The 72,089-nt window shown below is 38.8% G+C and overlaps 2 protein-coding genes across 10 annotated transcripts in view; one reads left to right on the top strand and one right to left on the bottom strand.

Annotated features, from left to right (window-relative positions):
* FN1 (fibronectin 1) overlaps nt 1–6,851 on the top strand; it is a 69,164-nt gene extending 62,313 nt beyond the window's left edge. For all 7 annotated transcript variants that reach the window (XM_060152163.1, XM_060152169.1, XM_060152168.1 and 4 more), the window contains 5 exons: nt 279–443; nt 2,321–2,446; nt 2,970–3,076; nt 5,661–5,771; nt 6,092–6,851. In XM_060152163.1, coding sequence (XP_060008146.1) covers nt 279–443; nt 2,321–2,446; nt 2,970–3,076; nt 5,661–5,771; nt 6,092–6,163 — 581 coding nt within the window. In that variant the 3' untranslated portion in view covers nt 6,164–6,851. The remainder of the gene's footprint in view (nt 1–278; nt 444–2,320; nt 2,447–2,969; nt 3,077–5,660; nt 5,772–6,091) is intronic.
* Nucleotides 6,852–16,435: 9,584 nt separating this feature from the next.
* ATIC (5-aminoimidazole-4-carboxamide ribonucleotide formyltransferase/IMP cyclohydrolase) lies at nt 16,436–47,274 on the bottom strand. Of its 3 annotated transcripts, none has more exons than XM_060152171.1 (16): nt 47,152–47,274; nt 46,728–46,854; nt 45,495–45,571; nt 44,574–44,640; nt 40,900–40,988; nt 40,444–40,595; nt 39,955–40,111; nt 31,570–31,695; nt 30,621–30,728; nt 29,706–29,791; nt 28,606–28,695; nt 25,963–26,091; nt 20,413–20,505; nt 19,062–19,244; nt 16,993–17,148; nt 16,436–16,667 (listed from the first exon to the last, which is right to left on the bottom strand). In XM_060152171.1, exons 1-16 carry the CDS (start codon nt 47,168–47,170, stop codon nt 16,548–16,550), a joined length of 1,779 nt encoding a protein of 592 aa, XP_060008154.1. In that variant the 5' UTR covers nt 47,171–47,274; the 3' UTR covers nt 16,436–16,547. The 3 variants fall into 3 exon arrangements, with proteins under 3 accessions (XP_060008154.1, XP_060008156.1, XP_060008155.1); XM_060152173.1 differs by lacking the exon at nt 47,152–47,274 and adding an exon at nt 46,962–47,095; XM_060152172.1 differs by lacking the exon at nt 20,413–20,505.
* Nucleotides 47,275–72,089: the final 24,815 nt, after the last annotated feature.

Genomic DNA, 72,089 nt, shown 5'->3' on the forward strand with positions numbered 1-72,089 from the left:
TTACTAGAAATGATTTTTTTTTAGAACTGAGGGCAAAAGTGAAAGATGGGTTCCTTTTAAGAGGCTTGTGGCAAGTGTTCACTAGCAAAATCTAAGCATTGTTTATTAGAGCAGTTGATGCACTGATAGAACAGATGAGTGCTTTTTAGTGCTACCGGGATTTTTGTTTTCGAATAAGTCATTATATACAATAATTCAGTTCTCTTCTTATGGTCCAAAACCATAATAAGATGTCTTTTTCTTTTTTTTTTTGCCTTTTTCTCCTTTTCTTCATGTAGTTGACCAAGGCCTAAACCAACCCACGGATGACTCGTGCTTCGACCCCTACACGGTTTCCCATTATGCCATTGGAGAGGAGTGGGAGCGATTGTCTGAATCTGGCTTTAAACTCTCATGCCAGTGCTTAGGCTTTGGCAGTGGTCATTTCAGATGTGATTCATCTAGTGAGTAGCTTGCTTTGTCCACCTCTTGCAGTTCCATGCACTCTCACAATGCGCCAAAGGAGGAAGCATGTTTGGCAGATGCGACCTCTTCCAAACATGAAGCAAACGAGTAGAGACTGCTTGACTCAAAGTAACATTTTGCATCATATAAAAATGATGGGAAATTTTACTTGTTGAGTATTGCTTCATCTCAAGGGTTGTATTTCAATATGACTATTAATTAAAAATAAATTTGCGACGGTGATACGATTTAAAAAATTTTTTTGTGAAATGAATAAAGTCAAACTCTTTGGAGCCAGGTCTAATGAAGGGTATCAGAGACACAACGGAACCTCAAGTCTCTTTTAATCTGTAGTGTTGAGTGAGCTCAGAGATGAACATTTATACTTACAAATATTCTACCTCTTTCAACACAAACCAAATATACATATATCATAGTATATATACACACTCACACCCACACACACATACTCTTTCATATCTCACATACACACTCATATCACACATACACACATTGGGTAGCTTGAATCTTGCCAAGTAATGTGGAGAGTACAGATAATCCATTTGTAGATAATTAAGAATCAACTTCAATTGAAAAATATTTGATTTTCAAAGTATAAAAGGATTTTATTATTTAAAATTATTTTTTAGTTAAAATAACCCTAGGAATGACTTATCATGCTTTGAGGTTTAGTATTAGAATTTTTAAATCCTTTGGTTCTGCTTTGTTTTTAGAGGATGTGATTATTATTGAAAATTGGTTCATTTTCATAGGTGTTAATCATTATGCCTTCTAACAAGCCTCCTATAGACATATCCAGGAATTGTACTGGGTGAAATATGACATAATGATTTTTAAACGATCTTAAGAGTACTTTACTTACTTAACTTGTATACACGAATTGGTTTAATTCAGACTGAAATATAAACACACCTAATTTTTTCAATGCAGACTACTGTGCTTGACCATCTGAAAATAGGAAGAAGTGTCCTATGCTGTTTAGGAGTTGGAAGTTTTAACATTTGGCATCAATTAGGGGTTTTAAATTTCTGAAACTGAGCTATTTTTAAGTCTGTATATTTATTACCTATGTAAGTACTTAGGCGCAACTGTGGGAGCAGAGCTGTAAGTTGATTTATGTGATTCTTTCGCTCAACTTACATATTCTTCACTTAGATGTCATAATGATTGACTAACTTTTTTAAAGTTTTAGGAATGACTGACTTGTTGACAAAACAGAAGTTGTGTGTATTATATAAACTTCCAAAGTTTGTTTTGTTTTAGTATAAACTTTGAAGATTAAAAAGTCATCTTTTATGTATGGTAGTTAAAGATATATAACTGTGAATCTTAGATATTCCTTAGAACCAGTCTTATTTGTAGGAATGATAACCATTGATTTATCATTTTGTTTTTGTTTTGATACATAGGTTTATTCTTTCACTTTCCCCATTTACAAGAAACAGGTCGTAGTGTGTAGAAACCAGCTGATCTTTGCTTTTTGGTTAATTGAACTTTGTATCCAGGATCTCTGCAAATCCAAAAGTGACTTTTCATCTATTAACTATTTTTAGCCTTCCCAATTTTAAACCTTAATAGGGAGAATTCAAATGAAGGTCATTGACTATTCTTGTGAAATGATTATGATGGAATAGACTGGATCTTAAAATATCTGAGAAAATGTTAAGTGGTAAAGATAATATTTTCAAATCCAACCAAAAAAGTGGTTTGTCAGAGGGATCATGACCTTCATCTTTCCTTGCCACTTCCCAGATACCTGGCTTTGAAAATCTGGTGACATGTCCCAGTACGCTCACCATCTTGTGAGTCAGAACACGCCAATAACTCCTTGCCTCTGATCTTCCCCACCCCCCAGAATGGTGCCATGATAATGGTGTGAACTACAAGATTGGAGAGAAGTGGGATCGTCAGGGAGAAAGTGGCCAGATGATGAGCTGCACGTGTCTTGGAAATGGAAAAGGAGAATTCAAGTGTGATCCCCGTACGTTGCCACAGATCACTTTTAGTGCCTTCTTGAGCGCTCCCACCTTCATTACTGAGCTGTAACTCTCATCCCCAGAAATGATTGGAGACTTTAGGTCTTCTTGAGGAGTGAATGGTGGGTTTGTTAATCTTTTGATTTGGGACAGCAGAGACAAGCTTCAAAAACGAGCCATAATTTAGTGTTGTTATAGGGCACTTTAGCACTTTTCCGACCTGAGTATTTTGACCATAATCTGCAGTGAAATGTAACAAGAAAGGCTTACGGGTCTTTAGATTCAACTTTTAAAATATGATCTCTATCTCTGCATTGAACCGTTTCCAGTTTATTAGATCTAGTCTTTGGAAACGCTGCCCTAAGACCTATACAGCAGTACCTCTCTTACGGATGATTCCCATTAACACGTGGCACGTAGGCTGTGATGACAAATTTAGGAGAGAAACAAACCCACCCCCGTAGAGGGGTCAAGTCTGTATTATTGTTCTCAGTCTTACACGCGCTTATGATTTGTGTGTCCACGTAGATGAGGCAACGTGTTACGACGATGGGAAGACGTACCACGTGGGAGAACAGTGGCAGAAAGAGTATCTTGGTGCCATTTGCTCCTGCACGTGCTTTGGAGGCCAGCGGGTAAGACCAGATAGGCCAGGCTCTGTGCAATTTAGACAACGGGGGGAGGTTCCTGTACGGACGATTAAGAGTTATGCTGCCTGTGGGCTGTGCACACAGGTGTGGTAGTGCACCTTATGAAATGGGGAAATACTTCAGCTCCTGTTGGAACATAACGCTACTGACTACCCCTTTCCAGTTCTCCCCCTTTGTGGCAGCCTTAGCCCCCTCCCCCATACCTACTATTCTCAGACTGCCTCTGTTCTTCAGCAACTGAAGTGTTAAACGCTGGGTAGCACTGGGCTTCTTGCTCCATTCTGTTGGGCAGGTGCCCCTGTGATACTGCTGTTAAATATTTTGAATACCCAGATCTAAGAAAATACCACTTCTTTGTACCCTCTCTCAATCCCCAAATAGATTCCTGCCATAGGTCTAGTGCTATGCTCAGGAATATGGGACACACAGAGGGAGTGAGAAATGGTCCTGGCTCTTAATGATATAGCTGGAGACATTAAATTAGCATACACTGAAAGTCCAGCTAATTAAGTCAGGTTCTGAGTGGATCTGACAAACCCAGTTCCCATGTAGGCTGATGTCAGCAGGAAAGGTTTGGTGGAAAAGAGAAGAATGAACTGGCTGGGTTTTGGGGTTTTTTTTGGTAAAAATTATTTATTTATTTATTTTTGGCTGCGTTGGGTCTTCGTTGCTGCATGTGGGCTTTCTCTAGTTGTGGCGAGCGGGGGCTACTCTTCATTGCGGTGCGGCTTCTCACTGCAGTGGCTTCTCTTGTTGCAGAGCACGGGCTCTAGGTGCACGAGCTTCAGTAGTTGTGGCACTTGGGCTCAGTAGTTGTGGCTTGTGGGCTCTAGAGTGCAGGCTCAGTAGTTGTGGCACAGGGGATTAGTTGCTCCGTGGCATGTGGGACTTCCCAGACCAGGGCTCGAACCCATGTCCCCTGCATTGGCAGGTGGATTCTTAACCACTGCGCCACCAGCATAGTCCGCTGGCTGGGGTTTAGGATGGTTACAGTCTGGTTGAGGGATGGGGGGAGCAGAGAGAGCAGGGCGAGCACAGGCCCTTGGAATGGGAAGGAGCTGGCACATGTGGGCTCCAGTGAAACAACCCTCTGCCTGCTGTCTAGTGGGAAGACATTAAATGGGAAGAAGTGGGGGCCACTTATGGAGGGCCTCGGAAGTCCATTATTCATGCCAGTACTTCTCAACCATTTCTAATCTGTGTCCTACTTCAATATAACAGAAAAGTGCTGTGCTTTCCTCTAATCTTTGAAATTACAAAATAAAATGCCTTATAACTCAAATGAAAGCAATGAAACATAACATTCCTTTGTTTTCAATGAAAACATACCCTCCCCAACAGCTTTTCAAATTCTGGTCCTTGAAGAGCATGCTCCCTACTCCCGGGTAAGGCTCACTGGTCGATGCCTTTGGCATTAGCCAGTTGCAGGTGCCCAAGAGAAAGGGAACATGATGGAAGACGGTTTTTAGGAAGATTGAACTGGCAGCAGAGAAGGGTCTTCAGGGGTCTGGCTGAGGGCAGCCCCTGGAAGCTACTCTGAGCTTATTCCACCACTTGTGGTTGGGTGGGGAAAGTCTCTCTCTCTCTCTGTCTCTCTTTAACATATATAAAGACCGTGATCACAGAACTCAGTCATCTCTGGTCATGTGCTCAGTGTAGAAAAGTGTGATGGAAAGTGAATTTGTTGAGAAGTCGGTTTTGGTCTCACTTCAGCCTCTCTGCCTCATGATTTACGTACATGAAACCTTTAACGTGTGATACCTGTTCTGTTCTAAAGCGAAGTGCGAAATGAAACACTTTAGACAGGAGTGGGAACTGTCACGTGTTTATATGAAAGCAAGATTCACTGATTCTTATAAATAAAAGTAGGTATTTACCCGTACTGTCTTAGGTATTATGGGGAATATGCTTTTAAATGGACAAATATGTCTGAAATATTTCACTGACAATATAAGAAAGAAAGTGATTGTATTACTTTGGGTTCTTCTGGCTATAAGAGAAAAGCCCAACTCAGGTTAATTTAGGCAAAAGAAGGCTCACATGACTGGAAAGTCCCAGGATCTCTCAGTAGAAAGGACATGACCAGGAGTCACCCAGCTGGGTGGCAGTCCCACTCCACTCACAGGTCACTGTGTGACTTCCCCGCCCCCCAGTCAGTCATTCCTGTGGGTCTCCTTTCCCTTACCTATAAAATGAGGGTGTCTGTCCATGTCATCTCACGTTCCTTTTAAAAGCTCTAGGATTCCAGGAAAACCTCCTCCATCATGTAGTGTGGAAAGCTTATTAAGGAAGTCAGGACTGGAATCAGCCTTAGCAGATGGGTGGGGTTTGTAAGACATTTCAGGAAAAAGGAAAAGCATCAATAGAGGCAGCTATAAAACATGCGTTATCAGCCAACATGTATTCTGCAAGTTATAAGTGCATGAAATCATCCTCAAAGCTTCCTCTGTGACTAACTGCGTATATTTTGCCGACTCGTAAGAGGTGAAATTCTTCGACACAAGCTCTAAGTTGCGATGTTCTTGCGTTGTCATAAACCCCATCCGACTTCATGCCTCTGCTCTCTCAGGGCTGGCGCTGTGACAACTGCCGCAGACCAGGGGCTGAACCTGGTCACGAAGGCTCAACTGGCCACTCCTACAACCAGTATTCGCAGAGATACCATCAGAGAACAAATACTGTAAGTGCATTTGCACCCTGCGTGTTTCTCCCCTAAATGCAATTAGGCACATAGCAGGGAGCCTCTTTCTGTAGGTACCTTTCTTCTGAATGAACCAATTTTAAAAAACTTTTAAAAGACTTAAGAGTAGAAAGAATATTGTATCCTGTAACATAATTTGGGTTCTCTTGAGCATCTCCCATTGCCCAATATATAGCTAAGCTCTTAAAGCTAGACATATGTTCCTATGCATAAGTAATTATCAGAGTAGCCACCCTCCCCTTTTTTCCTCTGTAGCCTTTACAGCATTGCTGTTAATTTTTCTTCTTCTTTTTTAACAGAATGTCAACTGCCCAATTGAGTGCTTCATGCCTTTAGATGTACAGGCTGACAGAGAAGATTCCCGAGAGTAATATTTCCAACCCAGAGAAACAAGCACGGATCTCTGTCAAGGTCCATCCAAACTGGAGTGATGCTAGCAGACCCCAGCTTAGTTTGTTTCTTTCTTAAGCCCTCTGCTCTGGAGTAACTTCTCCAGCTTCAGCTCAATTCACAGCTTCTCCAACCATCACCCTGGGAGTGTTTTTAGACTTTTCTCATAAATGGGGCAGTATGTTGCCAGCTCTCCGAAGTATTCAATACTGCTCAGTATTTTAAATGAAATGTTTCTAACTTGTGATTTGGATTGGGATCAATAGGGAAGCACATGCACCAACCAAGATACAAAATGTCTTGAAATGATATTACCAAAATTCTCAATAGGGAAGTTACCCAATCACTTCTGCTTCCACTTAACTATCTGGCCCACAATATTGTAGGAAGAGCATGTCCCTGTTGCTGTGATATTTGAAATATCCACAGTACTCACTATTTCCAAATGATTCTAGTATTGCCTAGAAATCTTTCTCTTACCTGTTATTTATCAACTTTTCCCTGTATTTTTATATGGAAAAAATTGTATTGAAGACACTTAGTATGCAGTTAATAAGAGGAATTTGGTCTAATTATGGTTGGTGATTATTTTTTATACTGTACATGCCAAAGCTTTACTACTGTGGAAAGACAACTGTTTAATAAAAGATTTACATTCCACAACTTGAACATCATGGCTTCTTTTTTACATACAGAAATTTGGGGGGAAATAAGAATCTTCCTGAATGTTTTTTCTTTGCTATTCAGCAAACATTGGAAAACCCATGATGGGCACGGCTCTCTAAATTTTGGTGATTTATGTACAAGCTTTTCTAAGTCTGTCCCTCCCCAAACCCAGATTCAGTCTCGTCATTTTATCTCTTCAGTAATGGAGATAACTTTATATTTTCCGCTTTACCAGATTTAGGTGGATTCAGATACTTAACTTGCTAGCTAGCTCTTCAGAAGTATAATGGAAACAACCTTTTCATTGTTCTTTTCTAACCATTATAATTCTTTCCTCCCTCCCACTTCCTTTCCGTCCTTCATTAAATAAACATCTATTCGAAGCGATTACCTGCAAGGAAAATAAAAAGATGACTGAGATGTTAAAACTACTTAAATCGGGAATCCCCTGGTGGTCCAGTGGTTAGGACTCCTCACTTCCACTTCACGGAGAGCAGGTTTGATCCCTGGTCGGGGAACTAAGATCCTGCATGCTGCACAGTAAAGCCAAACAAAACAAAACAAAACAAAAAACCACCAAAAAACTACTTAAATCGCATGGCATAGAGGGGTTCTGTCTTAAGGAAACGCTGCGGTATAATAACGTCAATCCAACTTGTTTAAATGCCAGCTGACCCTGGAGTGCCCCAGATGAACAAACTGTGTGCAGTCCTGGTCTACAAAGGCCCTTTTATTTTTCAATTTAACTTTGGGGAACCAACAAATCCAAAACTTTGAGATTAAGTCTGTCATATCCAAAATAGTAGAATAGCAGCACTGGAAACAGTCAATTATTAATTAGTAAAAGATTAGTCATTCATAATATACAAGGCATGGAAAACACTTGTTTATACACCACTGTAACAGAATATCAATAAATACCTGGCAATAAATATTAAGACTAAATACAGAAAGAGATTTCCTCAGGGTTCATTGGTTTTTAAAAAAAAACCAAAAAACAAAACTCATGTTGGAATGGATTTAGTTTATAAAATTCCTTGCCATTTAGCATCTCATTAGGGAGAGGTTTTTTTTTTTTTAACATCTTTATTGGAGTATAATTGCTTTACAGTGGTGCATTAGTTTCTGCTGTATAACAAAGTGAATCAGCCATACATATACATATATCCCCATATCCCCTCGCTCTTGCGTCTCCCTCCCACCCTCCCTATCCCACCCCGGGAGAGGTTCCACTGTCTAATTTGACAGGACTCCAGCTCAGAGGAGTTTTCCTTAGCAGGACACAGACTCACAGCCCAGACTTCTGTTAACATCACTAAACTCTCAGCTTTGTCAAGCCAGTAGGTACCAAGAGAGCTACTCTGTCCATGTGGAAAAAAGGAAGAATCACAGGAAGAATATTAAATGACTGTTCCACATACGTGGGTCATCATTGTTCATGGAGAGAGAATATGACCCAATACAAATTCACGCACGGTGTTAAGGGGAAGCCCCACTGCAGACACACACCAAAGAGAAAGCGGGCTCCTGCCTCCATCTTTAATGTGAAGAGGAAGCCCAGGTACTGAACTTGTGAAAGTCTGCACCTCAGCTCCATCCTACTGAAAGGTCTTTACATTTAAAAACATAATGAAAGAACACCTTTGGGTTGAGACTGACTTTGCTTCAAACCACTTATCTAGAGACAAACCTAAAATGATTTTCCCCAACATGAGTTTAAGTAAATCCAGTTGGACTGTATTAATTAAATGGACAGTGAGCCCATCAAAAACTTTCACACTGAATGTAAAATCTGCAAGTTCCACATTTAAGATGTTAAAAAGCACCACTTTTTCCAGAATGTCTGCTAGATTCTCAAAAGCAATATATTAAATTTACAAATGAAACTCTTTCAATAGTGAGTCAGTAACTACATGCAGATAATCAGAACAAATTAAATTTCAATGGCCTTTTATGTTTTGGCATCACAAGGCAAAACGGTAAAACTTTCTTTTTTACTATTTCTCAGCAAAATCATTCAAACACAAGGATTTCTAAAGATCTTTTACAGTTTTTACTGACTCATGTTACTGTTGTTCCTGAGAATTGTCTTAAGCAGGCCAGACTGAAAAGGCATAATTAAAAGACCAATCTGGATTCAGGCAAGAAACTGGCAATTCAAGCAAAGTCAGATAAAAGTAGTAAATATATGAGTTTAAAAAGAAAAATCATAATTTTGAAGCTATACCTTGTCTTGCTGGACGTGATTTGTAATAAAATTTATTGTTGAGTATTTTTGTTGTTTTCAGCTCTAATGACCAGAGTGAATTATGCAAGTTAGTCAGTATACTATCACTATAAGCCTGTAAGGCACACGTTCTGCGGAGGTGAATAAAGAAATGCTCAGGTGGAAATTACAAGTATAGGAAATGACTTTTCTATTTAATTATATTTCCATTGAAAATTCTATTCCATTTCTAGTTGTATGAAACTCATTAAAGTGATTAAGAAACACACATTAGCACATTTAAGTGCTGAAATTGCTTCCTATTCAGTAAGTTCCCATTACTGCGACAGGGAAAGTGGCAGGCTCCAATTAAAAAATCCCATTTTCAGGAGATACATTTCAACCATTAAAAAAAAGATCACTCTTGGGACTTCTCACGTTTGGGGACATTTAAAGATTACCACAAAGGCTGATAAAGCAGACGCAGCACAAAGCAGGGCAGCACCTTGCCCTGCCCTGGATTTTTCAGACTAAGAAAGTTTTAGAGTATATATGGCAGTCATATTTGAGATGCAAGTTATTTATCATTGCCACATCATCCCATTTCATAGTCTCGTTAAAATAAGAGATTCAATTTGAATTGCAAACAAAAATCTATATAAATTACAACGGAAGAGAAGAAAATACTGTAAGTAATAAAAGAGCAAGAGAAATGATGCTTCAGCTGAAAGCCCCAAACGCGAAATTCCTTTTTTAACATTCCTCAGCAGAGTTAGGTATGAAGGTATGAGATATTAAAGCATGTTTTACATTTCCTGAAATTCCTCTTTAGAGACGTAAAAGTTCTAACGATCTGAGGAGCCAGATTTATCCTATTAATGGCTCTTGTGTGGAGCCTCCAAAGGCTTGAAGTTATTAGCTTTGCTTGGAGGTGGCCAGCATGGGGTGATTGTCAGCACCCAGTGCTGGCTAGGGCTGGAATCACCCATCCTGCAGGCAGCCCATCCCCCAGCAGAATGCCCTTACGGAAAATACACTGCAGGCCCAGGATGCTCCCAGGGAGCTCTTTGCATCACGGTACCTCAGAAACCACCATTTCGTTCCAGAAGGAAACCTTGCCTCTGCCAGGAGGTTGCTGGTCAGGACCGTACAGTGAAACCTGCTGATCCGTAAAATTCAGCATTAGTTGTAAGATGCCGAGCCAAGCGCCGAACATGCCACTTTGGTGGAGAAACTGGAACCCTTTCATACACTGCTGGTGGAAAAGTAAAATAGTGCAGCTGCTGTGGAAAACAGTTTGGTGGTTCCACAAAAAGTTAACCATTGAGTTACCATATGACCCAGCAATTCCACTCCTAGGTATATACCCAAGAGAACTGAAAACATATGCTCACATAAAAACTTGTACACAAATGTTCACAGCACCATTTTTCGTTAACAGCCAAAAAGTGGAAACAACCCAAATGTCCATCAGCTGATGAATGAATAAACAACATGTGGTCTGTTCATACAATGGAATATTATTTGATCATAAAAAGGAATGAAGTATTCATACATACTACACCATGAACCTTGAAAACACACTAAGTGAAAGAAGTCAGGTACAAAAGGTCACATAATGTATGGTTCCATTTATACACAATGTCCAGAATAGGCAAACTAATAGAGACAGAAAGTAGATTAATGGTTACCAGAGGGAGAGAAGAATAGAGAATAACTGCTAATCAGAATGTGGCTTCTTTTTGGGGTGATGGAAATGTTCTGGAACTAAACAGTGGTGACGGCTCTACAACTTTGTGAATATACTAAAAAATCACTGACTTGCATTTTATATGTGTATTTTATTTCAACTGAAAAAAATGGCACTTCAGTTACAAAAGACCTCAATATCCTTTTGCTTCCTGGTAATGTTACCAAGGCTGTTGCCCCAGCATCACACCCCTGCCCCTCCCTCGAATGGAAACCAGTTACTCTTATCTAAGTTTCATGAGGAAACTGCAGAGAAAAAAACAAGAACTGGTTAGAATCAACTAGACCCAAGATGGTGGCAGATTTGACTTCCAGTACACTTTGAGCCTCATTCTATGCTCCTTGTAATACATTAGCATGCTAAGTAACACACCCACCAGCGCCGTGACAGCAACTGTAAAAGCCCATACAAAGACTGAAAAGGAGCGTTGCATCAGTCTGCAGGTCCAAACCACACCCCTATTCTCAGATAACTCGTGGATATTCCTTCCCCTCTTTCCAATTCCCTCCCTTTTACCTTGACCCTCCTATATATTTGGTGTCTCTGCTCTAACTCGGTTAGGAAGTTGATTTGTGAACTAGGTTCCTGCTTTTCCATTCTTTGACCATTAAATAAAGTTTGTGCTGTTCCAGTCTCAACATCGGTTTTGCTATTGGCAAAAATGGAAAAAATAGGAAAAAGAACCTCCCTGGCCGAGACAAGGGGTCCTGGCCCGGGCTAGGATCCTGGGACGGGTCTAGTTGACCAATTCGGTAGCAGTAAGAAGCGGTTTGGGAAAACAGAGTAGATGAAAGATTGAAGAGAGACTTCCCTGGTGGTCCAGTGGGTAAGACCGCGAGCTCTCGATGCAGGGGGCCTGGGGGCCTGGGTTTGATCTCTTATCGGGGAACCAGATCCCGCATGCAGCCTCAACTAAGACCTGGCACAGCCCACAAAAAAAAAAAAAAAAAAAAAGATTGAAGGAACTCAAACTTTCTGGCTACCTATTCAAAAACTAAGGCAAAATCCAACTTCCACACATTAGTATCATCTTCCACTACCTTCCATGCCCCATATACACAAAAGCATTATGAAAATAATAAATAGTATTTTTTTTATGAGCAGTATTTATCATGTCTGAGGTGGTGTTAAATATTTTGTTTCATTTACTCCTCAGAGCAACGTGAAGAGGTAGGTACTGCAACATCTGTTTATAAGTAGAAAGTGAGGAAAGGCTAAGTGAATCACCTACCATCACACAGTTTGTTAGTAGCAGAGCTGGAACCAGAACCTGACAAACTGGCCCTGGGTTGTGTGCTTTTAACCAGGAGCTATTCAGCCTCCTTGGGAGCAAATGCATCTCCATTTTATAGATGAGAAAACAAATTCCAAGAGGTTAAGGCATGTGCCCAAGATCAACAAACTGGTGAGTGGCAAAACAAGGGAGAGATGATCATGAACAGCCCAAACGTGGTTTCCTAGAAGGAAAGAGGGGGCCATCATCAAGAACAGGTATGGGGGGACAAGGCAGGGGAGCTGCTGGCAAAATCCTTTTTCTTTACCTGGTTGGTGGTCATATATGTTTATTTAAAAATTATTCGTGGGAATTCCCTGGTTGTCCAGTTGTTAGGATTCGGTGCTTTCACTATCGAGAGCTGGGTTCAGTCCCTGCTCGGGGAACTAATATCTGGCAAGCCGCGTGGCATGGACAAAAAAAAAAGATTCTTCAAGCTGTAGATGCTTTAAGCACTTTCCATAGGCATGGTTTATTACAATTTATTTTTTAAAATAAATCTGTGCCTGTCATAGTGTTTAGCAAAAGTGAGCTTTAAGAGTGTCCAAGAATGGAAGGCACTGGGAGCTTAAAGACCTGCAGGGACTTGTGCTCTCAGGAAGGGACGAGGGACTGGGCTTCAGAAAGAAGGTGCCTCTGGAGGCAACAGGATGGGTTCAGGGTGCCCTTGGTGGACTATTTACAAATGAGTGAGGGCTCATGCTTTTCTTCCTGGGCCCCAGACGCTCCCCCAATTCAAATCACTCTTTACTGATCCAGATGTTTTGTTATGGGTTTTCTGCTCAGTCTAGAGTAACCCATTTCTCCAAGGAGTCCTGGATCCTTTTATTAGATAATGGTATTAGAAACCAAGATCTTAGCATTAGGTACGCTCATTGCCACTGGGGTGTCACACTTCTTGGCCCTTTCAGTTGATAGATATAGTCATGCATTTTAAAGTGTAAGAATATTCATTAAAAAAATTTTTAAATTACTTTTAGATTAACTGATTGAAATATTTACAGATGAAATATCTATAGACTTTGCTTCAAAATAATCTGTGTTGAGGCATGAGAAGTGGAGAAACAGATAAAACTAAAATAGTCATAAGCTATTATAGTTGGATGATAGATACATAGAATTTTACTTTTCTTGTGTTTATCCCAAAATATCCATAATAAAGACCTTTTAAGAAATGAGAAAACTACTTATAACTACATACTAACAATTTTGAAAACTTAGAAAAAATGGTCAAATTCCTAGGGGGAAAAATATACCTTGCTAGAACTGACTTAGAAATGAAAAAATTATTTAAGAAACTAAAGCAATTATTAGAAAACATCCTATGATATTTATTGGTGTTTTTTTATTTTCTTAATGGCAGAGTAGATTATATTGGACTACTCCTCCTGCAGATAATTAGGAACACTTGACGAAAGTATTAAAAAATCTATTTAAAGCCCCTGGAAGGCAACCAAAAACTGGTGGAAACCGGAGGCGATCAACCTTCAAAGGGGATCAACATCAATTCTCCACAAACTGATCTACAGATTCAATGCAATTCCAATTAAAATCTCCAGAGGCTTTTTTGCAAAAATGGACTAGTTGATTCTAAAATTTACATAGAAATGCCAAGGAGCTGGAATAGCCAAGAAATCTTTAAAAAGACTATTATGAAGGACTCACACTACCCAATTTCAAAATTTACTATTAAGCTACAATAATCAAGACAGTGTGGTGTTGGTATTAGGACAAACATAACAGTAGAACAGAAGAGAGTCTAGAAATGACACACAAATATGGTTGAGGCAACAAGGCAATCCAACAGGAAGAGCTGTCTCAACAAACGATGTTAGAACAACTGGATAAATGTATGGAAAGAAATGAAACTTGACCCATGCATCACTTTAACACTGGAATAGATAAAAGACCTAACTGTAAGAGTGAAAACTGTAATTGCCTAAAGGAAAACATAAGAGAAAAATCTTCACAGTCTTTGGATAGGTAGGCGAAGGTCTCTAGTTTTTAGATGCATAAAGATGCAAAGATGAAGATGGGATACAGGATGAGATTTTCCTGGAGGAGACCCTGAGATGGGATGGGGTAGGGAAGTTGGGGGCACCAAATGTTTAGAATAAGTTACTGCTCAGATTCTAGCTTCTGTTTTGGGAGAATGAGGTCACATTACTATTACATTACTAAAAATATACACATAGACCAGTCTGTCATGAACTACGGACTATGATTATTCCAACTCTTTATGTCTGAGGTCCAAAATTTAAAAATTACCTCAGAAAGTATTAAAAGGAAATACTCTAAAGAGCATTTTGAGGGAATTCCCTGGTGGCACAGTGGTTAAGGATCCACCTGCCAATCCAGGGGACACGGGTTCGAGCCCTGGTCTGGGAGGATCCCACATGCTGTGGGGCAACTAAGCCCGTGTGCCACAACTACTGAGCCTGTGTTCTAGAGCCTGCGATCCACAACTACTGAGCCCATACACCACAACTATTGAGCCTGCGCTCTAGAGCCTGCGAGTCATAACTACTGAGCCCATGCACCACAACTACTGAGCCCACGCTCTAGAGCCTGTGAGTCACAACTACTGAGCCCATGCACCACAACCACTGAGCCTGTGCTCTAGAGCCTGCGAGTCACAACTACTGAGCCCACGAGCCACAACTACTGAAGTCCACGCACGTAGAGCTCATACTCCACAAGACAAGTCACTGCAATGAGAAGCCCGCACACCGCAAGAAAGAGTAGCCCCCGCTCACCGCAACTAGAGAAAGCCCGCATGCAGCAACTAGGACCCAGTGCAGCCAAAAATAAATAAATAAAATATATAAAATTTAAAAATATTTTTAGAAAAAAGCATTTTGAGTCTTTAAAAATTAATATTGTGCCTGCATATCTGGGCAGTAATGGTGGGTGGAATTTCAGCTCTCACACGGTCCTCTTTTCTGCACATGTAAAACAGTGATTAGAGAATGAATTATTTTGATAAATCTGGACATAAGTATTTATATCTAATTGAGATAGTTTGTAGTGCCATTCTTTAAAATATTTATGTAAACGTATTCAAACCATACAACGATAAATGGAGAAACAATTCTTCCAATGATTATACCCTCGGTGTTAACCTTTGGTCAAGGGGAGATAGAATGCACACTTAACAAGTTATAAGCCAAAATATGTATCAGCTGTTTATTGCTACCTAACAAAGCACCCCAAAACTTTATGGCTTAAAGCAATACATAATCTGTTTCTGTGTACCAGGAATTCATGAGAAGCTCCTTTGAGCAGTTCTGTCTCAGGTCTCTCAAGAGGTGGCAGCAAGATGTCGCCTTGAGACTGGAGCTCCACTTCCAAGGCAGGTCACGCACATGGTGGGCAGGTAGTGTTGGCAAGATAGTTTCTCCTTCAGCAGGGCTGCTTAAAGGTACCTACAGCATGGCACTAGCTAACTCCAAGAAACTAAGGCTGAAGTTGTAATGCCTTTTACAGCCTAGCCTCAGCAGTCACACATCTTTCCTAAAGTATTTTGTTGGTCACACAAGTCAGCCTTGTCTTCAGTGTGGGAGGGTACTAACTATACAAGGGCCGGAAGATTAGTCAATATATTAATGACTAGAAGGATAACCTTAAAAAAACCCGTCAGAAATCTTTTAATTTAGGGAAAGTGGGTTAAGGACATGGGAAGAGGGCAGGACTCACCTTTTAAGGTGAAAGATGACAAAAGGTTTCAGTTGGCCTTCGGTGTAATATGTGAACAATCAGGACCACATGGGCAGGGCACATAAACGCACAATTATGTCCTGATGTAGGAAGGCACTGCCATCCACTGTGCCCTACTTCTGGTAGTAAACCTGGGAGAATACCAGGTCCATTTCTGAGCACCAAACATTGAATACATTTTTTAGGTAGCTCCAGAGGGGACATCAAGGACTGGTATAAATTATGGGAAACATTTCACTTAACACAGGAAAAAGGAAGTACTGGCAGTATCCTAATGTCGGGCCAACAGAAGCTTTAATCCCCCCTAAGTTTCTAGTCCACGGGTTACAATCTGCTGTTTGTTTAGAAGGTAGTCAACCACACTCTTTAGAACTATGATGAGAGGTAACTCGTGAGCAGAATCCCCTATGAGTAAACTAGTGGGACTTTAAGATGCCTGTGCTACCTGCTATGGTGGCTGCTCAGTTTCCTTGGTTTACCTAATGATTTACAGATATTCACACAGGTGACATTTTGGGATGAGCTGAGCCCCAGGAGGCAGGGATGCTCCTGTATTTCTTACAAATAACCATGTGTAATGTTTGTCAAACTAAAGAGCCTATAACTAAGACAAATTAAATACAACTACCAGACACTATGGCTCCAAGATTATTAAAATTTAACGCTTTATTTTTTAAAAAAGGTTATTTTCAAAATTCCATATGTGATTTTTCACCTACACATAGGCAGGGTATAAAATAATGCGTGAAGAAGTCAGTGATGGAAGAGCCGGAGATTCGTGTGAGCGAGGATTATTCCCAGCTCATCGCAAGCCTCGATCACAACTTTGTCAGCAGTGGAACCGGAAGGGGCAGCGATGTAGGCCACGCCACTCTGAGGGGGAGACAGAGACGGACTCTCAAAACACAGCCTCGTGCCAAAACACGTCCAGAATCAACCCCTCACACCCAATAACAAGTGCAAGCTAACAATGATTCACGCTGCAGACTTATTCGGTCAAGAGGCAAAATAACGGGATTTGGGTTGTCCATACAACAAAAGGAGAAGTCAAAATAACACTCTAGGTGTTACTGACATGTCACATCGTCATAGCCTGGATATATAATATAACTCACAGAACTGAAAAATCAGAAGCAGCATCTCTGAAATGGTTGCTGCATAATGACCAAATCCATACACACACCAATTCCATACTTACCCTTTTAGCTCTGTCTACATTGTCCCGGAAAGGAAAGAAGGCATCAGAGCTGATGGAAACTTCACTAAGTTTGTCAACCCATTCCCTCTTCTCTGCCTCGGTTAATAACTCGGGGACCTGCTCAAACAGTGCCTTCCACTTGATCAAATCTTCACCCTATAAGTGGGGGCAGAGGGGAAAGACAGGTTTTACACCATCTTCAGTACTATCTGATACAAATCAGAATGCCAGAAAAACACTTGGGCATTTTTCCTAGGACTTAATTATAAATAATGACTCACTTATATCCAAGTCCATATTTCTAGAACCTTTTTTTGATGTTGTATAACATTTCATTAAGGAAGAAAATTAATCTTAAGTGTACCAAATAAAGACTGTACCATTTACAAGCCAGTTTATTCCAAATATATTTTGTTCTTTAATCTCTAAGTTAAATCTACTGCTTTATATCCCTGTATCAAAGCAAGCAAGGAAACAGATAATTTCTAGAAGTACATTTCTACAATAATTAGTCTTAAGTACAGAGTCAGTCTAATAGACCAACCAGAACATGACGCAACAGTGTTCATTTTTAAAAAGTACTTCTATTTAGGGTTTAAACCAAAAGGCTTAAACAACATACTTTTATTCTTACTCACATATATAAGTTCTCTTCCAGGACTTACAGCACAATTTGTTGTGTAATAATCAAGCAGAAAAAGCAAATATTGAAGTAATTTTTTAAAAAAGCTATTTGAAGCGTTTCCTGGTTACAAAGCACACTCTGCAACGACACCTGTTGATCATGTGATGGATTCCTATCCCTGAATGGACAGCCCAGGGGAGTTGACTCGCCCCCTCAGAAGACCACTGAGTTTTTGATTACCAAGCTTCTCTTTGTGTTTTGCATCCAGTACCTGTTAAGCATTTCTATTTCCAGAAACTGGGCTAAATCCTATTCTTTTAGCAGGCTACCTAATACTTGCAATTTTAATGCTCCCATATACCTGCTTCAAAGTAGAAAACATTAAAGAACATGAAATATAACACAAGTACACTGAGTTGTTAATGGAGCTTGTAGAAAATGTAGAGGGACATTTGTTACCTGCTATCAAGTAATTTGTATGCAATGTTAAATACACACCTATCACATAGTAAGCACCATGACTGGCACTGTGACAGACACCCAAGATGGATGAAAAACAGCCCCTGTCATCAAAACTTATAATCAGGGACTTCCCTCGTGGTCCAGTAGTTAAGAATCCGCCTTCCAATGCAGGGGACGTGGCTTCGATCCCTGGTCAGGGAACTAAGAACCCACATGCCACGGGGCAACTAAGCTCGCATGCCACAAGTACTGAGCCTGCGCACTCTAGAGCCCACACACCACACCTGGAGAGTCCACGCGCCACAGCTAGAGAGAAGCCTGCATGCTGCAACTAACACCCGACACAGCCAAATAAATAAACAAACAAACAAATAAATCTTAAAAAAAAAAAAAAAGCTTATAGGGACTTCCCTGGTGGCGCAGTGGTTACAAATCCGCCTGCCAATGCAGGGGACACGGGTTCGAGCCCTGGTCCAGGAAGATCCCACGTGCCGTGGAGCAACTAAGCCCATGTACCAACAACTAGTGAGCCTGCGTGCTACAACTACTGAAGCCTGTGCACCTAGAGCCCACACACTGCAACAAGAGAAGCCACTGCAATGAGAAGCCTGCACACCTCAATGAAGAGCAGCCCCTGCCTGTCACAACTAGAAAAAGCCCACGCGCAGCAATGAAGACCCAACGCAGCCAAAAATGAATAAATTTATAGGAAAAAAAAAAAAGCTTACAATCAACAAGGGAGGTACAAACATACAAAACTAAACCAGTGGTTATAATCTAAAAAGACATATGATCTGTAGTGTCAGAAAGGGATAAAGAACGCCAAAGGTAAATGAGACAGAAGAAGTTTAGATTAGCAAATTTAGATAATACAGAACTTCAAGAAAAATATCTTTTATCTTTGTAGTGATGAAGATAGTCTGTTACACAGAAAGGGTAAACATACTAATACACTCCACCCACACTCAACGACAGCCCTTACCTCTCCGATGGTTCCAGTAACATACTGATCGATGGCGTTGGAGATTTCTGCTCTCTTCACTCCAGTTTTAAACTTCATGGAAAGCACTTGTGGGTGATGTCTAAGCCACCAATAGTTTGCCTTATCCCCGGCAAGGCGTGTGCAGTGTATCCGAGACTGCTGTCCAGCTCCAATGCCAATAACCTGAAGAATGAAGAACACAGACGTTAAAATGAATAACACGCTTCTCAATGGATCTTTTGTGCATATTCCCCCAAATCCATCAATTTTGTGGGGGGAAAAGAAAATCAGGCTGAAATAAGAGAAATACAAATAATTTTAAAGTCATTAAAAAGGTTAAGTGTAACATGTTTTAACTATTATTTATATGTTTTACCTCTTCAGTGAAATTTGAGGTATGGCTATTAATTAATATCTGGAAGTTTCTAGAGCTCCTGGACATCAGTAGTGAAGCGTGGTCTTGCTGGAACTTATCAGACAAGTAGCCACAGTCTCCCAGGTTTTTGGTATTACAGATTAGCAATCTTGCAACAGTAGGCAATCACCTAAATTCCGAAGTTGAAAGGGTCTTCCAGGTCACATGCCAATTAACATCCATCCTCCCCTCCTACTTATGGGCCAAATAATTTAACAAATGGCTAGAGAGGAGCTCAAGACACTATGAGAAGAAACAGTGCTAAAGCCACAGCAAAACCAGGTTTATCCTAGAGCTAGGAGAGGCCCAGTGATGAGCCAGCTCAGTCCTGCATCCTATGGCTTTTAACTAGGAAAAGTTAAATACCTAGCTTAACATCAGATAGTAAAAGATGTTCAATATTTTGACTGTGGTAGTGGTCACGGTCAAACAACTACATAATCTGTGCAAACTGGTCAAACTCTACAGTTAAAAGGGGTGAATTTTACTGTATATAAATTATGCCTCAGTAAACCAGATTTTTCATCATGTTAACTTAGTCTACAGATTCTTGGTAAAATAACATTAAAAGTATAAATAAAAATACCCTTATGCTGCAAAACGATGGGCTAGTGGGTGGCAGTATGTTCTACTCTCTCTTCACTGGAAATGCTACCGATAGGGATGAGGGGGGCAAAAAAACTAGTTCCCTAGCAACCATTGTCCCCTAACCCAAAACGTGCCAACTCGTTCCAGGCAAGAAGCAATAAGAACAATTTTAACACTTAGTTCCAAAGATACTTTGTATTCATTACTGAGTAAATACTGACAAACCGAGAAGAGAAAAACTTGGCAAATTTTCTTTTTCAAGCAGTCTAGTTCCCAAGACGGATGGATTTTTGAACATCATCTTGCAAAACAACAGTCCTCCCAAGGTGAGTCTGACAGCTTGGTTACCTGCCCGTCCCTGGCATAGCACACGGAGTTAGACTGAGTATACTTGACAGCAATGGTGGCCACAGTGAGGTCTCTGAGCGCAGATGCCGGCAACTAAAAAAACACAGAATGGTAAATGGGGCTTTTTTTTTTTTTAAACCTTCATTTAACTTTTAGCATCTTATGTGTCCCTTATAACAGACCTATAATATATAGTTCTATCCCTCAAATGAGGGAGTGAAATTAACTGTTCATAGGAGACACTATCATGTTTTACTGAAAGAATCATATTTAACGTGTTTGTCATGGAACTCTGTGCGACGCCTAATACGTCACAAACTCAGACTGATGCCATTTTGCAACAAACTTTGGCTTAAGCCTCTTTACGTATCACACTAGATATGAAATACCATAACCACTCCAAAACTGCCAAACAGTATTTTCTCTATCACAGTAGCACCGAATAACTGGAGACGTGATAAAATTTATGTTCAAAAAACAACATTCCCTGGTGGCGCAGTGGTTGAGAGTCTGCCTGCCGATGCAGGGGACACGGCTTTGTGCCCCCGTCCGGGGAGAACCCACATGCTGCAGAGCGGCTGGTCCTGTGAGCCATGGCCGCTGAGCCTGCACATCGGGAGCCTGTGCTCCGCAACGGGAGAGGCCACAACAGTGAGAGGCCCGCGTACCGCAAAACGAAACAAAACAAAAAAACACTGAGAGTAATTTTCACAGACACTACAAATAACTGTGATGCACATACAGCCAAGACTGCTCAGGAAAAACCAAATTAGGATCATTTTTTGGTTTGCCTAGAATATTCTACATAGAAAGTATTCAAAAAGGTATTATGTACTACCGGTTCAAACAGAATGAAACAACTACTATAACTAAAAATGTCACTATCTTTAATATAAAGAGCAAATACAAATTGAAAAGAATAATAATGATCTACGTTGGTATGCTAAGCGGACAAAAAATATAAGCACAGCTAACTGATAAATTATCTAACTGAAAAACTGTTAAGTCAGACTTCATCAAAACTAAAGCTTCTGCTCTTAGAAAAAATCCTGTATTAAGAGGATAAAAAGACAAGTTACAGACCATGAGAAAATATTTTGCAAACCACATATCCAACAAATAACTACTATTCACAATATATAAAGACCTCTCAAAATTCAGCTACAAGAATAAAAACATAATTAGAAAATGGGCAAAACACATGAAGAGACATTTGAAGAAAAAGGATATACAGATGGCAAATAAACACATGAAAAAATGTCCATCACTAGCCATTAGGGAAGGCAAATTAAAATTATGAGGTATTGCTACACACCTATCTAATAGGAAAGCGACAACACCGAAACCTGGTAAGGATGCAGAGAAACTGGGATCGTGCGTATGTTGCTGGTGTAACATATAAAATGATGCAGCCTCTTTGGAAAACAGTTTGGCCGTTTCTTAAACTAAATATGCAACTATGATGCCAGCCAGCAAATACACTCCTGTGTCTTTAGAACAGAGAAATGAAAACTATGTTCATACAAAAACCTGTTCATGAATGTACAATGAATGAAAGTTACAGAAAGGGGAACAGATTAGTAGTTGCCCGAGGTTACAGAGGAGGCAGAGGCAGGAGAGAAGTGACTGTGGCTATAAAAGGCAACAGAAGCCTCCTTGTAGTGAGGGGCATGTTCTGTGTCTTGACTGCATCAATGTCAATTATCAAGGTTGTGATGCTGTATTAACAGTTTTGCAAGACACTGTCCATTAGGGGAAATGGAGTAAAAGATACATGGGAACTCTTAAAACTGCATGTGTATCTATAATTTTTACTTTTTAAACTCAAAATTAAAAGCTTAAAAACCACTGTTAGAATTTTTTAAGAATTTATTATTCTAAGGTACTATTGATGTATTGATAGTATATCCTTTTCTATCTGTATTTGCTCTTTGCCAACTATACATTTTATTCCTTTGGTTCTAAGAAAGATTAATAACAAAAGCCAGCCTTCTTAGCTGCCTAGCTTCAAATATAACCCTAGTATCCCGAGTTAGGATCAAGGACTATGAGACATGTCAAGAGGTGGGAGTGAGAGAATCCAGTGTAATAAACATGGCACATATAGTTAAAACAAATTGAAGCATTATTCAAGAAAAATGGGAGAAGACAGAAAAATTCAAGCATGTTTGTTAATACTCAACACACACTCATTACACTTCTCCGGCTTCCTCAGAACTGAAACCATTCTAGACCTAATAGTATAATCTGATGATTTTGAGGCTGGAATATTAATAAAAACCTGTTTTAAAAGAAGGGAGGGGAATATAAAGGAGGATAATACCATCATTCTCATCCTTAGGTTTCCAAATTTCCATTAAAAATACATATGAACAAATACAAAAGAATGTAGATAAAAGATTAAAATCAAACCCTTGTAAAAATATCCAAGCTAGCACAGCCAGAGGCACAAAACCTATCAAGTGCTACTAAATTAATCAGTCCAATACCTATAAAACTACAAGGAAAACTTACAAAAGTAAGAGTCTCAATAGGTAGACACAGTTGTCAGCATGGGTACCATGGAATCGAGCTCAATACCCTTTTGGTATTTTAAAAAATACATTAACCAGCCAGATTAATAAAGTTAAAAAAAAAAAAAGAGTCTCATTTTACTGTGAGCTGCTTAAAAACATTGCTACCCCAGTACCTCAGGGCCTTGACCAAAGTAGTGGATTCCAAAGGACTGAAAGATCTTTCTATATATGATTCCTACATGTTCCTTCACTTCAGGGCACCATTAAGTTTCAAAGATAAAAATGAAAGAATAACCAGTAAACCAACAAAGATCATGTCTTAATCACTATATGTTTATTAACAGAACTATCCTGATACAGATTTTAAAGCCTATTTTCAGCATTCTACTTAAAGTCGCAGGATTCAGACCGGGAAACAATAGCCAACTCGTCCACTTGTTACAAAATGACTTCTTAAGAGACTAATCCTTTTCTAAGAACAAATAGAAAACCTGAATACAGAGCTCATAAAATATCAAGTACTGAGAGGCAAGAGGCAAAGACCCCAGAGATAAAGGAAGCTGGAAGAAATGAATGTGATGATGCTTTTCCCCTCAAGGCATTTTCCAAGTTGCAAGGCAGTAACTAAGAGGTAAATGAGCTAAGCCCCGCATTAAGTCAACTCTATAAAGGGAAAAAAACACCATCCAGACCCTCAAAATATCTATATGGTTCTTTCATATTGCAGACCAAAAAACTGATCAAATAGTCAACCTACAAAAGATATGGAAAATTTTATTTGAGGCAACCTGAGGAACCCAGGAGACAGTCTCTCAGAAAGATCTGAGAACTGTTCCAAATAGGTAAGGGGGGTGGCCAGTATATACGTGATTTCGATGAAGGGGCACGTGCAATCAATCACACTTCTCGGCAGAAGGTTACTGCTATTCTCGAGGAACAGACATCCTAATTAATGGTTGTAAGTGCTTTCCTAAGTACGGGAAGATACAAGAAACTGGGTTCACAAAATCTCCTGAAAATATATAACTATCTGAGGGCCAGTTTTGTCAGTTTTCCCAGAGCACAGAGTACCTCACCCTGAATTCCTTTCAGTGACTGCAGTGGCTAAAGACTTGATTCTTGCAAAACTGGATGGTGGGCGACATTCTTTATTTTACGATCCCCTCCCTTTTGGTCTTAATTTCAACCAAAGTTTGGGAGGCATTTTGTGACTAATTTGTCCCATGGTGCTAGGAATGCTCCTTCAGTTCAGGCCAGGATTTCGCTGATAAGCCACTCGATGGGCCATTACTGGACTCGATGGGCCATTACTGGACTAGGCCCTCTTGGCAGTAACCAAAAGCCTCTGGACCACCTGACTTACTAGTCTATTATGGTCCAGGAAATGGTTCCCTCTTGTTGCTTCTTCCCATATCTATAGTTACACTATTATAATCACTGATCTTATAGAAAGATGTATTTGGTCAATCATTTCAACTCCCCTAGTCATCGTTATTTTTATCAAATGCTCAGTCACATATTTGGAAGAAACAACAATCTTGTAAAATAGGCAGAATAGAAATAAAATAGCTAGTAATATTAATAAGGTCATAAGTATTTAAGCTAAGAACTTCCACTAGGTGCAGCCCAGAACCTCCCCACCTTGTCTGACCGGTCTGCTCTGTACCAATCACTTTCTTTAAGGGAACTGATATATTGGCACTGTACATAAAGTTCACCAAAGATGTCTGCATACACAAGGCAGAGTAGTGGCTCATCGTGACCCCTCACAGGATTGAGAAAGGAATGTTATCTTCTAAGGAGTTACGTGGTTGGCACCAGAAGAAGAAAAATTGAGCTTTATGGTTGAGCAGGTATTTCTGCCACTGGGGAAGCCTGGTTAACACATAATGCAGATGCACAGTGCATGCTGGAGGGGAAGGAGGAGGCCAAAGAAAAAGCTTCATGTTTAAATTTTTCTTGCCTTGCCTTAAAATATGAATTTTTATTTCATCAATATCCAATGCCCAGCATGCAATCAAAAACACCAGCCACGCCAGCAGGTAAGACCAGAAAACAAAGAAGTCAGTTACACATCTGAAGTACTGAAAGGAAAGTACAGCCAACATTAGACCCAGCAAAAATATCCTTTAAAACTGAAGGCCCAATTAAGGGATTTCAGAAAAACAAGTACTACTAGCTCATCCATTTCCTTATAGTATAACCTTGGGCAAATGTCTTAACTGTCCTCTCTGTCAGAATTTTGTAATCTTTACAATAGAGTTGACAGTAGTCACACCCCGCCCAGAGGGAGCTGTGCATATTAATTGATATAATACATGTAAATACAAAAAGAAAACCATTTTTATCCTAGGAATATGTCCTTCTAAAAGATGACAACAGGACAATAGCAAAATCGTGACTATGTGAAAACACCCATCACATCACTGAAAATGGAAACAACTTAAATATCCATCATAGTACGTGGATTGCCACATGGCCTTTCAGATGAAGATGTGGATCTATCTTTCTTGATATATAAACACATTTGTAGCTCAGTGCATAGAAAAAAAGGCAAGTTACAGAACAGATTTATAAAAGACATGATCCCATATATGTAGAATTGAAGGTAAATAACTACATATATACATATGCACAGAAGTTTCTAATACGGCCTTCTGTTCATTTTTTGAGTTCTCAAACTTACTTGACAACTCAGAGATGAGCTAGCTCTTTGCATATCGACCAGTTTTAAATATGGGCCTTAATAAATGCATAAGCATATAAATATTAAAAACAGATCTACTGGGCTTCCCTGGTGGCACAATGGTTGAGAGTCTGCCTGCCGATGCAGGGGACATGGGTTCCTGCCCCGGTCTGGGAGGATCCCACATGCCGTGGAGCGGCTGAGCCTGCATGTCCGGAGCCTGTGCTCCGTAACGGGAGAGGCCACCACAGTGAGAGACCCGCGTATCGCAAACAAACAAACAAACAAACAAACAAAAAACAGATCTACTGAATTACTAGTATTCAGTTCAGATATTTTCAGACTTACATCTTTATTCTTGGTAACAATGTTGCTAAATAATGACCTGTTGATGACACTATTATTTCTCTTCTGGCTTAAACGAAGACCAAAGAGAGTTCGAACTTCGTTTTCATCTGGACTGTAAGACTGGTCCATCTAAATAAAACAAAGTTAAGGAGTTAAAAGAGTAAAAAATATGTCTACATCCCTCAAAATTTTTCACTTAATTTATATTCAAGATATTTCATTATAAGCAAGGCTATATGCATTTTTTCTAACTTAGGCAGGTACAAGATCATTTCAGGATGGGTGTAATAGAATGGTCAGGCATCAATATTTTGCTCCAAAAATTTTTATAGGTTTTATAATCTTATAGGGTTTTGTAACTTATACCAAACATTAGAACCAATGGTGCCAACAGAGCATTTCTGGTTTCAGTAACTGAAAGCACTATACATACGGTTTTTTCTTAAAAAAAAAAAAAACTAAAACATATGCTAACAAATAGGCAGTGGCACAAAAACTAACCTCTAATTTTTTCTAAGAATCTATTACAAATACTTAATTAAGACTTAGATTAAAAGTTAAAAGAGTGGGCTTCCCTGGTGGCGCAGTGGTTAAGAATCCGCCTGCCAATGCAGGGGACAAGGGTTCAAGCCCTAGTCCAGGAAGTTTCCACATGCCGCGGAGCAACGAAGCCCGTGCGCCACAACTACTGAGCCTGCACTCTAGAGCCCGCGAGCCACAACTATGGAAGCCCGCGTGCCTAGAGGCCATGCTCTGCAACAAGAAAAGCCAACGCAATGAGAAGCCCACGCACGGCAACAAAGAGTAGCCCCCGCTCGCCGCAACTAGAGAATGCACGCATGCAGCACCAACACAGCCAAAGCTAAAACAAAACAAAGTTAAAAGAGAGAGAACAGCATTTGTAGTCTGTGTCTTTGTTATTTGAAAAGGAATATGTCATTCATTGCTTTCTTCCTCTCCCAAATTTTTAACTGAAATGATAGTAAGACATGGGAATAACCTGCATAAGACCACTCTCTCCCTAGACATTTTTCCAAATTTGACAGTATTTCTTCATTTAACCTTTGGATGATCTTTGATTTAGAAAGCACTGATATCTGTAACTTATAAGCAAGACCTCATACTAATTCTGCTTAATCTGCATTTTCCTGAATTCTAAAATGGTCCTTTTCCCTTTATATTATAAAATTTCTAAAACTGAGATGTGCCCGCCTATTAACTGATGTCATAAAAAAACCTCTCAAATAAACAGAATAGTGAGGAAGCCCTGGTGTTCTTTTGACACCCTGAAACATGATACTGTCCGGTGCTAAAGAGGTCATGATCAGGGTCAGGCTCAGGATTTGGAAAACATTCTTCATGATGCTACAAGTAACTGCTAATAGCCAGAAGTACTTACTACTCTTAATGACAACAACAACAAAAAACAGTTAAGAGTGAAAATACAGTGGCAGCTAACTGAATGATTAAGTACCTTTAAAAAAAGCTACTTCTGTCAAGTAGCTTTTTAAAAAGTATTACATTTAATGTGGTATTTTTGTTTTCTTTCCTTGAAAAGCTGACATGGAGTCTATGGTGAACCATGTAATTATTGGTTTCTTAAAGTGAAGAATAATAACTTTCAATATATGGAATTTGGATTCCACAAAATTTTTTTTACATTAATACCTTCTGAAAAACAGTATTATGAATTTTAACTTTCAATTCAAATAACTTTTTGCTTTATCCATTTATGATCAGACTATGGGCTAATTTCCTTAAGTATAAGAGCTTGTAAAAATCAGTAAGGAAAAAACTCAACAATCTATTAGAAAGACAGGCAAAGAACATGGGCAGACAGTTCATAAAAGGGAAGTAAAAACACTTAAATGTGAAAAGATGTTCACCCACACACAATAAGAAACTAAAACTGCAATGAGATGCCATTTTCATCTATAACTGCTAAGATAAAAATGTTTAAAAACTTGATGCTAGCAAAGGTGTTAGGAAACAGGCACCCTTACACATTCCCATTAAGACATAAAATTGGTTGTACAACCTTAAAATGAGCAGCATCTATCAAAGTCACCAATACAGACAGTCTGCAACCCAGTCCTAATTTTATTCTCAGGACTTTCCCTCTAGCTTATTTCACTGCAGGGTATGTGTAATAGCTAAAGACTGGTGACTGGCTAGATAAGATACACAGATACGGGACAAACTTCCAAGATGATGAAGCAGTGTGCATTTGTGTCAGTGGGGAGAAAAAGAAGAAATGCAAACGCAAATATTTGCTGAATATGTACAGACGACATATTTCAGGAAAGGTGAGCAAGAAATTGAGACTATTACTTTTAAAAAAGGTAACAGAGCGGCAGAAGGGAAGGATGAGGAGACTTCATCAAATAACCTTCAATACCTTTTGAATAGGAAACCACATTAAATATATTATTTTTAAAGAAATGAAAAGTAAGGGCAGGAAAGCTATCTTGATCTTAAACCCAAAAAATTAATAGGAAGAAAAAATTTGCAGGGTTAAGGATAAAAAAACCATAGTAAAGAAGGATAAATTAGAAGGGTGCCAGTATAAAGGAAAGATTAAATACGGGGAAAAGAGACAAAAGAGAAGAGCAAATTACTGTTTCAAACATGAGTTGCACTAACCTGAAGAACACAATAGTTCCCATTTTTCTTCTTAGAAAGTAATTTCAAAGCTTCATCCTCATATCCCGGGGCAATAATACCATCAGATACCTATATGTGTATTACATATTAATTTCTATTTTAAAAAATTAGAGAACACCTCTTAAACAATCTAGAGATAATTATCTGTCGTAAATAATGCCGTAGCAGTTTCTGGTTACTGCCTCCACCAGATAATACAAATACTATTCTTGGAAAAGGTAAGTCTATGCTAGAATACAACTTTCTACAGCTGATCTTATCTCACTGGCTGTCCTTCTGGTTGTCTGTTTCAATTTTAACCAAGAATATATGAGTGATTCGCTGTAATACACGTATCTTAGGAAGAAAAATGATTTTTTACTCTTCTGTTCACAGGGAGGTTTTGTACTAGAAAGAGCATGTTCTTCTAATTCTGGCTCTGCCAAAACCTGGCTAAATGACCCGAGGCAAGGCAGGCTCCTCAACAGCAAGAAAAGAGGTCAGAGGGAATCAGATTTAACACATTATCAAGATACGAAAGTCATAGCTCACACCCCAAAGCCTCGTGCTGTATAACCTATAATGCAGCACACCAGCTCCACGGCAGCTGGGGATGGCAGGGGTGATGGTAAGGATCCCTAAAGCAACTAAATATTGTCAAGTCACAGGCCCTGTTAGCCTTAACTGCTAACTGTTTGTTTCCCTCCGAGGCATCTGATCTCCTTCATCTTCTTCTCTATCTCCCCAGCCCCACCCCCACCTTTCCGGAATGCCTGTTTGGTACTCAATTGATGGGGGTTAGTTTTTTAGAGTAGTTTATAATTCCCCTCACTATACAGTCTCTTTCATTACAGACCGAATGAAAGTTTACAGCCAGGTTCACTATTACGTCACCATCCAAGATAGCATCCTCTATTCTTCAGAAACAGTAACTCTGGCATTAAGACAATGACTACTAGAAAATTTTAAAGAATTAAATACATAAAACTTGATCACAATAGCCAAATACAAATATTATAGGTTATGGTTTCAATAAACACTATGAACAAATTAAGCTCTACTTAGTTATGCATGGGACAAGATACAGAATGTCCACTAACCTCTCTAGAGATAATTTTGGCAGTAGGGACATCACAAACATCAGATAATGCAACAAAATCACCAAAGGAAGACATCCTATCAGCCCCTGTAAATAAAAATTAAAATGCAGTATTTATCACAGATTATCCATCCTTATACAGAAAAAGGTAATGTTCAACAAACCCCAATGTGATCATATAAAATCTAACTTCACTAAGATTTAAACAATAGATTAATAAGTCATTTAACTGAAATAATCAATAAGAAATATGCTTTCATTTTACCTCCTAGAGCAACATTCAGCAAACTTTTTCTGTAAAGGGCCTGATAGTAAATATTTTTTAAGCTTTGCGGCCACGTGACCCTGTTCCACCTCCAAGACTGTGGTTAGCAATCAGCCACCGACAATACTATGTGGCCCTGTTCCAACCAGACTACATTTACAAAGCTAGGTGGTGGGCTGGATTTAGCCAATGAGCCACACTTTGCCAACCCCTGTGGTAGAAAGTAAACCATGAGAAAGTGTCTCAATAATCTCCCATTAACTTTACAATAATATTCACAGGTTATTAAGCTCATGCATTAGATACTTGTGATTATATAAAATATAACTTTAACAAAATTCAGTGTACTTAAATAACCATATAACTTAAATTTAGCGATACAAATACATTCAATAGTCTAATCTGAAACTTCACGCACCAAATTCCAATTGTGCTTCCCTTTATCACATTAAATACTAAAACTAACACACACTTTTATAAACAAATTTATTCCAAGGCTCTCATATAGTCATTCTGAAGTATTAATGAAAAACAGATTAAGGTAATTTGAAATCCTATAACGAAACAAAGGATATTACTACTTTAAGATAAAATATTGCTTTTCCTCTCAAAAAAAAAAAACAACAGAAAAAGCGCTATTATTCTTCTGACCTCTTGCTCTTGCATATGCAGTGGATATGGGTGTGAGCGTTTCATACATATCATAGACCATGCAGACTTTGGCTTCATCTTCACTGAGTGGAACTCCAACAGCAGCGCCTGGTATAGAAAACCATAAATAAACCAAAAATCTCAAGTGACTACTTATTAATTCCTAAATCAGGACATTTTTCTAAACATCATCTAGTCTATATAGCATAATTTCTAGTGCTTGAGCCAAATTAAACAAAAACCTGTTTGGCCAGATAATTAAATGCCAAAAATATAACTGCAGGGGAGGGTGAGGCGGGGGGAATCTCTTCTCCAGCCTCTGAAAACAGAGCCACTGTCTTGAGTCTGCCAACACTAGGCGTGTATGAAGCTACTGTAATTCATTGCTGACACTCTTTCCTGCTTGATATCACACACTGTTTATTTCTCTGCCACTCCCATTGTTTTCATATCCAAAAACTATCTGAGAACTAATTATGTGTTGAATTGTCAGTAGGTGACACAAATAACTAAGCTGTACAGCTGACTTAAACAAAGAAGAACAAAGGTCTCTCATACAATGGCCATAAAAAGTTAAGAGTGCCATAAGAACAACTTGTGTCTCTACTCAGTTAACTTCTCAACCATGTGGAAAAATGTTTAGTTTAGTCACACTGCATTCAGCAACATCACTTTTATTTTCTAAAACATGTTTCCACTACAAATACAACTATTATCTGACCTTCCTATCTCATAATAGTGTTACATATTATATATATGTAAAAGACATGTGCGCATGGTATTGTTATCAGATTTTATCCAGTTACTACACTGATACTGTTATTAACAAAAGTGGTTTCAGACTTCACAGAATGTCTATATTCGCTTTTGAGTCTTGTCAAACTTCCAAAAATTTTTTAAAAAGTGTATTTTGAACAGTTCCAGAGAATCCCAGAGGGCAGTGCTTTACCTGCCGGGCTGACATGTTTGAAAGAGGCAGCGGCTGGAATGCCTAAAGCTTCTTTGAGTTCCTTCACCAGCTGCCAGGCATTCAAAGCATCACACAAGTTGATAAATCCAGGGGCTCCATTCAAAACTACATATAAAAATATAAATACACATTAACAAGCCAGGTCAATAAGATCAGATATGTGTACATTTCCTAGAAAAATTTTAAAAACACATATATAAAGATTGCACAAATATGTTGCAAATAAAGTATAATGAAGAGGCAAACAGATATACACGAACATACAAGAACTTGCTGAGACTGAATAAAGCACCCGAGTCTGAGCCCATCTCAACAAACACACACACACCACAGAGGTGCATGAACACATACGTGTGCACACACCACTGGTGGACCAAAGCCAGCCAATCCATAAATAAATCAACAAAGAATTCAGGAACAGGAAAAAAGTACGACTAGACTAGTGGTCATCAGGGATCCACTTCAGTACAGAAATAAGATCAAACAACTGTGGCAACTTTACTGTACAATTTATAGTATAAAATTTAAATTGTAAGTCCTGTCAGTTTAACAAATAATGTTACAAACTAAAGCAAGAGTTTCGTGGGTGGTAGAGATGGAGGGAGAAACATGTGTTGGGTTTCTCTTCTTTTATACCAGACTCGCTACACTCAGTCTAAAGTTGAAATGCAGTTAAAAAGGAGACTACAACTTTTTCACTGCCTATTCTCTTAACAGTGGCAGGATTTTTAAAAGCCAAAATCTTGTGAATAAACATTTATAAGAAGTTCAGTGCACACACAAAACTAGTGGGCCACTAATTAAAAACAACTTTATAATTTCATTTCCTTTGTGTTATTTTGGATAGCACATACTTTTAAAAACAAAACCTTGCCAAACATCTATTGAGTGCCTACTACAATGTTAAGCACTGTTCTAGGAACTTGGGATACTATCAGTGAATAAAACAGTCCCTCCCAAATTACTGTCATCGACAACCTGCTTAGATAGCCTCATCCAAGAGGGCAGACAGCAGAAGCAAGAAGAACAATTCTGCAGCCGGTGGACCGAAAAACACATTCACAGAAAGACAGACAAGATGAAAAGTCAGAGGACTTGTACCAGATGAAGGAACAACATCAAACCCTAGAAAAACAACTAAATGAAGTGGAGATAGGCAACCTTCCAGAAAAAGAATTCAGAATAATGATCGTGAAGATGATCCAGGACCTTGGAAAAAGAATGGAGGCAAAGATCGAGAAGACGCAAGAAATGCTTAACAAAGACCCAGAAGAATTAAAGAACAAACAAACATAGATGAACAATACAATAACTGAAATGAAAAATACACTAGAAGGAATCAATAGCAGAATAACTGAGGCAGAGGAACAGAAAACTGACCTGAAAGACCAAATGGTGGAGTTCACTATCACGGAATAAAGAAAGAAGAATGAAAAGAAATGAAGGCAGCCTAAGAGACCTCTGGGACAACATTAAACGCAACAAAATTCGCATTATAGGGGTTCCAGAAGGAGAAGAGAGAGAGAAAGGACCCGAGAGAATACCTGAAGAGATTATAGTCATAAACTTCCCTAACATGGGAAAGGCAATAGCCACCCAAGTCCAGGAAGCGCAGAGAGTCCCAGGCAGGATAAACCCAAGGAGAAACACACCGAGACACATAGTTATCAAATTGATAAAAATTAAAGACAAAGAAAAATTATTGAAAGCAACAGGGCAAAAAGACAAATAACATACAAGGGAACTCCCATAAGGTTAACAGCTGATTTCCCAGCAGAAACTCTACAAGCCAGAAGGCAGTTGCATGATATACTTAAAGTGATGAAAGGGAAGAACCTACAGCCAAGAATACTCTACCCATCAAGGATCTCATTCAGATTTGACGGAGAAATCAAAAGCTTTACAGACAAGCAAAAGCTAAGACAATTCAGCACCACCAAACCAGTTCTTCAACAAGTGCTAAAGGAACTTCTCTAAGCAGGAAACACAAAAGAAAAGGACCTATAAAAACAAACACAAACAATTAAGAAAAAGGTCATAGGAACATACATATCGATAATTACCTTAAATGTGAATGGATTAAATGCTCCAACCAAAAGACACAGGCTCGCTGAATGGATACAAAAACAAGACCCACATATATGCTGTCTACAAGAGAACCACTTCAGACCTAGGGACACATACAGACTGAAAGTGAGGGGATGGAAAAAGATACTCCATGCAAATGGAAATCAAGAGAAAGATGGAGTAGCAACTCTCATATCAGACAAAATAGACTTTAAAATAAAGACTATTACAAGAGACAAAGAAGGACACTACATAATGATCAAGGGATCAATCCAAGAAGAAGATATAACAATTGTAAATATTTATGCATCCAACATAGGAGCACCTCAATACATAAGGCAAATGCTAACAGCCATAAAAAGGGAAATTGACAGTAACACATTAATAGTAGGGGACCTTAACACCCACCTTCACCAATGGACAGATCATCCAAAATGAAAATAAATAAGGAAACAGAAGCTTTAATGACACATTAAACAAGATGGACTTAATTGATGTTTACAGGACATTCCATCCAAAAACAACAGAATACACTTTTTTCTCAAGTGCACACAGAACATTCTCCAGGATAGATCACATCTTGGGTCACAAATCAAGACTCAGTAAATTTAAGAAAATTGAAAACACATCAAGCATCTTTTCTGACCATAACGCTATGAGATTAGAAATCAATTACAGGGGGAAAAAACACAAACACATGGAGGCTAAACAATACATTACTAAATAGCCAAGAGATCACTGAAGAAATCAAAGAGGAAATCAAAGAATACCTAGAGACAAGTTACAACGAAAACACGAACGATCCAAAACCTATGGGATGCAGCAAAAGCATTTCTAAGAGGGAAGTTTAGAGCAATACAAGCCTACTTCAAGAAACAAGAAAAATCTCAAACAATGTAACCTAACACCTAAAGGAACTAGAGAAAGAAGAACAAATAAAATCCAAAGTTAGTAGAAGGAAAGAAATCATAAAGATCAGAGAAGAAATAAATGAAATAGAAACAAAGAAAACAAGAGCAAAGATCAATAAAACTAAATGCTGGTTCTTTTTGGGTTTTTTTGCATTTTAAAAAATCTGTGTTCTACAAACATACCAGTGAATGCTATAAATAAGGTAATATGACATAAAACAAAAAACGCTGGTTCTTTGAGAAGATAAAATTGATAAACCATTAGCCAGACTCATCAAGAAAAACAGGGAGTGGACGCAAATCAATAAAATTAGAAATGAAAAAGAAGTGACAACAGATACTGCAGAAATACAAAGCATCCTAAGAGACTACCAGAAGCAACTCTATGCCAATAAAATGGACAACCTGGAAGAAATGGACAAATTCTTAGAAAGATATAACCTTCTAAGACTGAGCCAGGAAGAAATAGAAAATATGAACAGACCAATCACAAGTAATGAAATTGAAACTGTGATTAAAACTCTTCCAACAAACAAAAGTCCAAGACCAGATGGCTTCACAGGTGAATTCTATCCAACATTTAGAGAGGAGCTAACACCCATCCTTCTCAAACTCTTCCAAAAAATTGTGGAAGAAGGAACACTCCCAAACTCACCACCATCCATCATCACCCTGATACCAAAACCAGACAAAGATACTACAGAAAAAGAAAACTACAGACCAAATAACATTGATGAATATAGATGCAAAAATCCTCAGCAAAATACTAGCAAACAGAATCCAACAACACATTAAAAGGATCATACACCATTATCAAGTGGGATTTATCCCAGGGATGCATTTCTTCAATATATGCAAATCAATCAATGTGATACACCATATTAACAAACTGAAGAATAAAAACCATATGATCATCTCAACAGATGCAGAAAGAGCTTTTGACAAATTTCAACACCCATTTATAATAAAAACTCTCCAGAAGGTGGGCATAGAGGGAACCTACCTCAACATAATAAAAGCCATATACAACAAACCCACAGCAAACATCATTCTCAATGGTGAAAAACTGAAAGCATTTCCTCTAAGATCAGGAACAAGACAAGGATATCCACTCTCGCCACTATTATTCAACATAGTTTTGGAAGTCCTAGCCACAGCAATCACAAAAGAAAAAGAAATAAAAGGCACACAAATTGGAAAAGACGTAGTAAAACTGTCACTGTTTCCAGATAACATAAAACTACGTATAGAGAATCCTAAAGATGCCACCAGAAAACTACTAGAGCTCATCAATGAATGTGGTAAAGTGGCAGGATATAAAATTAACGCACAGAAATCTCTTGCATTCCTACACACTAATGATGAAAAATCTGAAAGAGAAATTAAGGAAACACTCCGATTTACCACTGCAACAAAAAGAATAAAATACCTAGGAATAAACCTACCTAGGGAGACAAAAGACCTGTATGCAGAAAACTATAAGACACTGATGAAAGAAATTAAAGATGATACCAACAGATGGAGAGATATACCATGTTCTTGGATTGGAAGAATCAATATTGTGAAAATGACTATACTACCCAAAGCAATCTACAGATTCAATGCAATCCCTACCAAACTACCACTGGCATTTTTTACAGAACTAGAACAAACAATCTTAAAATTTGTATGGAGACACAAAAAAACCCCAAATAGCCAAAGCATTCCTGAAGGAAAAAAACAGAGCTGGAGGAATCAGACTCCCTGACTTTGGACTATACTACAAAGCTACAGTAATCAAGACAATATGGTACTGGCACAAAAACAGAAATACAGACCAATGGAACAGGATAGAAAGCCCAGCCATAAACCCACGCACCTATGGTCAACTAATCTAAGACAAAGAAGGCAAGGATATATGATGGAGAAATTACAGTCTCTTCAGTAAGTGTTGCTGGGAAAACTGGACAGCTACATGTAAAAGAATGAAATTAGAACACTCCCTAACACCATACACAAAAATAAACTCAAAATGGATTTGAGACCTAAATGTAAGACCAGATACTATTAAAATCTTAGAGGAAAACATAGGAAGAACACTCTTTGACATAAATCACAGCAAGATCTTTTTTGATCCACCTCCTAGAGTAATGGAAATAAAAACAAAAATAAACAAATGGGACCTAATGAAACTTCAAAGCTTTTGCACAGCAAAGGAAACCATAAACAAGATGAAAAAACAACCCTCAGAATGGGAGAAAATATTTGCAAACAAATCAACGGACAAAGGATTAATCTCCAAAATATATAAACAGCTCATGCAGCTCAATTTTAAAAAAACAAACAACCCTATCCAAAAATGGGCAGAAGACCTAAATAGACATTTCTCCAAAGAAGACATACAGATGGACAAGAAGCACATTAAAAGCTGCTCAATGTCACTAATTATTAGAGAAATGCAAATCAAAACTACAATGAGGTATCACCTCACACCAGTTAGAATGGGCATCATCAGAAAATCTACAAACAACAAATGCTGGAGAGGGTGTGGAGAAAAGGGAATCCTCTTGCACTGTTGGTGGGAATGTAAACTGATACAGCCACTATGCAGAACAGTATGGAGGTTCCTTAAAAAACTGAAAATAGAATTACCATATGACCCAGTAATCCCACTACTGGACATATACCTAAAGAAAACCACAATTCAAAAAGACACATGCACCCCAATGTTCACTGCAGCACTATTTACAATAGTCAGGTCATGGAAGCAACCTAAATGCCCATCAATAGATGAATGGATAAAGATGTGGTACATATACACAATTATTACTCAGTCATAAAAAGGAATGAAATTGTGTCATCTGTAGAGACCTGGATCGATCTAGAGACTGTCACACAGAGTGAAGTAAGTCAGAAAGAGAAAAACAAATATCGTATATTAACGCATGTATGTGGAACCTAGAAAAATGGTACAGATGAACCGGTTTTCAGGACAGAAATAGAGACACAGATGTAGAGAACAAATGTATGGACACCAAGAGGGAAAAGCGAGCTGCAGGGGATGAATTGGGAGACTGGGATTGACATATATACACTAATATGTATAAAATGGATAACTAATAAGAACCTGCAGTATAAAAAAATTTAAAAAAAATTCAAACATTAATCTGTTTCTCTATACTTCTTCCAAACAATAAAATGCTCTTTGAATTAAAAAAAAAAAAACAAAAAAAACCCAAGTTACTGTCATCATGGAGCTTACGGGTGGAGTTAGAAAGGAAACAAAATGCACAACAGAATTATACGATAGAAAATATTAGGTATTTACCCAAATGAGTTGAAAACTTGTGTCTACACAAAAACATGTACACAAGTGTTTATAACAGCTTTATTCATAAACTGCCCAACAGCGTCCGAACATTCTTGATGTCTTCAAAAGGTGAATGGATAAACTGCGGTACAGCCACACACAAGGAAATACTATTCAGCAATAAGAGGTAATAAGCTACCAGAAGACACAGGAGGAAACTTAAATGCATATTGCTAAGTTAAAGAATCAGTCTGAAAAGGCTATATACTGTATGTTTCCAAGTACATGATACTGGAACACAGCAAACGTATAGAGATAGTGGTTGCTAGGGGTTAGAGGGGTGGAAGGGGAGGAGTTTTTAGGGTGGTAAAACTATTATGTAGGAAAATTTCACAGCGAATACATTATACATTTGCCCAAACCTGTAGAATGTACAACATATTCTGAATCTAAACTACTGATCTTAGTTAATAATAACGAACCAATATTGATTAATTGTAACAAACGTACCACACTAATGCAAAGTTGTTAACAGGGGAAACTGGGGGAAGGTGGACATATGAGAATTCTTTGTACTTCTGGGAAATGTTTCTGTAAATCTGAAACTGCTCTTTTAGGGGACTTCCCTGATGGTCCAGTGGTTAAGCCTCTGCACTTCCACTGCAGGGGCATGGGTTCAATCCCTGGTTGGAGAACCAAGATCCCACACGCCGTGCAGTGCGGCCAAAAAAATTACTGTTCTGATGGAGCTTATGCAAGAGGCATAGAAGAAACAAAATAGGCAATAAACAGTAAACAACAAAAGTAAAATATCCTATAAGACATACAACATGCAAAAATTAAATGAGACATCTTTTATAAAACTCCCCCATCTCCCTTTTTTTATACTTTAGACTAATTGTGGTAAGTGGGAGAAAACTTGGCTTCTGAAACATTTCAGTTAGTTAGAATAACCCCTTCAAATTATCAAATTTCCAAAGACACTAACAACTCTTTAGACACAAGAGAAAATGCTATAGAGAAATGTTTAAAGTTGTTTAATTTATTAAACAGTCGAAGCAAAACAGAACTCTTCTCGTTTCCAATCACAAGAAAACCAGTCATCCACATCACTCCCTCTCTCACACACACACACACAACTCTAGGGCTGAGCACACGGGCTTGGGCAGCATTAGAAAAGATTCAAAATATATCTGAGGCAAAGTAGTAATAAAATTTACCGACTGTCAAGAGCAAAGAAAAGAGTATTTTAAATGCTCCTTAAACTTCCTGCACTGCTTCTCTCTCCTCCCCTCTCTCCGCTGGTAACAGGGAGTAAACAGCACCAATCTACCAATGTGCGCTCTGAGCTTGCCTTCTCAGTGCCTGAAGGAAGCTATCCGTGCTCTCACCCAGGGCAGCCCCCCACCAACTTCAACCCTCCGAAGTCTTCACACCTACAAGTCTCTCCTCTGCCCACTGGACCCACTCTTCCCTTCTACCAGGGAGTAGGACGTGCTTGCTCATTAAATGGTCCACCTTAACAACAAAACAGAACCAAAAACTGTAAAATCCCTCTTATAACTCTACAAATCCTTAAGCCCTGACTAATTTCTCTGTTCAAAGAATTATCTTTATCATTCTTCTTTCCTAACCTCACATTCCTATTTTGGCCCATTGTAACTGGGCTTCCAGATCCATCATTCCAAGGAAACTGTGTTTGTAACATTCCCAAATCAAATAGCTACTGCTCTCAGCAGCATTCCGACTGGTTGAAACTCTGTAGGTTCTCTGATGGTTCTCCACTGCCACATCAAGGTTTGGTCTTGACCGTCTTCTCCAAAATTCAGCCACCCCATCCTGTCCTACATCTTCAAAACCATCTACACACCAGACATTCGAATCTGTATCTTCAACTTGACTTCTCTCCAGAACCCTGGATTATCTCAATATTCTTTGTTCACAAGTCCCACTGACAGCTCAAACTTCAGGCAACTATAAGAGGTACTACGTAATTTACTTTATCTTCTAAAAACTGAATCACACCTGATACAATAGAGAGAAAGACACACACATCCAGACACGGCAAACTGTGCCACGTTAACGCTCAGCTTTTACCTGTGATTGGGAGCTTGGGCTGCAGGGTATATAACTGGGCAGGAGTTTGATGAGGGTTCATTCCATACCTCAAGGGCATCTGAGATATTCCTTTACTATATTCTTTCCTGAAGTAATCTGAAATTGCTTCATCATATCGTGCCGTGTGAGTGAAAGCCTAGAATAAGAGTTAAGATTTGTGAAAATAGCCGCAGTATTTCTGAAAGTGAGGTAAAAATGGTTATAAGTAGTATATATCAAACTACAACCCACAGCCCGCACACATGCCTGTGCAGGAAAGACACCAAATAATAATAAATAGCACAAAGAATTATTCCCTTTCCATTTCTCTTTCAATCTTTTGACAGACTACCTCTCCGATAGTTGGTCTTCGCATTTACAACAGAAGGATAGCAGCTCCAAGCAGAACCCTGGAGGGTGATGTAATCTGCTGAGAACTGAGTACTGTTGGTTTTGCAAGCACTGAACTAGATAAAAGCATGTCCGCACCTTCAAGGCTAACTGGCGTCTTGTCTCCAAAGATGTATCTTTGCTGTCGGAGCCCTGCATCTCTGAGGACACAGCCGCGTAGTCCTCTGGTTCACACACTACTGTCACTCGAGTGTGGTTTTTGGCTGCCGCTCTCAGCAGGGTTACTCCCCCTTTGAAGAACAAAAGACGATTTGCATTTTCTTATCAGTTTCACCTCTTTCAAATCAAGTCACCGTACGCATAGGTACTTTCTACTATAGTTCTTGCCTTAAAAATAAGAGAAAAATAAGCCAGATGAATCTCTAAACAGAGAAAGAGCTCAGAAAATATCGATGAATCGGTCATCCCAGAACACAATCTGGGGGCGGTGACTATCTGCTAGGCCCTCAATAGGGAACGTCCAAGAGTCATCTTGTTTACAGTGTAAAGAAGTGTCTCCTCCAGCAGTCTTCAAATATGGTTTTTCCGACTTACCAATATCAATTTGCTCAACCGCCACTTCAACAGTTACAGCCGGAGAAGCCACCGTCTTTGAAAAGGGATACAGATTACAAACGACAACTCTAAAAACAAAGAGGAATTCAGCTGTCACTAAAAACTCAAACTTCCATGGTTTACACACCTCAGTCAGTAGCTGTTAACATGACCAAACCCCTTAAGACCTAAAAGATCAACTGTGAGCCTGACGTTTTAAAGTTCTAAAGTTACTCTGAAACATCAGGACCTCCCACATTTGCAAGAGCATAGGTATACAGAAGGGGCTGTAGTCAGCAAATGCTCTCAATACACATTATTCCCTCCAAATCATATTGCAATGTTGCTGCTTGGGTCACCTTAGCTTCCCACTGTCCTATCAAGCCATCAAAATTTAAAAACAAAATTTTAACTGAAATAAAATACAAAGCTACCGATAATATCCTCAATTTGGAATGTGATCACCATTATCTACGACATTGGATTTTACACTCTATTTCCAGTGGATTGTGTAAAATGATGAAAAATGATAGGTCATTCTAAAGGGGAAATCTTTGTTTTGTCTTCAGAAAGGTCATACACAATAATTGTAAAAGGACAAAAGAGCAATTTAAAGGACAGACCTGATCTAAAATTCACCACCAGTGAAACAGAGATCCACCCCTAGGGCTGCAATGTGAGGAGATATGTGGGCAGGTTCCCCAGTGAAATAAGCACAACTGGTAAAAACTAACAAAAAAAGAAAAACAGAAGGGGGGGTGGTGGGCAACACTTCCCAATGCCTGATACTAAAACCAGACAAAACGTCACACACACACACACAAAAACAACCAGAACAGTATCTTATGAATACGGACCAAAAAGTCCTTAACATACTACCAAATTGAATCCAGTAAAATATAAAAAGAAGTACACACCACAGCAAAGTATGGTTTATCCCACGACTGTAAGGTTGGTTTAATATCTATAAGTCAATTATTGTAATAGCTATGTCAATAAAATAAAGGACAAAAACCACCTGATTATCTCAATAGATGCACAGAAAGCATCTGATAAAACTGAACTCATTCATGATGAAAACAGTCAAAAATTAAGAATAGAACTTGCTCAACACGATACAGGATATTTAAAAAAAACAACCCACAGCTAACATCATACTTCAAGGTGAAAGACTGAAAGGTCTACCCTAAGATCTGGAACAAGACATGGATGTCCACTCTCACCATTTCTACTCAACCCTGTACTGGAGGTTCTAGCCTGGTCAATTAGCAAAGAAAATGAAATAAAAGGCACCAAGATTGGAAAAAAGTGATGCTGTCTCTATTAGCAGGTGACATGATCTTGTATCTAGAAAATCCTAAGGAATTCACACAGAAAAATCATTAGCACTAATCAGTAAATAAGTTCAGCAGAGTTGTAGGATATAATCAATTGAACTTATACACACTAGCGAGGAACAATCCAAAAGTAAAATTAAGAAAACAGTTCTACGTACAATAGCATCAAAAACAAAAACAAACAAATTTATGAATAAATTTAAAAAAAGAATATGACTTGTATCTTAAAAGTACAAAACAATGTTGAAAGAAATTGTAAAAAAATCTTTAGGGGCTTCCCTGGTGGCGCAGCGGTTGAGAGTCCGCCTGCCGATGCAGGGGACGCGGGTTCGTGCCCCGGTCCGGGAAGATCCCACATGCCACGGAGTGGCTGGGCCCGTGAGCCATGGCCGCTGAGCCTGCACATCCGGAGCCTGTGCTCCGCGGCAGGAGAGGCCACAACAGTGAGAGGCCCGCGTACAGCAAAAATAAAAAATAAAAATAAATAAATAAATAAAAATTAAATAAATAAATCTTTAGAAAGAGATGCCATGTTTATGGACTGGAAGACTTAATATTGTTAGGATGGCAATATTCCCCAAATTGATCTACAGATTCAAGATAATTCCTACAAAAATTCCAATGCCCCTTTTTGCAGAAATGGGCAAGCTGACCCTAAAATTCATATGGAAATGCAAGGGACCCTGAATACCCAAAACAATCTTGAAAAAGAAGAGCAAAGCTAAAAGACTCACACTTATCACTTTCACAATTTACCGCAAAGATAATGGCGTGGTGCTGGCATAAAGGAGGTATAGATCAAGTGTACCAAGATCATTCAATGGGGAAAGAATAGTCTCTCCCACAAATGATGCTGAGACAACTGGATAGCCACATACTAAATAAAGCTGGACCGCTACCTCACACCCACATATAAAAAAAGTAGCTTAAAAGGAATCAAAGACCTAAGCATAAAAGCTAAAACTAAAAAACTCTTAAAAGAAAACATAGGCATAAATCTTCATTATTTTGAATTATGAAATGGTTTCTTAGAAATAACACCAAAGGCACAGGCAACAAAAGAAAAAGTATAGGTAAGTTGGATATTACCAAAATGTAAAACTTTTATGATGGTCAAAGGATACCATTAAGAAAATGAAAACAATCCACAGAATGGGATAAAATGAATTCTTACAACTCAATAATAAAAAATAAGTAACTCAATTAAAATGGGCATCTGAACAGACATTTCTCCAAAGGTATACAAATGGCTTATGCTCGTGAAAAGATGCTCAACTTCATTAGGAAATGCAAATCATAATCACAATGAGATACCACATCATAGGATGGTTAGAATCAAAAAAATCAATCACAAATGTTGCTGAGTATGTAGAAGTGAGAACTTCTGTACACTGCCGGTGGGAATGTAAACTGATGAAGCACTTTGGAAAATAGTCTGGCAGCTCCTCAAAAGTTTAAACAGTTACCAGATGACCAAGAAATTCCATTCCCAGGTATATACCCAAGAGAAATGAAAATATATGTGCACACAAAAATTTGTACATGAATGTCCATAGCTGCATTATTCATAACATCCAAAAGTGCAAACAATCCAAATGTCCATCAACTGATGAACTGATAAATGGGAGCATATCCATACAATAAATTACTTTTCAGCAATAAAAAAGTGGATTGATATATGCTGTAACATGGATGAACCTTGAAAACATGCTAAGAAGCTAGTCACAGAGGACCATATATTATACAATTACACTGATATGCAATGTTCGTGTAAATCCAGAATAGAAAATACACTGGTGGTTGCCTAGGTTATTGGAGGAAATGAAGAATGAAGTTAATGGGTAGAGTTGTTTTGGTGGGGAGGGTCAGGGTGGGAGGTGGGGTGATGAATATATTCTAACATTAACTGTGGTAATAATTGTACAACTCTAAATATACTAAATTACTAAACTACTGAATTATCTACTTTAAACTGGGGAATTGTATGGTACATGAATTAAGCTGAATAAAGCCGTTATACATATGTACTAAAAAGAAAGACTGAATATCATTATGCAAATAACTAAGTTACTTATATGTATGACAATTTAGATCACAACTTCCTAAAAAAGCAAAGGTTGTTTAAGCATAATTATGTATTCTAGTAATATAAATTTGGCAAAATCAAAATGCTTATTTACCCACATACAATGTCACAAATGTCCTCAATAAATGTTTAATAGTAAGTGATCAGGAAACTAAACCTTATGCTAACCTTGATCTTTAAAAAGAGACACCAGATTTGGCTTCTTTGTCTTTGATCCCTAATGTATTAAAAGTTCAACTTTGAATTTTTACCTTATAAGACTGAAATCAAGTCTGGCCATGTCAGCATTATCTTCTGGGATATTACGAGCCAAGATGCCTAATTTAACAAAGTTAGAGTATTAGGTTCAAAAAACAAGTCAGAATAAGGTACTTCTTTCCAACACAATCCCATCAATCAAGTTAAAGCCCCTAGCATTGCCTAATTAAGAATATCAGACAGTACAAATCTCAGATTAGTAGGTATACTTAAAAACTGTTTGCATCAGTTCCTGATTCCCTTTCTCTTGAGCAACAAAACATAAAAGGAATTTTCATATAACTGTTGTCAGTTCCATCACTCCATGTACTCCCATAAATACTGAAGCATTTTGAAAGAATTCCTTTGCAAGTCAGTTACACTGTGATGCTTTATTCTAAGTTTGGAATCATCATAAAAGTTTTCTCACACTCTAAAATCTAAGTATTTTCATTAACTCCAGCAGGAAATATCATACTCTAACTTATTTATCAGGCCAGAACTAATAGCAAGCAGAGGAATCCATCAAGTAATAAAGCAAACCAGATTTTAAACAGGTTCTAATGTATTATGAACTTTAGCAGCACATGTGACAAAACCAGCATAACCTCACAGATAATTTTTTTTTAAGCTATGACCTGCCTTTTTCCTTATTCCTTTGTTTATTCTACAAAGTAACTGATTGTTTTAAACTGAAAGTATCGGGGCTTCCCTGGTGGCACTGTGGTTCAGAGTCCACCTGCCGATGCAGGGGACACGGGTTCGTGCCCCAGTCCGGGAAGATCCCACATGCCGTGGAGCGGCTGGGCCCGTGAGCCATGGCCGCTGGGCCTGCGCGTCCAGAGCCTGTGCTCCGCAAGGGAGCGGCCACGGCAGTGAGAGGCCCGCGTACCGCAAAAAAAAAAAAAAAAATACTGAAGGTATAAACCACTTACCAGCATGGACTGCAGGATGCAAGGTTTTCACACGCCCCCCTAACATTTCAGGAAATCCAGTTACCTCAGAGACGTCTCTGAAAACAGATAAACAGAATATTACTGGTGCTTCTGTTGAGTTGTCATTTTACATTTTACACCATTCCAAAGCATCTTCCAACATTTTTTCAGAGCCTGGATTTTCAGAATTCAGAAAATGAATCATAAGCCATACTAATGAAATATTAAGAAATAAATCCAACTCACAAGTAATTTGGCAATATACAACAAAGTATTAATATTCTTATCTCAGAAACAGACTAAAGAGAAAGCAAGGATTTATTTTCACGATTAAACTTAAAGCATAAAGACAGCAAAGTAAATGAGTGGGGCAATAAAAGATTGTTTAGTAAAGTGGTGTTGGTATTAGAATAACTGGTTAACACTATGCAAATACAGATTCCGAATCAAAAGTTTGAGCTCTTTAATAAAAGAAGTACCAAAATTATGTGAGGAATGCTTTCAACACATTGAACAAAGGACTGAGCTATGTAAATTTAAAAACTTTTTACTCAACACATGAAAAGAAAAAGCTGGAAAAAGATAATCACAAAACATGACAAAGGGACACATAAAAGACAGCATTTCAGTATCAATCCATATCACCAAACTGAGCTGAACCCTCTCTGCCTGAATTTAGAAGCAAATTTTTAAAAACCCACAATATGTGAAAAAAGCAACAAGCAAGACCATCTATCTTCTGTATGAGCTATGAAATAAAAAAAAATATGCTTATAAAAACACTGGAAGGAAACACATCAACATGTTGAACATGGTTACCAGAGATGCTAAGGGAAGAGAGACTGAATCTTCAGAGTTGAATTTTAATGATGTCAACAGTTTCACTAACGAGCCAGTCAAATCAGATCATATGCATCCTGCAAATCACAACTTCCTTCTTACCCAACAGACAGTCCACCTAAATTAATCTGTTGTGGCTGAGGAGGGCTCTGAAATGAGGACTCTGGGGGTCCCAACTCCTTACTCTGTAAATATGAACAGAAGTTACTTCATTTCTCTGGGCCTCATCTCCCTCTTCCACAAAGGTGGTTAAGTAGTTTACCAATCTCACAGCCTGGCTGGGAGGAGTAAATAACGTTATTTTACTCAGTGCTTGGAATACATTACTTTCTGGTCAACGTCATCACACTAGGTTCTGATTGGACTTAACTTAGAAAGCAAGTTGTGCCTTACCTGACTGCCAGACCAGCATCTCTGAGAGCTTTTGCAGTCCCTCCAGAAGCGATCAGATGCAAACCCACAGAAGCTAGGTTCCTGGCAAACTCCACAAGGCCGGTTTTGTCAGAGACACTCAATAAGGCTGAAACAGAAAACATTTCTCATCACTCGCTGTACACATTACATTCCTCAAGGCCGGGGAGAGGGCGGGTGGGCAGTCGGGAATCTCAAGGCCCTCACTACCCAGACCTTGACCCGGGGCCGGGCCTGCCGCCAGCGAACCGCACTTCCGCGGGCCGGGGCCTAGCAGACCGCAGCGCCGCCTCCCACTCTGCCGGGCCCCCGCAGCTCCCGCCCGACCGCCGCCATTGCCGGGGTGAGGGTGCCGCGGAGCACGGATGCCGATGGCGCGGCACCTCCGGGGCGCCAAGGGGCTCACCGAGATGGCCGGGTGCCATGGCTGCAGGCGGCAAGGCCCCGGGGAGCGCGGGGCACAAAGGCGGAGACGCCACGTGCGGAAGGAGGGGCGGTGCGGCCAGAATTTACGCCGGAAGGAGGCGGGGCGGACCCGGTGGGAGCCTGATCCGTCACGTGACCCAACCCGCCCCCTGTTCAATTTCAGACGCGAAATTGGAGCCTCAGGGTTGTAAGGGAATGCGGGGTGGGGTGCGGTGCAGTTGGCTTCCTAAATCCAGAACTGGAAGGGATCACCGCCTACAGTCTCACACTCCGAGAGTGATTTGTCCCTGCCCTCAAAATGTGGTCGCCCCAAGCCTCGGGAGCTAACTCCTGTTGCCCAGGGCAGCCTGTCCCGGAGGCTGATCAAAGCGTCAGAAGCCCTGACGGAGGAATCAAGAAAAACACAAGGAAAAGTTCTTAGAGCAGCAAAGCTGGAAAGCATCTTGGCAATCATCTGCTTTCCTCCCGTTTCAATATATTAAAAAAAGTAAAACGAAGGCCTAAAGATTAAGTGACTCCACAGTTCCCAGAGGCAAAATGAAGTGAAATTGACATTCATTTGAGATTCCACCTTATACAATAGCCTGAAATCTGCTTATGAAAGGTGGTGTCTTCTGGCAAATCGGTAAATATTTAACTCAAGCCTGGATGAGAGGAATGATAATGGTTGGGGTGGGAGCGAGGGGAATGCCATTTTTTATTTTGGCCGTGCCTTGAGGCTTGAGGGATCTTAGTCCCCCAGAACTCGGCTTCCCACAGTGAAAGCACCGAGTCGTAACCGCTGGACCGCCAGGGAATTCCGGGGGATGCTTTTCTTAATCCATGAAAAATAGGGAAAGCAAAACTGAACACATTCACTTCTTTTTGAAAGTAACATCTTTGCCACAAAATATACACATGTTGCTGTCTAAAGAAATCTTCTAAAAATGTTCCTTGTTAGAATTATATTACAAAATAATAGTGCTGCCTATCTTTTATACTCTGTCTTGGGCTCACAGCTGCAGAAAAAAAAAGTCTTCTCTTACCCACATGCTATTTATTTCTGTTTTTCCTCTTCCCCGATTCTTCCAGTCTCTTCTTTACTCCCCAAAGTGAATACCTATTGGCTAGAATCAAGGGCTGTATTTTATAACCTCTGAATACGTGAACACTTTACTCTGAATATTTCTCACATTTCTAAGAGAAATATATTAAGATTCTAATGGTGTCTTCAGAGTGTGTTTGCCAACTTTTAATTTAAAAAGACAAAAAGTTCATAGCTTGTAATAAAGGAAATTTCCCTGGCCAGTCACTGTAGGTTTTTATAGGATACAAAAAGCAGAAAATAATGCAGAGATTTAGTGATAAGAGGAAAATAAACAGCACTTAGGCACTGGGCATTTTTCCTGCATGTGAATTTCAAGTATTCAATGTAATAAATATTTATTGATCCCTGTCTGCCTGAATGGCAGAAATACAGTGTCAGAAAGACAAAGATGAATATCAATTAATCACTGTTCTCAAGGAGCTCATGATGGAATGTAAGTGTAGCAACATAGTTAGGTACAACTAGAAAATACTAATAGAAAGAGAAAACATGGGATTAAACTGATTTTTGTAGAGGTCCTTTGGAATGCTGCCATATATACTAAAAAAGAATGAACTGTGGGTTCCAGACCAAGACACAACTCTCTTCATTTAATAATGTTTGCTAAGATTAGTTCTAACTAATCCTGCCATAGTATTAAAGTTCAGACTTGATAACTATCTCATATGTTAATGGCAAGAGGAGTAAATGAATTTACTAGCTTTGTGATCCTGACCACATCACTACATCTTTGAGGACCTTAGTTGCCTTGTGTGTAATAAAGGCATAATATTTGTTCTGTAAGCTTTAGATTGTAAGATGCAAATTTATTGAAAGTACAAAGTGACTTTATAGTGAAACTATAAGGGTAACAAAGAAGCATATTTCCTTCTTGGTTCATTCCCTTGATATAGTTGACTAAGTGTGTATCTCTCTGGACTTCATAGTATGCCCTCCTTAAAAATGCTAGTCACAAGCAAGCTAGTGTGTCAGAAATGAAACAACAGATATTTTCATAAAGATGTGGACTCACCTTCTAAGGGTCTATCACTAGCATTCCTGTTCCAGACAGACAGAAAAGAACATGCATGCACTATAATGATTATATTTTCATTTCTTCTCTTCTTACTTCACACCCCTCCCAAAGGAAGCTTAAAGAATCTGAAATCATCTTTATATATCTAAAAACATTTGATATGTTTATAAGTAATTTCAATTTCTCAAGTGTGCTATTATCTGTTTTTCTTCTATGTTGTTTATTCTTTGTGAAAACTTATCATTTCCTCCAAAAAGCCTCCATTCTACTCCCAAATCTGTGAACTCCTACTAGACTCTAAGGATTAGTAAGGCTGCTCATTTGGGGCCAACTTGCTCTAAGGGTTTACCACTCACATGGATATAGTCTGCCATATAAAGTGATTCCCAGGAGCTTGGATAATCGGATTAATGCATTAAGGATTATAAATAAAATTTCTTTCTAATCTAGAGGTTAAACTATCTTATGACATATTAATGAATTTGAACATTTTCCTTGAAGGTTCTAGTGAAACAGGAGGGAAGGGGGGGCAGGGCACAACCTTTAAAAGAATGACATAGCTTGAGGACATGACATAAACTGATTAGAACCAAATAGATCCAAGATGGCTAGACCTTGAGCCTCAGTCTAGATGGCTAGAGCTTGAGCTCATTGTAACACATCAGGAAGCAAAATGACACACCCATAGGCGCCATGACAGTTCCAAGGCAGACCATAAAGGTCAAAAAGTGGGCCGTGGCCTAATTCCTAGAAATCCCCACTCCTTTCCCAAAATAGATGGAATACTCCTCCCACTCAGCCTATGAAATTACCCACCCCTATAAAAGCTGACAACCCCCATACCCTGGTGCCATCTCTCGCCTTCTGAGATGGCCCACACTCTGTCTGCGGAGTGTGTTTCTCTCTAAATAAATCCACTTCTTACCTATCACTTTGTCTCTCACTGAATTCCTTCTGGGACAAGACATCAAGAACCTGAGCTTCATTAAGTCCTGAGACCAGGTGTGTGATCTCAATTAAAAGACCGTGGGTTCAAGTCCCAATCTGAGTTGCACGGTTTCACTAGGGGTGTTCTGAAATGTAAAGCTGGCAAACATACAAAGAATGAATTAGAAGAGCTGTAATCAGAAAAACCACTTAAGAAATCACACAAACCCTAATCAAAGACCTGAAAGCATGGAAAAGGAGAGATTGACTGGAGAGAAGATCAGGGGTAAAACCTACAGCACATGGAGATGAACTGCATAAGGGAAACATGAAGTGGAAAGAAATAAGGGAGGCTCCACCGTTTCTAGCTTGGCCATCTGAGTTGCTGGTGAAGCAAATCACTAACATTAAAAAAGAGAGAGAGAGAGAAAGAACAGTTTGGGTGTGTGTCTATTTTTATTTGAGGTCAACGTGAGCATTTGGGTAAATTTGCGTTTCTGTTACCAAGGCTGTTGCACCAGATCCTACCACAGCCCCTCCCTCGAATGGAAACCAATTATTCATATATTCTTATATAGTTATATTCAATTATATTCTAAGTTTCAGGAGGAAGCTGAAAAGAGAAGAAAAACAAGAACTAGTTAGAACCATCTACACCCCAGATGGTGGAAGATTTGACTTCCAGTAGACCTTGAGCCTCATTATACGATCATTGTAACACATTAGTATGCTAAGTGACACATCCACCATTGCCATGACAACAACCCCAAAAGCCCATACAAAGACTGAAAAGGAGTGTTGCATCATTCCAAACCACACCCCTGTTCTTGGATAACTCATGAATATTCCTCCCATTTTTTTCCAATTCCCTTGCTTTTACCTCAACCTTCCTATATATTTGGTGTCTCCACCCGAATTGGGTTGAGAAGTTGATTTGTGAACTAGGTTCCTGCTTCTCTATTCTTTGGCTATTGAATAGAAGCTTGTACTGTTCCAGTCTCAGCATTTGCTGTTGGCTGCGTGAATTGGAAAAACAACTTCCCTGGCCGAGACAAGGGGTCTTGGCTTGGGGCTAGGACCCTGGCATGTGTCTAGTTGACCAATTTGGTAACATATCTAGATGTTGATTTTGAAGTATAAATAACAAAATGAAAATATACAGTAAGTTTTTGGGAATACAAATGCAAATCAGGAATGGACCTGAGGCTAAAGATAAATAGATTTGGAAATTTAATGCCACTGAAGTAGCAGTTGAAGTCTGAAAGATGATAAACTGGCTTACTTAGGCTCAGCAAATAGCTTAAGTCAGAAGGCCAAAGAAAGAAAATAAGCAAACACTTAATGCCCTAGAGCGCATGTGGATTTTAACCATTTAGCCTTCGTATAATTAATACAATGGCTGATAGAGTAATACAAAATTGGTATTACGGCAAGTGTTCATCTGGTGAATACTTATTGAAGATGATATTCATTCACTCACAAATTCATTCAAAAAATATTTACTGGTGGCTTACTATGCAATGAGGATGCAAAGGTGGACCAAACAGATTAAAAAAAAGAAATCTCTGCCATCACAGAGTTTATATCTCAGAGGAGGAGATGATAGTCAATAAACAACAGAAATGCATAAAATGTACAGTGTGTTGGATACGGAGACACTTCATCCCTGCGGGAAAAAATAAAGCAGGGAAGAGGGTAGGACAGAAGAGACCTGCAATGTTAAGTAGTCTCATCAGAGAATTTCATACTGAGAAGGTACATTTGACTAAAGAACTGATGATGGGGGAGGGGTAGGAAGTCATAAGGTATTTGGCAGAGACTATTCCAGGCAGAGAGAATAGCAAGTGCAGCGGCCCTGCATAAGGGTGGGCCTGTCAGGTTTAAGGAATGGCAGGGAGGGCAGTGTGGCTGCAACAGAGGGAGCAATACTAAGAAAGAAGGAGCAATGTCAGCAGTCAGATTGTACAGGGCTTTCTGGGCCACTGTAAAGACTTTGGCTTTTACACTGAAACAGGAAGCTGCTGGAGAGCTTTGAGCAGGAGTGAGGTCTAGCTTGTGTTTTAACATGTTCACTCTAGTTGTGCAAGAGTGAAGGTGAAAGCAAGGAGATCCCTAGAGAGACTCCCTGTGCTATGCGGCTGTTTCCCACTAGCTAACTATTCTACATTTGGTAGTGTATATATGTCGATGCTACTCTCACTTTGCCCCAGCTTCCCCCTCCCCTCGTGTCCTTAAGTCCATTCTCTATGTCTACGTCTTAATTCCTGACCTGCCTCTAGGTTCATCAGTATCATTTTTTTTTTGAGATTCCATATATATGTGTTAGCATATGGTATTTGTTTTTCTCTTTCTGACTTACTTCACTCTGTATGATTGACTCTAGGTCCATCCACCTCACCACAAATAACTCAGTTACATTTCTTTTTATGGCTGAGTAATATTCCATTGTATATATGTGCCACATCTTCTTTATCTATTCATCTGTCGATGAACTAATACCTTTTAAATAAGTAAGTGTTTGCTAGAAGAAGAGATAGGGCAGTAGAGACTGTATTCAAGAGAGGAGAAACCAGTATGTGCAAAGGTCAAGAAGGGAAGATTACCATCTACGGACAAAAGTGGAAGAAGCCTTGTATATCTCAAATGTAGAAAGTAAGGGGCAGAGGTATAGCTGGGGTATTGGAATGGGTCTATTTGAATAGTGAATTTTAGTCTTATTTCTAAGGGTAATGATAATAAGCAACTGAAGAGTTTTAAGTAAGGAATCAACTCAACAGATTTGAATTTAAAGAAAAAAAACCTTCTGTTTGCTGTGTGGAAAATAGTTTGGAAGGAAACTGGAGGGGATGTAGGCAATGACAAAGAGAAATTGATAGTAATTTAGATTAAGGTAGTGACAATAGTGATGGAGAAAAGTGAATAGACTCAAGTAATGTTTAGGAGGTAGAATCAATAGCATCAGTGAATGACAGGATGTGGCAAATGAGAGAAGAAAGAATCTTAGATAACTACAGTTTTCTCTTTTGAGTAACTGCCATTAACTGAGATGGGGACACTGATAAAAGGACAGGTGACAGTGGGGGGGTGGTTGTGGTGGGAGAGGGTGGGAGATAAGGAACTCTGTTTAGGACATATTACACTGGAGGTTTCTGACAAAGTTGTTAATGGAAATGACAAAGAGAAGTCTGGCTTGGAGATGTCAGTCTGGCCCCTCAGCGTATCAATGGTAGTGAAATTTCCCTGGATGAGGAAATTTGGGGAAGGGGATTGCTGAGTGAAAAGAGGGCTTTGGACAAAGTGTTCAGGACAAAGCTTAAGATGTCATGAAAGCCAAGGACAGAAAGTAAAAAAAGCTGTCAAATATTTTAACTATTGTTGGAAAGCAACACGAAGACCTAAAAGTGACTGTTGCGATTAGCATTGTTGTCATAGTCAAGGTCAATCGTGGTGTTGGTAAGATCAGCTTCAGTGGAGTGGTGGTAGCAGAAGCCAGGCAGGAGGAAGAATGCCAGGCAATACTGAAATGCGTCCGATGTTGATGATGGTGAATTTATAGAGATTGTTGAAATACGTGATTTTCCTCTAGCAGCTTGGTAGTCCTCATACAGACACAAAGAAGGCAGATGGTTCATTTCATCCAGGATTGGGGTTTTGACAGGAGGATGAGAAAAGAACAGGAGTCAATGGACTTTGGCATTTTGGTAAGTGTGACTGACTTGATGGGCCATGAAATATAAGCTGGGTAGGGAGAGAAGTAAAAGCCAAGAGGAAGGCTGTAGCATGTGAAGATGAAGAACAGTTAGGGGTCATGGAAACCTGGAAGGATGGAAGCACTGTTTTAGAGAGTGGAGTTATAGGGTGGAGCAGTCTTGGGTATTGACAATATTCAGAGTGTTACCATGGGAGTGGGAAGTTAAAGTGGAGTGTGGGGAAGGCCACTGGGGCGCCCAGGCCTGTGTCAGTTTATGTCTCTTCTCCGAGGGTACTTGTTAATACCACCAACTTCTCCTTTCAAAAGCATGCCTATTTGGACAGTAAATTGTATGGTCCAAATGAAGTTTTATCATTTTGATAGTAACTGAATAATATGTAACTCTATAAGAAATACCAATTCTAGTAATATATTAGGTAGGAATTTCTTAAAGGCAGTTATAATCGATTATGTTCATAAATTCGTATTACATTTAACATTTTCAGGTATCTTTTTTCATTTTGGCAGTTACTTTAGCTCCTCTAGATATTTAAGGAATTTAAAGTTGAAGTCAAATTATTATTTTCAATATTGATACTAAGAATTGATTCAGACAAGAATCAACAGCAAAAACGGGGCTCCAGCTACTATGCAGTGCCTTTTTAGATAATGGACATTCTGGGCTAAGATTTACAAAAAAGTCCTTTAGTTTTTATTTAGTTTTGATGATCAAAGTTCCTTTTCCAATCACCTGCTGAGTAGACCAGTCCACAGTTGGAATTGGCCTTTTCCTTGTCAGTCTTCCTATCTTATTCCTCCCAGATATAACTGCCTGGATTTTCAAGTGTCTGCTAATGCCCTGGGTCTTTCTGGTCATCCCATCCAACTACTGAGTTCCTCTGCCACTTATCTTTGATTACTGGTGTCACACATTTGTCAGAACTGGGGCTGAAGATTACCACTTAACCTCAGCCTCCATGATATTTTACCCTTGGCTAAATAGTCACCATCAGTTTTGGTAGATTTTATACAGTTTTCTCAGTACCTGAACTGCTGCTATCCTATGTTTTCAAAAATAAGATATCAATAATGAATTAATCCCAAGATAAAACAAATAGTTTTTATGTTATTTTTTTCTTCTAAAGGCTTTCTTGATCACTCCCTTTCCCACGTAGTTTAATTCTTTCTTCTCTGATCCTGGAGCTTACTTTAATTATAACACCTTTAACATTATACTGCATTAATTTCTTTGTAAAACTGTCTACCTCATTACATTTGATAGACAGGGACTATGTTTTATTTTTCTGTCTTTACCTGAATGCCTAATAAAATAACTAGTAAACAATAGGCATTAACCATCGAGCTTAAAAGATGGGGCTCTACGACCCTCTATGCTTAATCTTTGTCATCTCAAATTCATAGACACCATCACTCATTCACAGAGATCTTGGCACCAGGCTTACAGTCTTTCTACCTCAACTCCTATGATTATCTTGGTGACATCAATATCCCCATCAATGACCCATTCAATGTCCTGGTCTTTGAGGTCCTTAACTCTAAGTATAAAAAAGATATCTTGGGCTTCCCTGGTGGCTCAGTGGTTAAGAATCCGTCTGCCAATGCAGGGGACACAGGTTTGACCCCGGTCCAGGAAGATTCCACATGCCAATGAGCAACTAAGCCTGTGTGCCACAACTACTGAGCCTGTGAGCTACTGAGCCCCCTTGCCACAGCTACTGAAGCCTGTGCACCTAGGGGCCATGCTCTGCAACAAGAGAAGCCACAACGAGAAGCCTGCACACTGCAAGAAAGAGTAGCCCCCCGCTCGCTGCAACTAGAGAAAGCCTTCATGCAGCAACGAAGACCCAATGCAGCCAAAAATAAAAATAAATTTAAAAAAAGATATTTTAAAAACTCTAAATCAATACTAATTTTGTGGGCAAAATTTTCTGGGTAAAATTCCTTGGAATTTTCCTGGATTAACTCCTAACAAGATATTATTAAAACTGGTATTCCAACGTGAATTCTACTTACTAATGGCATTGGAGCCAAGTGAAAAATATTCTTAGGTGAATCATAGCTTACTGCCCAAATCAGCACAGACCTGACAATCTCTGCCTTTTGAATTGGATTGTTTAGCCCATTCACATTTAATGTTATTATTGATATGTTTGAATTTATGTCTGCCATTTTGATATTTGTTTTCTATGTCTCATGTCTTGTTTTGTTCCTCTGCTCTTTCATTACTGTGTTCTTTTGGATTAAGTGGATATTTTCTAATGTACAATTTTAATTCCTTTATTGACTTTTAGTTATATTTTAAAGTCATTTTCCTCAGTGCTTGCTCTAGGGATTATGACGCACCTCTTAATTTGTCAGAAATTACTTCAGATTTATACTAAGTTAATTCCAATGAGATATAGAAGACTTGCTCCATTATAGTTCCTTTTCTTGTTACAAACCCAACAATGCAGTGTAATAATCATGGTTTTATGTAATCATATGACCTTTGAAGAAATTAAGAAAAAATATATTTACCAAGTTTTTATGTTAACAATCTTATTAGCCATTTCCAGTACTTTTATTTCTTTTTGTGGATTTGAGTCACTGTCTGATTTCACTTCCTTTCCTCACTATAGCTTCCTTCTTCCTCACTTCTTTGTCTTGTTATTGTTAAATATACTATATCTTTATATGCCATCAGCCCCCAAATTCAATTTTTTAGGAATTATTTTATGCTATTTAAAAAAAAACAATTAGGAGAAGACAAATTAAATTATACTATCTTTTGTAGTTACTACATAATTGCTTTTACTGGTACTCTTTGTTTTTTCATGTGCATTCGGATTACACTCTGATGTTACTTCCTTTCTGTCTAAAGAAATTCATTTCGTACTTTTTGCAAGGCGGGTCTGCTAGCAGCAAATTTTTTCAGTCTGTTTATCTGGGAATATCTTTCTTTCTGTCTTCATTTTCAGATGGTAGTTTTCCTACATGTAGGATTCTTGCTTGGCAACTTTTTTTTTTCTTTAAGTACTTTGAATATGTCCTAACTGTCCTCTGGTCCCCCTTGTTTTTGATAAATCAACTACTAATCCTATTGGAATTCTCTTGTACATGATGAATCATTTTCTTTTGCTGCCTTTAAGATTTTTCTCATTGTCTTTGGATTTTAACATTTGACTATGATATGCCTAGCTGTGGATGCCTTTGGTTTTACCCTACTTAGAGTTCATGTGTAAATTAACGTTTTCATCAAATTTGGGAAGTTTTCAGACATTATTTCTTCAGATATTTATTTCTGTACCCATCTCTCTCTCCCCTTCCTCTAGTATGTCCATTATACACATGTTGGCATGTATAATGGTGCCCCATATTTTCTAAGGTTCTGTTTATTTTTTTCATTCTCTTTTCTTTCTGTTCTTCAGATTGTATAATCTGTATGGATCTATCTTTAAGTGCACTCATTGTTTCTCTGCCAGCTCTTATCTACTGTTGAATGCCTCTAGTGAATATATCATTTCCATTATTGTATTTTTCAACTCTAGAATTTTCATTTCATTCTTTTTAAAATAATTTCTATCTTTTTATTAATATTATTATTTCAATGAATTTTCATCATACTTTAATTCTTTAAACATGATTTCTTTTAGTTCTTTGAACATATTTACAATAACTACTTTAAAGTTTTGCCTGCTATCCCAAATTTGGGCTTCCTCAAAGGTAATTTCTGTTGTCTGTTTTGTTTTGTTTTTTAAACTAGAACACTTTTGTGAGTGAAAGTCATTGTTATTTAATAAATACACTGGGGCAAAATGAATAAACTCTCATGGTCCTGGTAAAACTGGGATGTAAGGTTACACTTAAAATGCAATGTGACACTTGATAAACTTGACAAATTGAGATTACCAATATTTCCTTCTGGATTTCTATATCCAGAAATGATGTATTTCTGAGACACATAAATCTTTGTTCAGAAAGGAATATATAAGTTTAGGAACTTGACTTGATATAGATAAATACCTTGATACTTTCTATTGGGGAAAATCCTAAAAGTCAAAAATTAGAAAGTGTGCTTACAGTTACTGCGTGTGGCACATCCTTGGTTTCCTACTCAAAATTTCACTTCCCCCTACTTCTTATTGGCAGAACCTCAATTTTATTCCAGTTTACCCCTTTAAGAAGATCATATACTTATGGAAGGAGCTTTTAATTATAATCACATTTCCCTTGGCAGTGATGGGTTTATGGGTGCATATATGATCAATTTTGGGGATAATAAGACATGCAGAAGATCTATTGGAGGGTCTTTTTAAAAATCTCTTAGAGGCTCAAGGAAGACGTAACCCCTTTTCTTCTGTGGGATACGACTCTTAGAGCATGGCAACAACCTTTTAACTACCTCTTTTAACTATAAGATCTACCTTGAGGCCAAAGAAAGATGAGAGTAGTCTGCGCTTTTGATGCCATCATGACGCCTCTGAATTAAGCAAATCTTGAGCCACTCCCACATTCAAACTTCTTATTGAGTAAGTCAATGTCTTTTTTTTTTAAGCCAGTTGATTTCAAGTCTTCTATACAAGTATTTTAAAATGTTCTAAGAGATTTTTAAAAATTAAAAATTTGTTTCAGAAAGAGACTAACAAAGGATAGGACTCATTCACACTTAACACAGTGTGTGGTTGACTTGAACTGTCTCATCCTGGTCTGTCCAATATGGTAGCCACTAGCTACATATGACTATTGAGCACTTGAAATGTGCCTAGTCTGAACTAAGAGGTCTGTAAGTGTAAAATAAACACCATCATTTGAAGACTTAGAACAAAAATAATAAGACATATAAAATATGTCTAATAATTTTAATAGATTACATGTTTAAATGACAATATTTAGGACATATTGGGTTAAATAAAATATATTATTTAAATTAATTTTACTTTTTTTCCTTTTTACTTTATTTTCAGGATATTTTTTGATGTGGACCATTTTTAAACTCTTTATTGAATTCGTTAAAATATTGCTTCTGTATTATGTTTTGGTTTTTTGGCCATGAGGCATATGGGATCTTAGCTCCCCCACCAGGGATGGAACCCACGCCTCCTGCATTGGAAGGCAAAGTCTTAACCACTGGACCACCAGGGAAGTCCCTCTTTTTCCTGTTTTTAATGTGACTATTAGAAAATTGAAAACAACTTATGTAGTTTCCATTATATTTCTACTGAACAGCACTGATCTAGACAAAATCAAAGAATTGTCACATCACTTGCCAATTGGGGTAAGGTACAGAATTCCTTGACATGCATTATACTTGAAGCTTTATATACAATTTATATAGCAACATTCAAACATAAATTGCAAATTTTAGGAATTATCTGAAATTAGAAATGTGGTATACTTGATTTTGTCAGAATTCTTAGAATTTCCAGAGACTTAGGATTGATTATAGAAAATCTAGTCTACCTAAATTCAGGATTTAGGTACCATATCTTTCAGATGTATTCTTCATATCTTCCTCCTGTCTCTGAGATATTAAATAATGTTCAGGGAAAATGTATGTTGTATTACTTCAATTCTCTAGATCAGAAATCTAAGTTCCTCTGAGTCTAAAATCCTAGATTTTGAGTTCTGTGATAAGGAATGTTTCTAACAACAGAAAAAGCTAAATTAAAATTTGACTTTAAAAACCTAGTCTTCATTAGAAAAAAATAGAAATAGAACACAGCTTGATAGAGACTCTCCTTATGTTCCTATAGGACTTAAAGGAAGTGCCTTTTTTTCTCATGCTGAAAAGTGATCATCATGTGAAAGTGTTGTTTCCTTTCAGGGTTGCTTGCCAACATGCCAGTTTTTAAATTTGGAAATAAAATAGTTGAATATATGTTACCGAACACAAGTTTGTGTGTCTGATGCACAGTGAGGCCAAACAAACTGAAATGTTGGAGTCTGGAGCAGAGAAAGGTTTATTGCAGGGCCAAGCAAGGAAAACGGATGGCTCATGCTCAAAAACCCCGAACTCGGGGCTTCCCTAGTGGTGCAGTGGTTGAGAGTCCGCCTGCCGATGCAGGGGACACAGGTTTGTGTCCCGGTCTGGGAAGATCCCACATGCCACGGAGCGGCTGGGCCCGTGAGCAATGGCTGCTGAGCCTGCGCGTCCGAAGCCTGTGCTCCGCAACGGGAGAGGCCACCACAGTGAGAGGCCCACGTACCGCAAAAAAAAAAAAAAAAAAAAAGACACAGGCTTGCTGAATGGATACAAAAACAAGACCCATATATATGCTGTCTACAAGAGAACCACATTAGACCTAGGGACACATACAGACTGAAAGTGAGGGGATGGAAAAAGACATTCCATGCAAATGGAAATCAAAAGAAAGATGGAGTAGCAATACTCATATAAGATAAAATAGACTTTAAAATAAAGTATGTTACAAGAGACAAGGAAGGACACTACATAATGATCAAGGGATCAATCCAAGAAGAAGATATAACAATTATAAATATATATGCACCCTACATGGAGCACCCCAATACATAAGGCAACTGCTAACAGCTATAAAAGAGGAAATCAACAGTAACACAATAATAGTGGGGGAGTTTTAACACCTCACTTACACCAATGGACAGATCATCCAAAATGAAAATAAATAAGGAAACAGAAGCTTTAAATGACATAATAGACCAGGTAGATTTAATTGATATTTATAGGTTATTCATTCTATCCAAAAACAGCAGATTACACATTCTTCTCAAGTGTGCATGGAACATTCTCCAGGATAGATCACATCTTGGGTCACAAATCAAGCCTCAGTAATTTGAAGAAAATTGAAATCATATCAAGCATCTTTTCTGACCACAATGCTATGAGATTACAAATGAATTATATGGAAAAAAATGTAAAAAACACAAACACATGGAGGCTAAACAACACGTTACTAAATAACCAAGAGATCACTGAAGAAATCAAAGAGGAAATCAAAAAATACCTAGAGACAAATGACAAAGAAAACACAACGATCCAAAACCTATGGGATGCAGCAAAAGCAGTTCTAAGAGGGAAGTTTATAGCTATACAAGCCTACCTCAAGAAACAAGAAAAATCTCAAATAAACAATCTAAACTTACACCTAAAGGAACTAGAGAAAGAAGAACAAACAAAACCCAAAGTTAGCAGAGGGAAAGAAATCATAAAGATCAGAGCAGAAATAAATGAAATAGAAACAAAGAAAACAATAGCAAAGATCAATAAAACTAAAACCTGGTTCTTTGAGAAGATAAACAAAATTGATAAACCATTAGCCAGACTCATCAAGAAAAAGAGGGAGAGGACACAAATCAATAAAATTAGAAATGAAAAAGGAGAAGTTACAACAGACACCGCAGAAATACAAAGCATCCTAAGAGACTACTACAAGCAACTCTATGCCAATAAAATGGACAACCTGGAAGAAATGGACAAATTCTTAGAAAGGTATAACCTTCCAAGACTAAACCAGGAAGAAATAGAAAATATGAACCCACCAATCACAAGTAATGAAATTGAAACTGTGATTAAAAATCTTCCAACAAACAAAAGTCCAGGACCAGATGGCTTCACAGCTGAATTCTTTAAAACATTTAGAGAAGAGCTAACACCCATACTTCTCAAATTCTTCCAAAAAATTGCAGAGGAAGGAACACTCCCAAACTCATTCTATGAGGCCACCATCACCCTGATACCAAAACCAAAGATGTCACAAAGAGAGAAAACTGCAGGCCAATATCACTGATGAACATAGATGCAAAAATCCTCAACAAAATACTAGCAAAGAGAATCCAACAACACATTAAAAGGATCATACACCATGATCAAGTGGGATTTATCCCAGGGATGCAAGGATTCTTCAATATATGCAAATCAATCAATGTGCTACACCATATTAACAAACTGAAGAATAAAAACCATATGATCATCTCAATAGATGCAGAAAAACCTTCTGACAAAATTCAACACATATTTATGATAAAAACTCTCCAGAAAGTGGGCATAGAGGGAACCTACCTCAACATAATAAAGGGCATATACGACAAACCCACAGCAAACATCATTCTCAATGGTGAAAAACTGAAAGCATTTTCACTAAGATCAGGAACAAGACAAGGATGTCCAATCTCACCACTATTATTCAACATAGTTTTGAAAGTCCTAGCCACGGCAATCACAAAAGAAAAAGAAATAAAAGGAATACAAATTGGAAAAGAAGAAGTAAAACTGTCACTGTTGCAGATGATGTGATACTATACATAGAGAATGCTAAAGATGCCACCAGAAAACTACTAGAGCTAATCAATGAATGTGGTAAAGTGGCAGGATACACAATTAATGCACAGAAATCTCTTGCAGTCCTACACACTAATGATGAAAAATCTGAAAGAGAAATTAAGGAAACACTCCCATTTACCACTGCAACAAAAAGAATAAAATACCTAGGAATAAACCTACCTAGGGAGACAAAAGACCTGTATGCAGAAAACTATAAGACACTGATGAAAAAAATTAAAGATGATACCAACAGATGGAGAGATGTACTATGTTCTTGGATCGGAAGAATCAATATTGTGAAAATGACTATACTACCCAAAGCAATCTACAGATTCAATGCAATCCCTATCAAATTAACAATGGCATTTTTTACAGAACTAGAACAAATCATTTTAAAATTTGTATGGAGACACAAAAGACCCCGAATAGCCAAAGCAGTCTTGAGGGAAAATAACAGAGTGGAAGGAATCAGACTCTCTGACTTCAGACTATACTACAAAGCTACAGTCATCAAGACAATATGGCACTGGCACAAAAACAGAAACATAGATCAATGGAACAAGATAGAAAGCCCAGACATAAACCCATGCACCTGTGGTCACCTAATCTATGGCAAAGGAGGCAAGGATATACAATGGAGAAAAGACAGTCTCTTCAATAAGTGGTGCTAGGAAAACTGGACAGCTACATGTAAAAGAATGAAACTAGAACACTCCCTAACACCATATACAAAAATAAACTCAAAATGCATTTGACCGGACACTACAAAACTCTTAAAGGAAACGATAGGAAGAACACTCTTTGACATAAATCACAGCAAGATCTTTTTTGATCCACCTCCTAGAGTAATGGAAATAAAAACAAAAATAAACAAACGGGACCTAATGAAACTTCAAAGTTTTTGCACAGCAAAGGAAACCATAAACAAGATGAAAAGACAACCCTCAGAATGGGAGAAAATATTTGCAAATGAGTCAACGGACAAAGGATTAATCTACGAAATATATAAACAGCTCATGCAGCTCAATAATAAAGAAACAAACAACCCAATCCAAAAATGGGCAGAAGACCTAAATAGACATTTCTCCAAAGAAGACATACAGATGGACAAGAAGCACATTAAAAGCTGCTCAATGTCACTAATTATTAGAGAAATGCAAGTCAAAACTACAATGAGGTATCACCTCACACCAGTTAGCATGGGCATCATCAGAAAATCTACGAACAACAAATGCTGGAGAGGGTGTGGAGAAAAGGGAACCCTCTTGTACTGTTGGTGGGAATGCAAATTGATACAGCCACTATGGAGAACAGTATGGAGGTTCCTTAAAAAACTAAAAATAGAATTACCATATGATCCAGCAATCCCACTTCTGGGCATATAGCCAGAGAAAACCATAATTCAAAAAGACACATGCACCCCAATGTTCATTGCAGCACTGTTTACAATAGCCAGGTCATGGAAGCAACCTACATGCCGATCGACAGACGAATGGATAAAGAAGATGTGGTACATATATACAATGGAATATTACTCAGCCATAAAAAGGAACAAAATTGAGTCATTTGTTGAGATGTGGATGGATCTAGAGACTGTCATACAGAGTAAAGTAAGTCAGAAAGAGAAAAAGAAATACAGTACGTTAACCCATGTGTATGGAACCTAGAAAAATGGTACAGATGAACCGGTTTGCAGGGCAGAAGTTGAGACACAGATGTATAGAACAAACATATGGACACCAAGGGGGGAAAGTTGCGTGGGGGTGGGGATGGTGGTGTGCTGAATTGGGCGATTGGGATTGACATGTGCACACTGATGTGTTTAAAATTGATGACTAATAAGAACCTGCTGTATAAAAAAATAAATAAAATAAAATTCAAAAATTAAAAAAGAAAACAGTAGAGAAAAGACTCCATGTGCTCAATTATAAGGTGAAACACAATTGTCATCTGTCTCCTTTCCCCACCAAAGCATCTAGTTTAGGATTAAGATTAAATATCAGACCCAAGAGATCCAACAGTGCCTCTATTTATTATTGAATCTGAATGTCAAAAGAACTTCCAAGCAGAAGAATTACTTCAGCATAGCATCAATATAATTTATTTTCACTTTTTTGTCATTAAATATTAAGGGATGTCAACTGTAAATTAATATAATTTTTAAGTTTGTTTTGCTTAATCCAAACATAATCTACTTGGGCTCTTTGATAACAAGTTTTCGATAAGCATTTAGGAACGTATCTCCTTTATTTGTTTTTTGGATGGATATAATAGCAGGAGAGCAGAGGGCAAGGACTAGGTCCTTGAAGCAACATAATAAAGAATAAGTATGATTTTTGTCTTCAGAAAAATTTTTTAACTTGTTTTGGCCAAAAATGAAAGGAATCTAGAAAAAGCTATGTTTAAATAAAATGATCAGTTTTCATTTTGAAGGATAATGCAAACTAGAAAGGGGCCAGAAGACCTACAGTTAACAGAGCACAAATGTAAGTGGACAAAGTACTCATGGTGCAAATTCATTTACAGGCTTCCTCCTTCCCACTAAAAATTCATGTTTGCTAAAATGTTAAGGACAAGGAGATGGGAATGGATAAAAGGAGGGCATTTAAGACATTTAAGCTTAACAAGCGCAGAGAAATGGAGAAATCTAAGAAAGTGCAATCACAGAAGAATTAAAACATTCTCTGCTCAGATTATTTTCTACATAATATTTATGCAATGAGTTCACGCAGTTCTACACAGAATATTAAGCATATCAAAAGAAAAGCATCACCTCAAAGAGTAATGAAAGCAAAGATGATTTATTTCTAGAACAGTGCTCCCAGGAGAACATGCCACCACTAGTGAGCAGCAAAGGTTGTTCCCTGGGACATCAACATCAACTTGCAATCTCAAAGTCAAAGATAATCAACTATATTTGCATAATGTTTTCAGGTTTAAAAAGTGCTCCTATAGCTCATTTTCCTTATAACACAATGAGGGGCATTCTATTCTTATCCCCATTTTTCAGATGCAGAATGTGAAGGCCTCGAGGTCAGAAGCTCAAGGTCACGGTGCTAGAAAGTGATAGAGTTGAAACTATGTTTTCTACTCTAAAGTCTGTGCTTGGGCTAATAGTACAGAGAGTTAATGATAAAAGACACCCTCCTGGGAGCATGAATTATAGCCAAAAAGGAGCAACCACTGAATTTTTCAGGTGTACCATTGATTTTATATCAGTTTTTTTTTTTTTTTTTTGCTGTTAGGTAGGAGGAGAGGTATAACGCTCCACATTAATTTTAAGTTGCATTCCAATTTTAGAAAATTAAAATAAAGTGTCATAAACTTATGTTTGTGTGTGTGCACATGTATGTTGATAACCTCTTAAAGAAAGTGGTACAGCACATGAAAAAATGCTCAATATCACTAATTATTAGAGAAATGCAAATCAAAACTACAATGAGGTATCACCTCACAGCAGTCAGAATGGCTAGCATCCAAAAATCTACAAATAATAAATGCTGGAGAGGGTGTGGAGAAAAGGGAACCCTCCTACACTGTTGGTGGAAATGTAAATTGGTACAGCCACTATGGAGAACAGTATGGAGATTCCTTAAAAAACTAAAAATAGAGCTACCATATGATCCAGCAATCCCACTCCTGGGCATATACCCAGAGAAAATCATAATTCAAAAAGATACATGCACCGCAATGTTCATTGCAGCACTATTTATAATAGCCAGGACATGGAAGCAACCTAAATGTCCGTCAGCATAGAAATGGATAAAGAAAATGTGGTACATATATACCATAGAATATTACTCAGCCGTAAAAAAGAACGAAATAGGGACTTCCCTGGTGGCACAGTGGTTAAGAATCCACCTGCCGGTACAAGGGGCCATGGGTTCGATTCTTGGCCAGGGAAGATCCCACATGCCGTGGAGCAACTAAGCCTGTGTACCACAACTACTGAGCCTGCACTCTAGAGCCCACATGCCACAAATACTGAGCCCACGTGCTGCAACTACTGAAGCCTGTGTGCCTAGAGTCTGTGGTCTGAAACAAGAGAAGCCACTGCAATGAGAAGCCTGTGCAATACAAGAAAGAGTAGCTCCCACTCACCGCAGGTAGAGAAAGCCCGTGAGCAGCAACGAAGACCCAATACAGCCAAAAATAAATAAATAAAATAAATAAATTTATTTAAAAAAAAAGAATGAAATAATGCCATTTGCAATAACATGGTTGGCCCTAGAGATTGTCATGTTGAGTGAAGTAAGTCAGACAAAGACAAATATGATGATACCCCTTATACGCGGAATCCAAAAGAAAATGATACAAATGAACTTATTTACAAAACAGAAATAGGGTCACAGGTGTAGAAAACAAACTTATGGTTACCAAGGAGGAGAGGGGGGAGGGATAAATTGGGATTAACATATACACACTACCATAAATAAAATAGATAACTAAGAAGGACCTACCGTAAAGCACAGGGAATTCTACTCAGTGTTCTGTAATGGCCTATATGAGAAAAGAATATAGAAAAAGAGTGGATATATGTATATGTATAACTGATTCACTTTGCTGTACAGCAGAAACTAACACAACATTGTAAATCAACTATACTCTAATAAAAATTAATTAAAAAAATAAAGTGGTACAATGAGTCTGTACTCTTCTTATTCTTGGTCATGTCTTCCTAATTCTCTCTCCTCTTATTTCATACTAAAGTGTGTTAATACTGTATGTCATTGCTATAGGGCTAGTTCTCACTGAAATTTCAAAGTGATGCATACCAGATGATTCCTGACTCATTAGCAAAGTTAGAGAAGGATCCTAAGGTTTCCTTCCCTTCTCAAAAGCATTGACTCCTTTAAAAAAAAAAAAAGCAACGCCCAATTTCATGCGGGGTAGTAGTAGTGGTTGGTGTCAAAAGAGAAAATATTTTGCTTAAGTGGAATTTGCAGCACGGTTCATTAACACTGCGGGAGTGGATGTATTCTCCACCCTTATTTTGCATTCTTAAGAAGGCCCACCTCTTTCTTGCCTTACATGTATTTCCGTCTGCCAACGTTGACCAGACAATTTTCAGTATGCAGCAAATATGGCTGCTTTGTCACCAGGATTTTTGAAAGATTGAGAGGCCGTGGGCTAATATTGAAATGAAGGAACTGGATTAGATCATTTGACAGGTTCATTGATGCGACAAACATGTAAAGAATACCTACTATGTGCCGTACTAGATTGCTACTGGGAGCATTAAGGTAAGGAAATAGTTTTCAGACAAAACAAACAAAAATCCAAAACTTTCCAGCGACACATGGTAAGATCCAGACAGCACCAACATCAAACGCAAAATGGGCGTCAGAGGCTCCGCAGAAAATCCTTTCTCCCAGCTTCCTTATGTAAGGAAATACCTTTGACCCTTGAACAACTCGGGTTTAAATTGCACGGGTCCACTTTCACCAAGACTTGTTGGCCCTCCATATCCTCCGGTTGGCATTCGCATCCGCAGATTCGAAATTTCCATCCACAGTGGGTTGAATCCACGGATGCGAAACCCGTGAATAGAGAGACCGGCCTGTGGGCCCTGAACATGCGCAGATTTTGGTGCCCGGGCCTTCTGGAACCAATCCCCCGCCTTTACGCGAGGGTTGACTGTACTAGCAAAGCGCTGTTTTAACGAATAGTGCGTTATCCAGCCTCTCGACGATCCACAGCGTGTTGTGCCGAAAAACATGGGAACTGATCAGAGTGGGTTTGCAGTTGTCAGCCTCCCACGTAGTCCCAGAGGATGCCCACCACCCGCTCTCCTCACCTGTGTGGGGTCCCATCCCACACTAGCAGGGTTGGCCTGGCGACAGGACGCGGCAGAAGTGACGGGGCCGCTTCCATCCGGGACTGTCTGGCTTCTCCTCCCTCAGACGGCGAGCCGGCTGAGGCCGGCCCGTGCTGTGAGCGGCCCTGTGGAGAGGTCAGCGGCGAGGCGCTGAGCTGCGGCTCCTTCTCGGGCGGTGGCCGCGCCTTCGGGGGACTGCGGCCTCCGCGAGGGACCCTGATCCCCAGCCCCCGCCGGATGTGGACCCACAAATGGTAATGAACGTGCGTTGTTTGAAGCTGCTAAAAATTGGGGAGTAGTTTGTTAACACACTAACAGAGCGGAAATAACTTTCTAGGCCCCCAAGAGAGCCGCTCCTGCCCGGGTGCCACGTGAGCAAACAGAAACTTAAAAGGGTCACTTTCAGGTCCCTGTCAGTGCCCGGCTTCACCAGAAACGCAGTCTAGGCGGTCAGCCAGTCCCCTCGCGCGGGCCACCGCTGGGCTCTGTTCTCGCGTCCTTGTTCCCACTCACCCCAAACCCGCTTGGCTCTGTGGCCCCAGCCAATCAGGTATTTTCTGTTCGTCTCTTTCTGGTTCTTTATTCTTTGTCCTAGAAAAGCGTCCTGCCTTCCACTCCTTTTTTTTTTTTTTTTTTTTTGCGGTACGTGGGCCTCTCACTGTTGCGGCCCCTCCCGCTGCGGAGCACAGGCTCCGGACGCGCAGGCTCAGCGGCCATGGCTCACGGGCCCAGCCGCTCCACGGCATGTGGGATCTTCCCGGACCGGGGCACGAACCCGTGTCCCCTGCATTGGCAGGAGGACTCTCAATCACTGCGACACCAGGGAAGCCCCTTCCACCCCCATTTTGCAGTTCTCTGAGAGGAGACTGTCCGCCTCATGAAGTGTTAGATAAAGGTGTTGCTATCACCTCAGTTGTCTTCTTTAATCACTTCTTAACAGCTTTTGGCAACGAGGAATGAGATCCGAAGCTGACTGCTAACAGCCTATGGGACAGCGAGACACAAGCGAGGCGCCTGCTGTATACCTTTTGAGTTCTCTGCCCCTCTCATCCTTAACAGCTGTGGGTAAGTGACTCTCAAATTGGAGCTCCACTCCCTTGAGTGAAGTTCTACAACACAAACACTCTCTCTCTATATATATCTCTCTCTCCCAGAAAGTTCCTGTGTTTCTAGAAAGACTCCAGGGTAGTAGTATTGGGAGCCCCCAAAAGTGGTAGCCATTAAGGGACTCAATAACGCCTCAAGGTAAGTCCACAGTATAAACTGCTGGGGGACTTGGGAAAATAAATTAGGATAAGAAATTTGAACTGCTTTGAACATCAAAATCAAAATTTGGCAGGAAAGCATTGATTCCCAAAGCTTTTTTCCATCCCTGCACTTCCCCCCACCCCCAAGAATGCCTCACGTAGTCTTTACGTCTCATCAGTGCATCTGTATCTGACCACTTGTGGTCAAACACCTTGAAGTTGCCCTGAATTTCTTTTTTTCTTCTCATACCCCACGTCCAGTCTGTCAGTAAATCCCATCAACTCTATCTTCAAATGTGTACAGAATCTAACCACTTTTTACAACTACCTATCTGGCCAAGTTATTGTCATCTCCTTCCTGGATTATTGCAACATCCTTGTAACTGGTTTTCCCATTTTCTACCCTTCCCCCTGCAGCCTATTCTCAACAGTGTGACCAGGTGGAGAAATCCTTTCAAAAGCGTATACAATCATCATTCATCTCTGCTCTAACCCTTCCAATGGCTTCCACTCTCACTTTGAGTAAAAGCAGAAGTATTTATAATGAGCCACAGACCTATACAATCTGGCCTCTTACTTTTCTTCCTCTTCCACTATTCACATTTTTGTCTGTTCCACTGCAACCACAGTGGAATCTCTGCTGCTGCTTCAACATTCCAGGCATGCATCCACTTTTAGGGCTCACTCCCTCTCCAGTCTCACATCTTTCCTCATTGTCAACTTTTCAGAGAGGCCATCCGTAACTGCACTTTTCATTCATTCCATATCTATTTACTGAGCACCTATTCTGTGTCATGCAATGTTCTAAAATCTTGGGGTACAATAGTGACTCAGATAGACAAAAATTCCTGCCTTCATGGAGTAAGAGAGGTTGCAGATAATAAGCAATGCGCAAAATAAAGACGTAAATTCAACCTTAAATCTTATAGAAAAAGAAAGTATAGAATCCTTTACAGAGGATCAAAAATGACATGCTTCAGTGATCAAGGCAGGCCTCACTAAGAAAATGATGTTTAAGGAAAAACTTGAGGGAGAAGAGGGAGTTAGCTACTCAGGTATTTACAGAACCCTTCACATCCTTCTATACTTCCTTCCTCTTCCAGTTTTCTCTCTATGTAATATTACTGCCATCTAATATACTATAATTTTACAGATAAATGAGGTGATTTTATTAATGTATTATATCTTCCATAATTAAATAATGGGATAAAATTAGCTTCTGATAAGCCTCTGAGAGAAGCCTTCCTCATTTGAATAAGTGTAAAGTGTTGCTTGAAAAACTATGATCTTTTAGAGAGGATAGACTTTTGCAAAAATCAAGTATCAAATAGACTTTAGGGAACTTGTTTCCTTTGATATGAAATCCTGTTGGACTTGGTGTAGGAAATCAATCTATAAAAATACCTGATTAGATGTAATAATTCTTCATGACATTCAAGAAAGGATTCTCTCTCTTTCTCTCTTCCTTCCTCTCTCAGGTTTTGTCACATGGAACAGAAAAACCAATTTCTTCTTTATGTACAGAGACCAAGGAAGGTTGAGTCCTTAGATACTGAAAGGAGAGTACGTTCTTTTTTTAAAAACCACCAAAAGCCTCTGGCAGAGGAAGAAGGGCTGTAGGGGTTTTTATCACTCTTAGAACTGGTTTGGTGAAAGGGAATCCACATTCCCTGGAGAAGCCAAATAAGTCGGAGTGAATTAAATATAAGCTGAGGATAGGTCAGCCTCAGATGAAGGCTCCAGTATAACAACTGATGATTAAAGCAAAATACATTTTTCTATACAAGAGAAGCCCTAGCTATTAATAGTTTGGTGAATGAATTATTAAAACTAAGGGTGATCAATATTTTATGATCGATATTCTTCTTGTCTTTCATTAGTTTAAAAAAAAAAGTCATTGGCTAGAGTCAGCTCTAGGTTTGACATGTTTCTGAGCCCCCACACCATGATAAAGGATGCTGCCAAACTGTGAAATATGGCTTGTACAGTTGGAGTTATTTGGGGGCCAATGCATTTGTGCTGCTTCATCCAGATTCTTACTAATCAATAGATCCCTCTTGTGACTAATAATCCATCATGAATTTGCAAGACTTGCTTCATCATCTGGGGTCATAAGGAGGCCTTGGGCTCATTAGCATAGGAACTAACAAGCTGAGCTAATTGGTCACACACTGCGGTAACTTACAACATGATTATTTATGGTATGCCAAAGATACAGTCTTAAAGCATGTTTATATCAAGGACACTTCAGTTTATTTGTAAAATTTAAAAATAAGAGCAATAGTAAATGGAATCATATATCATACTTCCCGGACATGAAGTTTGCAATACTGAACAATTTCCTAAAGGAATGTTTTTTACTTCTTTTGAATCTGTAACCCCTTTAACATAAAATTGTCATGCTCCATTTGCAAATCATTACTATCACCTACACATTCCCACCAACCAAAATAAATCTATGATGCTTTATTTATGTAGTCAGATATAAAGTATTATAATATTGTTTGCTTTTACAAACTATAAATATACTTCCTGAAATGTCTGACATGTCCTTTCTTGTTCTTCTTCTGCCTGTTTTATCTCTAACCAACCAGGCTCAAAATTAAAAGCATATATCCTTTGATGTGATTTTTCTGCAAACATATGCAGATTTAATGTATAATTTCAAAATATAAATATAATTTGTATATAAGTAGATAGCATGGATCAAACTTTCATTTAATTAGTAGGTTAAAAACACCAGGCTAAATAAGAATATGAGATTGATATGTATAATAAGTAAAAAAGTAAACAAAAAAGAATTCTGAAATTAGATTGCTAAATTATATGTAAAC

Source organism: Lagenorhynchus albirostris, chromosome 6 (assembly GCF_949774975.1).
Source record: "Lagenorhynchus albirostris chromosome 6, mLagAlb1.1, whole genome shotgun sequence".
In the NCBI taxonomy this organism is placed as follows: domain Eukaryota; kingdom Metazoa; phylum Chordata; class Mammalia; order Artiodactyla; family Delphinidae; genus Lagenorhynchus; species Lagenorhynchus albirostris.

Excerpts from the sequence above, each read along its gene's own strand:
- ATIC (XM_060152171.1), bottom strand. Across the intron at positions 31,696-39,954 it reads GCCCAAGCTCCCAATCACAG|TTTTGAATGGAGCCCCTGGA; the intron begins GTAAAAGCTGAG and ends TTTTATATGTAG. Across the intron at positions 20,506-25,962 it reads TTGTTACCAAGAATAAAGAT|TTGCCGGCATCTGCGCTCAG; the intron begins GTAAGTCTGAAA and ends GTGTTTTTTTAG.